Source organism: Notothenia rossii, assembly GCF_949606895.1.
Source record: "Notothenia rossii genome assembly, chromosome: 2".
Lineage (NCBI taxonomy): Eukaryota > Metazoa > Chordata > Actinopteri > Perciformes > Nototheniidae > Notothenia > Notothenia rossii.
Genome location: NC_136904.1, coordinates 88,956,149 through 89,028,237, shown reverse-complemented (window position 1 = coordinate 89,028,237; position 72,089 = coordinate 88,956,149). Strand labels below are relative to the sequence as shown.

The window sequence follows — 72,089 nt, the reverse complement described above, 5'->3', positions numbered from 1 at the left end:
GTGTGTGTGTGTGTGTGTGTGTGTGTGTGTGTGTGTGTGTGTGTGTGTGTGTGTGTGTGTGTGTGTGTGTGTGTGTGTGTGTGTGTGTGTGTGTGTGTGTGTGTGTGTGTGTGTGTGTGTGAGTGAGTGAGTGAGTGTGTGTGTGTGCGTGTGTGTGAGCGAGAGAGAGAGAGAAAAAGTAGAGAAGGTTTTACTGACACATAACAGATTTGGTTCTCCAACACACTGACGATAAAATATAACAAGAACAAAAATAAATCTTGTTGAGTGCTCACACATGTTTATTTTACCATTGCCCGTGATCATTTACATGTACTTTCTCTTGAAATAATGAGGGATTAAAATGTAGGAAACCATTCATAATATTTAGGCTGACAATAAGAACTAGAGAATGCAATTCCTGAAGAAATTGCGAGCGGGAATGCTTTATGCTGAAATGTAATGTGTAAGAAGAAAGTGAAAAATTTAGATTGAAATGATACATGAACACGGGGGCTTGATTGTGTGATGAGAGAAGAAAAGAAAGTAAAAAGCCTTGGAAAAGCAGCAGAATATTTGAACTGCAAACTTTTGAACTAACTTGATGGTGAATGATCTGTCGCCATGCCAGCGGCATTTGATGACATCCCATTATACGCTTAGACGCGTTGATGGCTGCATCGTTACCAAACCTGTGAAGTTTTGGGCCGTTTGGAGCATTTTCACTGAAGTTATGAGAAATCCGTGTTTCATGTCGGGCATTGTGTTGCCATGGAAACGGCATATGGTGAGATCTCAGATTTGGCGTAGAGCTGTTGAGGCATGGACTGGTGATATACAAGTGAAGATTGGGGGACGATTGGACCGTGTCCATTGGACTTACAGCGACATCGTGTTTCATGGCGAGTGGTCTGTCGCCATGGCAACGGCATTTGATGACACCCCATAATACGCTTAGTTGCGTTGATGGCTGCATCGTTACCAAACTTGTGAAGTTTTGTGCCGTTTGGAGCATTTTCACCGAAGTTATGAGAAAACCGCGTTTTTAATGGAGAGCATTGTGTTGCCATGGAAATGGCATTTCGAAGAAATCTCAAAACTGTCCCGTAGATGTCTTCACGGCTGGACTGTTAGCACACATGTGAAGTTTGAGCACTTTTTGAACATTTGCATAGGAGTTAATGTATAGCGACATCGTCTTTTATGGCGAGGGATGCGTTTCCATGGAAACGGCATTTTCCCATAGATGTCTTCACGACTGGACTGTTAGCACACATGTGAAGTTTGATTACTTTTTGAACCTTTTCATAGGAGTTATAGCGACATCGTGTTTTATGGCGAGGGATGCGTTTCCATGGAAACGGCATATGGTGAGATCTCAGATTTGGCGTAGAGCTGTTGAGGCATGGACTGGTGATATACAAGTGAAGATTGGGGGACGATTGGACCGTGTCCATTGGACTTACAGCGACATCGTGTTTCATGGCGAGTGGTCTGTCGCCATGGCAACGGCATTTGATGACACCCCATAATACGCTTAGTTGCGTTGATGGCTGCATCGTTACCAAACCTGTGAAGTTTTGGGCCGTTTGGAGCATTTTCACCGAAGTTATGAGAAAACCGCGTTTTTAATGGAGAGCATTGTGTTGCCATGGAAATGGCATTTCGAAGAAATCTCAAAACTGTCCCGTAGATGTCTTCACGGCTGGACTGTTAGCACACATGTGAAGTTTGAGCACTTTTTGAACATTTGCATAGGAGTTAATGTATAGCGACATCGTCTTTTATGGCGAGGGATGCGTTTCCATGGAAACGGCATTTTCCCATAGATGTCTTCACGACTGGACTGTTAGCACACATGTGAAGTTTGATTACTTTTTGAACCTTTTCATAGGAATTATAGCGACATCGTGTTTTATGGCGAGGGATGCGTTTCCATGGAAACGGCATATGGTGAGATCTCAGATTTGGCGTAGAGCTGTTGAGGCATGGACTGGTGATATACAAGTGAAGATTGGGGGACGATTGGACCGTGTCCATTGGACTTACAGCGACATCGTGTTTCACGGCGAGTGGTCTGTCGCCATGGCAACGGCATTTGATGACACCCCATAATATGCTTAGTTGCGTTGATGGCTGCATCGTTACCAAACCTGTGAAGTTTTGGGCCGTTTGGAGCATTTTCACCGAAGTTATGAGAAAACCGCGTTTTTAATGGAGAGCATTGTGTTGCCATGGAAATGGCATTTCGAAGAAATCTCAAAACTGTCCCGTAGATGTCTTCACGGCTGGACTGTTAGCACACATGTGAAGTTTGAGCACTTTTTGAACATTTGCATAGGAGTTAATGTATAGCGACATTGTCTTTTATGGCGAGGGATGCCATGGAAACGGCATATGATGACACACCCCATAATTGACGTAGAGATGTTGAGGGCAGGACCATTAACCTTTATCTGAAGTCTGCTGCTCTGAGCATGTCAGTTGGAGTTATGACATCATCGTGTTCCATGACACAGCTGTTTATATTTGAGCTAACGAGGTGTCCAGTTTTTTTTTGTTTTTATGGTTGATTTGTGTTTTTTTATACTTCCATTTGAATTGAGAGGATATAGTGTTTATTTCTTTAAACCAATATTGGGGGGTTTGAAGGGGAATTGAGGATATTACTGTATAGGTCAATCTTGGTAGGACATTCATTTTTAACACATCCACCCATCCCCACAGCGATAGGGGTAAAGAAGTCCATCTTCTCAAGTCATCTTTAATAGTTCTAAGTAAGCCTGGACCATTCATTTCGAAATTATTGTTAATTGGTGATCTGATGTTTATGCCCAAGTATCTCAATCCATCAGCTTTCCAAACAAATGAAGCAGAGCCTGTGATTAGAGTGAGTCGGACAGTTTAGTGGCATGGCTTAACTTTTACTCCAATTTATTTTATATCCTGAAAATAAGCTAAATTCTTGAATAACCTCCAGCACCTTAGGTATAGAGTTTAGTGGGTCAAATAATATTAAAAGGATATCATCAGCGTATACGTTTATTTTGAACTGATGTCCGGGTGGCACAAGGCAAGGGCTTAAGAGCTAATATTAATATTAGAGGGGATATTGGACATCCCTGCCGTGTTCCCCGATGTAGGGGGAAAGGATCAGAAAGCATGTTGTTGCTTCTGACTGAGGAGACTGGCTTATTGTAAAGTGATTTAAACCATCTCATACAGACAAAGCCAAATCCAAATTTGTATCGAACATTAAATAAATATGGCCATTCTATTCTTTATAAGGCTTTCTCTGCATCCAGTGATATTGCCATTGCTGGGAGATGGAGGGAGATAGCGCTAAATATCACCTGGAGCAGCCTTCTCATGTTATTAGCTGACTGGCGTCCAGCTACAAATCCTACCTGGTCTAGATTCACTAGGGATGGAATAATTTCCTCCAAACGAAGGGCTAGGATTTTTGCAAGGTGTAACAATGATTACACCTTGTAATCATTGTTAAGAATCTTAGGGGTCGGTAGCTGCTCATGTATTGATGAACTTTCTCAGGTTTTGGAAGTAGACATAATGTGGCGGCGGTACGCATTGTTAGGGGCATTGATTGATTTTCTATCATGTCGTTATACAACATAACCAACAATGGCGACAAGACTTCCAGAAAGCATTTATAAAATTCAATACTTACTCGGAACCAGTGGCGGCTGGTGCATTTTAACATGATTAAATGCAACAAATGTAACATGATTTAGCAACGCATATACTCCTTTTAATTAATGTTTCAAATAATAGATGTTCTGTTTTCAATTATAACACATTCAAACCTTACGTTGTGTGACAAAATAGTTAAAGCAGACACTCAACAACAAATGCATGTCAATTCAATTGCTTTTTTTGTGTTTTAGTGCTGTTGATTGTTACCAGCTATCATTGATAATTGTATTTATGGTGATATTCTTCCTTTCCAGGCAGCTCCACACCCCCACTAACCTCCTCATCCTCTCCCTGGCTGTCTCAGACTTCCTTGTGGGCATACTTTTGATGTCTGTTGAAATCAAACTGAATGCAAGGTTTAAGCATGGATTTAATCAACTGATATATCCTAAAGATGTCATGTTTTATTTCGGACTAAAGTAAAGTCACATTTTGATTTCAATGAGAGGACTACTGTCGCTGGCGGAGGAACTCTGTGGAACTGCAGCGGGGATCCAATTGAGGCGGAGTGATACGTGAACCTAGTCTGAAACACCGGCTAGGACCGTGACGGAGGTTAACCGTGTGGAATGTGGTTACCAATTCACAATGAACCCTCTTTTTCGTATTCTGTAGATTTTCTAAAAACTTTTCGGAAACTATTGAACCATTATGTAAACACTCAAATGTTTTGTTTTGTATTTGAAACAATGTACAACTGTTTACAATGTATGTAAACTTGCAATTAAAGTTAATATGACTAATAGATCTAAGTTTAAATAAATGTATTATTACAATCTTCTTAACTTGAAATGATGAGTTATATAAATGTAGAACTTGAAAGTATGAGTTATAATAATACTGAAATGTGAGTTTATTTGACTAGGTTAATAACGTGTTCTTGCACTGATCAACTCTGAGTATAAAGTGAAATCAACTTAGACAAGTTAAAAAACAATGTTAACACAACTACAACCTTTAAGTCATATCAACGATATGTACTTGAGTTCATGAGTTGAAACAAAGTTTGTCTTCAAGTTGACTTGATTTGCTTTTTCAACGCAGCAGGTGGACTTTCATTTTCAATTTAAACTGACAAGAAATGTTTTACTGTATAGTCTCACCAGACCAAGGCCACTGACACCCTTTCATTAATCCTTTCAGAAGTAAATGGTTTTACTTTGTACAGGAAGTATAAGGAGGCTTCTAACAAAGGGGGACAGCAAAGCACGACAGCAAGATGTTCAACACAATTGTTCAGATCTTCCTTTGAATACCTTGGCATAAGCTTTTCCTGGGTGGTTGAGCAACTTGATATCTTGATATAAAAGAGGAGTTAGCCCTTGACCATCACTCAAGATTAAAGAGACATGTCTGCCAGAAACCTGAACAATGTCTAGACCCTTTAATATTCCTGGGCAAATCTCATCCATACCTGGCGCTGTGATATTGGGATATGGGTAAAGCTTCCTTATAATCTTCCAACTTTTCATTATCCATCGACAACATTTTGGATGTGTTTGGGAGCCCTTCAAAGTGCCTGACAGTATCAGGATATCAGCAGCTCTCCTCCTGAGCTGAACACTCTGAAACCCTGTGTCCCTTTCCTGAGTCATCTGGGAGCTGCCAGAACTTTCTTGAGACAAACCAACAGTCAATCTCATTGGCCTTCCCTATGTCTTGGCTTTATGTCGTTTTTGTTTCAAAATAACCCTGGAACAACCAGGCCCAAAAGGCTAAATGACCTAATCCATTGAAGCAAGTTGGCTTCATTGATCCTTTGACCATAACTCTGAGGAGCCACTCCCACAATGTAACTTATCAGCATGGCCCACTTGGTTTCAATACTTCATGAAAAATGTTAATCTTTTAAGATTCTTTACACTGTAAAACCACTCTTGATGAGAAGGAAAAAGTGGCATCGATAATCAAATAAGATGATGTCAATGCCGGGAATTATGAAAAAAATAAGTTGCATGAAGGTGATGAAGACTGAGAGGAAGATGACTGCAGAAAACAAAGTAGAGCTTTGGGATTTCAGTCTTAGCTAGAGAGAAAGTAATAGTAGGGGCAGGACAGATGAGAAGAGATGTATCAGCTTTGAGCTTTGCCAGAACACAGCAGCTTCTCAACACGTCTCTCTAAATATGGAGACTTCCCAAATGGATGAACTCTGCTTTCCACAACTCTTCAACAAATCCTGCAGGAAGTCTACGCCAGCTCAGTCAGATGTCCTGCTCGCTTACATCCTGCTGTCCTTCATCGCTCTGATCACTGCAGCTCTCAACCTGCTGGTCATCATCTCTATCTCCCACTTCAGGCACTGACAAACTTTCAGCTTAATCTTGTATATGTTCATGATTGGAAATTAACATGATTTAGCAACGCATATATTCCTTTCAATGAATGCTTCAGATAATAGTTCTGCTGTTTTAAATGATAACATATTCAAACCTGACGTTGTGTGACAAAATATTTAAAGCAGACACTCCTCAAAAAATGCATATCCATTCAAATGTCTTTTTTTGTGTTTTAGTGCTGTTTGTTGTTACAAGCTATTGTTGATCATTTTATTTATGATGATATTCTTCCTTTCCAGGCAGCTCCACACCCCCACTAACCTCCTCATCCTCTCCCTGGCTGTCTCAGACTTCCTTGTGGGCCTAATTTCGATGCCTGTTACAATCATTTCAACAGAGGCTTGCTGGTACTCGGGTGACCTGATGTGTGCTTTGTATTTAATCGCTAATTTTATCATTACCTCTTCTACGGTTGGAAACATGGTGCTCATATCCATTGAACGTTATTTTGCTATTTGTGACCCTCTACATTACACCATCAGAGTAACTCTGAACAGAACAAAAATCTGCATCTGTCTTTGTTGGATTTGCTCTGTTATTTATAATTGTCTAATTTTAAAGGACTTTCTAAGACAACCTGATTCACAGAATTCTTGCCATGGAGAGTGTGTAGCTGTCATTGACAATATCACAGGAGCTGTTGACTTAGTTGTTACCTTTATTGCCCCCATTACTGTTATCATAGTTCTGTATATGAGAGTGTTTGTGGTGGCTGTGTCTCAGGCTCGAGCCATGCGATCTCATGTTATCGCTGTCACTAAGCAACGTGCAGTTGGTGCAACTGCTAAGAAATCTGAGATGAAAGCAGCCAGGACTCTTGGTGTTGTTGTCCTTGTGTTTCTAATATGTTTTTTTCCATATTACACTCCATCCCTTATGGGTGAGGATATTGAAACTGGTAGTTCAACCTCACTCATTGTAGTCTGGTTTCTGGATTTTAACTCCTGTCTGAACCCATTGATTTATGCCTCGTTATACCCCTGGTTTAGAAAATCTATCAAGCTCATTGTTACCCTTAAAATACTTCAGTCTTACTCGTGTGATTCTAAAATACTGTAAAGGCGGACTAGGGTTGAGTTATATTCTAAAAAACCTCTGTTCAGATGGACATATTTCTGCTATTGTTGCTGAGTCAGAATGCAATATGTAATGGCTGAAGAAAAATAAGACATTATTTATTGAAGTAAAACATATGTAAAATATATGAAATAATAGTTTTATACAAAATAAAACTTGAAAATATTACATTGTGCGGAAGAAGTAGTAGTTTTTGACCTGTGTTGATTTCAGTTTGACCAGTATTCTGGTAATGATATGTTCAATTGTTAATTTTCTAGACAATATGCAGTACAGACTGATTGAGTAAGTCGTTGGCAGAAGGTCAGTCTGCAACTTCAAACAAAAAGACAGAGCTGTCGCGTGTGTGTGTGTGTGTGTGTGTGTGTGTGTGTGTGTGTGTGTGTGTGTGTGTGTGTGTGTGTGAGAGTGTGTGTGTGTGTGTGTGTGTGTGTGTGTGTGTGTGTGTGTGTGTGTGTGTGTGTGTGTGTGTGTGTGTGTGTGTGTGTGTGTGTGTGTGTGTGTGTGTGTGTGTGTGTGTGTGTGTGTGTGTGTGTGTGTGTGTGTGTGTGTGTGTGTGTGTGTGTGTGTGTGTGAGCGAGAAAGAGAGGGAAAAAGGAGAGAAGGTTTTACTGACACATAACAGATTTGGTTCTCCAACACACTGACGATAAAATATAACAAGAACAAAAATAAATCTTGTTGAGTGCTCACACATGTTTATTTTACCATTGCCCGTGATCATTTACATGTACTGTCTCTTGAAATAATGAGGGATTAAAATATAGGAAAACATTCATAATATTTAGGCTGACAATAAGAACAAGAGAATGCAATTCCTGAAGAAATTGCTAGTGAGAATGCTTTATGCTGAAATGTAATGTGTAAGAAGAAAGTGAATAATTTAGATTGAAATGATACATGAACACGGGGGCTTGATTGTGTGATGAGAGAAGAAAAGAAAGTAAAAAGGCTTGGAAAAGCAGCAGAATATTTTAACTGCAAACTTTTGAACTAACTTGATGGTGAATGATCTGTCGCCATGCCAACGGCATTTGATGACATCCCATAATACGCTTAGACGCGTTGATGGCTGCATCGTTATCAAACTTGTGAAGTTTTGGTCCGTTTGGAGCATTTTCACTGAAGTTATGAGAAATCCGTGTTTCATGGCGGGCATTGTGTTGCCATGGCAACGGCATGTCCCATAGATGTCTTCACGACTGGACTGTTAGCACACATGTGAAGTTTGATTACTTTTTGAACCTTTTCATAGGAGTTATAGCGACATCGTGTTTTATGGCGAGGGATGCATTTCCATGGAAACGGCATATGGTGAGATCTCAGATTTGGCGTAGAGCTGTTGAGGCATTGACTGGTGATATACAAGTGAAGATTGGGGGACTATTGGACCGTGTCCATTGGACTTACAGCGACATCGTGTTTCATGGCGAGTGGTCTGTCGCCATGGCAACGGCATTTGATGACACCCCATAATACGCTTAGTTGCGTTGATGGCTGCATCGTTACCAAAACTGTGAAGTTTTGGGCCGTTTGGAGCATTTTCACCGAAGTTATGAGAAAACCGCGTTTTTAATGGAGAGCATTGCGTTGCCATGGAAATGGCATTTTGAAGAAATCTCAAAACTGTCCCGTAGATGTCTTCACGGCTGGACTGTTAGCACACATGTGAAGTTTGAGCACTTTTTGAACATTTGCATAGGAGTTAATGTATAGCGACATTGTCTTTTATGGCGAGGGATGCCATGGAAACGGCATATGATGACACACCCCATAATTGACGTAGAGATGTTGAGGGCAGGACCATTAACCTTTATCTGAAGTCTGCTGCTCTGAGCATGTCAGTTGGAGTTATGACATCATCGTGTTCCATGACACAGCTGTTTATATTTGAGCTAACGAGGTGTCCAGTTTTTTTTTGTTTTTATGGTTGATTTGTGTTTTTTTATACTTCCATTTGAATTGAGAGGATATAGTGTTTATTTCTTTAAACCAATATTGGGGGGTTTGAAGGGGAATTGAGGATATTACTGTATAGGTCAATCTTGGTAGGACATTCATTTTTAACACATCCACCCATCCCCACAGCGATAGGGGTAAAGAAGTCCATCTTCTCAAGTCATCTTTAATAGTTCTAAGTAAGCCTGGACCATTCATTTCGAAATTATTGTTAATTGGTGATCTGATGTTTATGCCCAAGTATCTCAATCCATCAGCTTTCCAAACAAATGAAGCAGAGCCTGTGATTAGAGTGAGTCGGACAGTTTAGTGGCATGGCTTAACTTTTACTCCAATTTATTTTATATCCTGAAAATAAGCTAAATTCTTGAATAACCTCCAGCACCTTAGGTATAGAGTTTAGTGGGTCAAATAATATTAAAAGGATATCATCAGCGTATACGTTTATTTTGAACTGATGTCCGGGTGGCACAAGGCAAGGGCTTAAGAGCTAATATTAATATTAGAGGGGATATTGGACATCCCTGCCGTGTTCCCCGATGTAGGGGGAAAGGATCAGAAAGCATGTTGTTGCTTCTGACTGAGGAGACTGGCTTATTGTAAAGTGATTTAAACCATCTCATACAGACAAAGCCAAATCCAAATTTGTATCGAACATTAAATAAATATGGCCATTCTATTCTTTATAAGGCTTTCTCTGCATCCAGTGATATTGCCATTGCTGGGAGATGGAGGGAGATAGCGCTAAATATCACCTGGAGCAGCCTTCTCATGTTATTAGCTGACTGGCGTCCAGCTACAAATCCTACCTGGTCTAGATTCACTAGGGATGGAATAATTTCCTCCAAACGAAGGGCTAGGATTTTTGCAAGGTGTAACAATGATTACACCTTGTAATCATTGTTAAGAATCTTAGGGGTCGGTAGCTGCTCATGTATTGATGAACTTTCTCAGGTTTTGGAAGTAGACATAATGTGGCGGCGGTACGCATTGTTAGGGGCATTGATTGATTTTCTATCATGTCGTTATACAACATAACCAACAATGGCGACAAGACTTCCAGAAAGCATTTATAAAATTCAATACTTACTCGGAACCAGTGGCGGCTGGTGCATTTTAACATGATTAAATGCAACAAATGTAACATGATTTAGCAACGCATATACTCCTTTTAATTAATGTTTCAAATAATAGATGTTCTGTTTTCAATTATAACACATTCAAACCTTACGTTGTGTGACAAAATAGTTAAAGCAGACACTCAACAACAAATGCATGTCAATTCAATTGCTTTTTTTGTGTTTTAGTGCTGTTGATTGTTACCAGCTATCATTGATAATTGTATTTATGGTGATATTCTTCCTTTCCAGGCAGCTCCACACCCCCACTAACCTCCTCATCCTCTCCCTGGCTGTCTCAGACTTCCTTGTGGGCATACTTTTGATGTCTGTTGAAATCAAACTGAATGCAAGGTTTAAGCATGGATTTAATCAACTGATATATCCTAAAGATGTCATGTTTTATTTCGGACTAAAGTAAAGTCACATTTTGATTTCAATGAGAGGACTACTGTCGCTGGCGGAGGAACTCTGTGGAACTGCAGCGGGGATCCAATTGAGGCGGAGTGATACGTGAACCTAGTCTGAAACACCGGCTAGGACCGTGACGGAGGTTAACCGTGTGGAATGTGGTTACCAATTCACAATGAACCCTCTTTTTCGTATTCTGTAGATTTTCTAAAAACTTTTCGGAAACTATTGAACCATTATGTAAACACTCAAATGTTTTGTTTTGTATTTGAAACAATGTACAACTGTTTACAATGTATGTAAACTTGCAATTAAAGTTAATATGACTAATAGATCTAAGTTTAAATAAATGTATTATTACAATCTTCTTAACTTGAAATGATGAGTTATATAAATGTAGAACTTGAAAGTATGAGTTATAATAATACTGAAATGTGAGTTTATTTGACTAGGTTAATAACGTGTTCTTGCACTGATCAACTCTGAGTATAAAGTGAAATCAACTTAGACAAGTTAAAAAACAATGTTAACACAACTACAACCTTTAAGTCATATCAACGATATGTACTTGAGTTCATGAGTTGAAACAAAGTTTGTCTTCAAGTTGACTTGATTTGCTTTTTCAACGCAGCAGGTGGACTTTCATTTTCAATTTAAACTGACAAGAAATGTTTTACTGTATAGTCTCACCAGACCAAGGCCACTGACACCCTTTCATTAATCCTTTCAGAAGTAAATGGTTTTACTTTGTACAGGAAGTATAAGGAGGCTTCTAACAAAGGGGGACAGCTAAGCACGACAGCAAGATGTTCAACACAATTGTTCAGATCTTCCTTTGAATACCTTGGCATAAGCTTTTCCTGGGTGGTTGAGCAACTTGATATCTTGATATAAAAGAGGAGTTAGCCCTTGACCATCACTCAAGATTAAAGAGACATGTCTGCCAGAAACCTGAACAATGTCTAGACCCTTTAATATTCCTGGGCAAATCTCATCCATACCTGGCGCTGTGATATTGGGATATGGGTAAAGCTTCCTTATAATCTTCCAACTTTTCATTATCCATCGACAACATTTTGGATGTGTTTGGGAGCCCTTCAAAGTGCCTGACAGTATCAGGATATCAGCAGCTCTCCTCCTGAGCTGAACACTCTGAAACCCTGTGTCCCTTTCCTGAGTCATCTGGAGGCTGCCAGACCTTTCTTGAGACCAACCAACAGTCAATCTCATTGGCCTTCCCTATGTCTTGGCTTTATGTCGTTTTTGTTTCAAAATAACCCTGGAACAACCAGGCCCAAAAGGCTAAATGACCTAATCCATTGAAGCAAGTTGGCTTCATTGATCCTTTGACCATAACTCTGAGGAGCCACTCCCACAATGTAACTTATCAGCATGGCCCACTTGGTTTCAATACTTCATGAAAAATGTTAATCTTTTAAGATTCTTTACACTGTAAAACCACTCTTGATGAGAAGGAAAAAGTGGCATCGATAATCAAATAAGATGATGTCAATGCCGGGAATTATGAAAAAAATAAGTTGCATGAAGGTGATGAAGACTGAGAGGAAGATGACTGCAGAAAACAAAGTAGAGCTTTGGGATTTCAGTCTTAGCTAGAGAGAAAGTAATAGTAGGGGCAGGACAGATGAGAAGAGATGTATCAGCTTTGAGCTTTGCCAGAACACAGCAGCTTCTCAACACGTCTCTCTAAATATGGAGACTTCCCAAATGGATGAACTCTGCTTTCCACAACTCTTCAACAAATCCTGCAGGAAGTCTACGCCAGCTCAGTCAGATGTCCTGCTCGCTTACATCCTGCTGTCCTTCATCGCTCTGATCACTGCAGCTCTCAACCTGCTGGTCATCATCTCTATCTCCCACTTCAGGCACTGACAAACTTTCAGCTTAATCTTGTATATGTTCATGATTGGAAATTAACATGATTTAGCAACGCATATATTCCTTTCAATGAATGCTTCAGATAATAGTTCTGCTGTTTTAAATGATAACATATTCAAACCTGACGTTGTGTGACAAAATATTTAAAGCAGACACTCCTCAAAAAATGCATATCCATTCAAATGTCTTTTTTTGTGTTTTAGTGCTGTTTGTTGTTACAAGCTATTGTTGATCATTTTATTTATGATGATATTCTTCCTTTCCAGGCAGCTCCACACCCCCACTAACCTCCTCATCCTCTCCCTGGCTGTCTCAGACTTCCTTGTGGGCCTAATTTCGATGCCTGTTACAATCATTTCAACAGAGGCTTGCTGGTACTCGGGTGACCTGATGTGTGCTTTGTATTTAATCGCTAATTTTATCATTACCTCTTCTACGGTTGGAAACATGGTGCTCATATCCATTGATCGTTATTTTGCTATTTGTGACCCTCTACATTACACCATCAGAGTAACTCTGAACAGAACAAAAATCTGCATCTGTCTTTGTTGGATTTGCTCTGTTATTTATAATTGTCTAATTTTAAAGGACTTTCTAAGACAACCTGATTCACAGAATTCTTGCCATGGAGAGTGTGTAGCTGTCATTGACAATATCACAGGAGCTGTTGACTTAGTTGTTACCTTTATTGCCCCCATTACTGTTATCATAGTTCTGTATATGAGAGTGTTTGTGGTGGCTGTGTCTCAGGCTCGAGCCATGCGATCTCATGTTATCGCTGTCACTAAGCAACGTGCAGTTGGTGCAACTGCTAAGAAATCTGAGATGAAAGCAGCCAGGACTCTTGGTGTTGTTGTCCTTGTGTTTCTAATATGTTTTTTTCCATATTACACTCCATCCCTTATGGGTGAGGATATTGAAACTGGTAGTTCAACCTCACTCATTGTAGTCTGGTTTCTGGATTTTAACTCCTGTCTGAACCCATTGATTTATGCCTCGTTATACCCCTGGTTTAGAAAATCTATCAAGCTCATTGTTACCCTTAAAATACTTCAGTCTTACTCGTGTGATTCTAAAATACTGTAAAGGCGGACTAGGGTTGAGTTATATTCTAAAAAACCTCTGTTCAGATGGACATATTTCTGCTATTGTTGCTGAGTCAGAATGCAATATGTAATGGCTGAAGAAAAATAAGACATTATTTATTGAAGTAAAACATATGTAAAATATATGAAATAATAGTTTTATACAAAATAAAACTTGAAAATATTACATTGTGCGGAAGAAGTAGTAGTTTTTGACCTGTGTTGATTTCAGTTTGACCAGTATTCTGGTAATGATATGTTCAATTGTTAATTTTCTAGACAATATGCAGTACAGAATGATTGAGTAAGTCGTTGGCAGAAGGTCAGTCTGCAACTTCAAACAAAAAGACAGAGCTGTCGCGTGTGTGTGTGTGTGTGTGTGTGTGTGTGTGTGTGTGTGTGTGTGTGTGTGTGTGTGTGAGAGTGTGTGTGTGTGTGTGTGTGTGTGTGTGTGTGTGTGTGTGTGTGTGTGTGTGTGTGTGTGTGTGTGTGTGTGTGTGTGTGTGTGTGTGTGTGTGTGTGTGTGTGTGTGTGTGTGTGTGTGTGTGTGTGTGTGTGTGTGTGTGTGTGTGAGCGAGAAAGAGAGGGAAAAAGGAGAGAAGGTTTTACTGACACATAACAGATTTGGTTCTCCAACACACTGACGATAAAATATAACAAGAACGAAAATAAATCTTGTTGAGTGCTCACACATGTTTATTTTACCATTGCCCGTGATCATTTACATGTACTGTCTCTTGAAATAATGAGGGATTAAAATATAGGAAAACATTCATAATATTTAGGCTGACAATAAGAACAAGAGAATGCAATTCCTGAAGAAATTGCTAGTGAGAATGCTTTATGCTGAAATGTAATGTGTAAGAAGAAAGTGAATAATTTAGATTGAAATGATACATGAACACGGGGGCTTGATTGTGTGATGAGAGAAGAAAAGAAAGTAAAAAGGCTTGGAAAAGCAGCAGAATATTTTAACTGCAAACTTTTGAACTAACTTGATGGTGAATGATCTGTCGCCATGCCAACGGCATTTGATGACATCCCATAATACGCTTAGACGCGTTGATGGCTGCATCGTTATCAAACTTGTGAAGTTTTGGTCCGTTTGGAGCATTTTCACTGAAGTTATGAGAAATCCGTGTTTCATGGCGGGCATTGTGTTGCCATGGCAACGGCATGTCCCATAGATGTCTTCACGACTGGACTGTTAGCACACATGTGAAGTTTGATTACTTTTTGAACCTTTTCATAGGAGTTATAGCGACATCGTGTTTTATGGCGAGGGATGCATTTCCATGGAAACGGCATATGGTGAGATCTCAGATTTGGCGTAGAGCTGTTGAGGCATTGACTGGTGATATACAAGTGAAGATTGGGGGACTATTGGACCGTGTCCATTGGACTTACAGCGACATCGTGTTTCATGGCGAGTGGTCTGTCGCCATGGCAACGGCATTTGATGACACCCCATAATACGCTTAGTTGCGTTGATGGCTGCATCGTTACCAAACCTGTGAAGTTTTGGGCCGTTTGGAGCATTTTCACCGAAGTTATGAGAAAACCGCGTTTTTAATGGAGAGCATTGCGTTGCCATGGAAATGGCATTTTGAAGAAATCTCAAAACTGTCCCGTAGATGTCTTCACGGCTGGACTGTTAGCACACATGTGAAGTTTGAGCACTTTTTGAACATTTGCATAGGAGTTAATGTATAGCGACATCGTCTTTTATGGCGAGGGATGCGTTTCCATGGAAACGGCATATGATGACACCCCATAATTGACGTAGAGATGTTGAGGGCAGGACCATTAACCTTTATCTGAAGTCTGCTGCTCTGAGCATGTCAGTTGGAGTTATGACATCATCGTGTTCCATGACACAGGTGTTTATATTTGAGCTAATGAGGCGTCCAGAGATCACAGGTTTCCATTGTTCTGAATGAGAGATAAACCTCTTACATGTGAACGTTTTGTTGAACAACCGTAACAGATATCGGTGAAATTTCAAAGCGTGAAGCATCTCAAGGACCTTGAGTATCTGAAGTGTGCTTTTTGTGTACTTTCGGGTCAATAATGTGGCCTTTTTGGCAGATTAACTAAAGGTGTGCGGCTGCTGCTGTGAGGAAATATCAGCCTGAAATTACAATGGGCTTTAATGGAGACATGTTGAAAGTTTTTGTCAATTCATGCCCTCAAGAGGCATTTTGATGAATTATTTCTGCTTAATTATTTGTCATTGTTCAAACTACGAGATGTTTTCCTACGTTTGTCATGAACAATTATGTCTCAGGAATGTAGGGTTTGGGAATTATGGCAGTTTAAAAAAAATATATGAAGGCAAATTTCAAGATTTCCTACATCTGTGACATCACGGACTCTAGTTAATGCTCAAATCTGAAGAAGGCCTCTGTACCAAGGTCTGAACAATGTTTAATATCTCTAAAGGTAAGAATCAGATTTAAAAGTTGTGTTACACGAATAATGTCAGAAAGATGTGTAACATTTTAACGTTGGAATGAGATTTCTGAGTGAAAGTATGAATGAACAGTTAGCAGTTGAAGTCGCATGAAGATTTGTTGAAGTCAGAAGATTTTCTCCATTGACTTCAATGGTTCAAAATGTGATGAATTATGGGATATATCTCGGGAATTATGAAAGTTATGAATGAGGAAAGTAATAGCAATCGATTCCCGACCGAGCTGAACATTTTGATGTTTGAACTGAGTTTCTGCGATGTGTAATGTGGGAGAAAAAGACCAGCAAAATAACAGGTGGAATAATAAGAATAAAGAATTTTGTGCGTAGAAGAACAGATAGTCCACTAAATTAAAGCTTCAAGCAGCGATGATCGGGACCTCGCTAGTGCTGCTCGATTAAGGCAAAAATCATAATCATGATTATTTTTGTCAATATTGATATCACGATTATTAAATACAATTATTCATTGACTTTGAAAACATCAATATATTGAACTTTTAAAAAAAGATAATAATAATTTGAACAGTATCTTTTTAACAGTTGATTACCCTGAACTTTAATTCAACTGAGAAACCAATATAAATAAAATAAATGATACATTTATATCTGCATTTAAATAAATAATATCAAATTAATAAATACCAATAAAGAAGATCAACAAATATTTTGGGGCGCACTTCCGCAACCTACTGAACATAATACATATAATAAATACAAATAAATTAGATTATTGGCAAAGTATTCAGCTGAAGCCACATCTTTTCAACTTCCCCACGGCCTTTGTCATAAAGGGCAAGCCAGGGTTCAAGTTATGTGGGAGCCTACGGCAGCTGAGCTCCCATGAACACAGTGAAATCATACATCTGTGGGGATCGCTAATACATAAACAACAACCATTATTTTAATCACAAATAATGCATATGTCAATGTAACGAGTATTATTGACGTTAACGAGGTAAATAGGCTAAAAGAAAAACATGTTTTCCAAAATAACTATTCATCGTATTCTCTCTTGAATGAAAATATGCCTGCACTTCACCTCCATGGTGCGCAATACATACCTGAAATCATTCCTTTCTCGTTTGCAAGTCTTTTTAGGTTCATATGTGTTCATGACAACCTATCTTTATATATTTTGATGTCAAGTATTTAATATTTGATTGTAATTGTATAAAGGAGAAGAAGAGGGATTGATTCAGATTAAAACTGTCCAACAACACTGTGAATGGAATTATGATATTATTTTTGTACTATTTGCTATTACTATTTGGGGGAGTACCATAATGAATTTAAAGATATTGATTTATTGTTTTCTGTAATTATTCGTCCTTCCAGCCAATCCCAGTTAGCTTTTTTTCGGTGTCACTCCATAAGCCCATAGGGAATCTGGCATTTTATGAGAGATAATATAAGTATAAATTGGGTACCCCCAGTCTCCTCGGCATAGACAACTTTTATGGTTTATTTGTGGTTTTTTATACTTCCATTTGAATTGAGAGGATATAGTGTTTATTTCTTTAAACCAATATTGGGGGTTTCAAAGGTGAATTGAGGATATTACTGTATAGGTCAATCTTGGAAGGACATTCATTTTTAACACATCCACCCATCCCCACAGCGATAGGGGTAAAGAAGTCAAGTCATCTTTAATAGTTCTAAGTAAGCCTGGACCATTCATTTCGAAATTATTGTGAATTGGTGATCTGATGTTTATGCCCAAGTATCTCAATCCATCAGCTTTACAAACAAAAAGAAGCAGAGCCTTTGATTAGAGTGAGTCTGACAGTTTAGTGGCATGGCTTAACTTTTACTCCAATTTATATATATGTATATATATATATATATATATATATATATATATATATATATTGTTACTTTTATCATTACCTCTTCTACGGTTGGAAACATGGTGCTCATATCCATTGATCGTTATTTTTCTACATGTGACCCTCTACATTACACCACCAGACCAACTCTGAACAGAACACAAATCTGCATCTGTCTGTGTTGGATTTGCTCTGTTATCTATAATTGTCTAATTTTAAAGGACTTTCTGGGACAACCTGATTCACAGAATTCTTGCCATGGAGAGTGTGTAGCTGTCTTTGACAATATCACAGGAGCTGTTGACTTAATTGTTAACTTTATTGCCCCCATTACTGTTATCATAGTTCTGTATATGAGAGTGTTTGTGGTGGCTGTGTCTCAGGCTCGAGCCGTGAGATCTCATGTTATCGCTGTCACTATGCAACGTTCAGTTGGTGCAACTGCTAAGAAATCTGAGATGAAAGCAGCCAGGACTCTTGGTGTTGTTGTCCTTGTGTTTCTAATACGTTTTTTTCCATATTACACTCCATCCCTTATAGGTGAGGATATTGAAAATATACTTCAACCTCACCCATTGTAGTCTGGTTGATGTATTTTAACTCTTGTCTAATAATAATAATAATAATAATAATATTAATAATAATAATAAATTCAATTTTTAAAGCACCTGTCATTGCTAACAGCAATCCCAAGGTGCTACAGGAGGCATAATAAAAACAAACAAAATAAACATCATTTAATCAAAAGCTTTGTTTTATAAGCCTTTATTGAAGTGGTCTGTGGAGTCCTCAGGTGGTCTGGGAGGGAATTCCACAGGTGAGGAGCAGCCAGAGGCGCGGGAAGGTATTTTGAGTGGGGGTGCTGAGGTGCTGGACTCCAGTGAACACTATTACGGGCACGGAGCACGCACAAAAAAACTCCCCACACGCAAACACACAGTAAACCCGCGACTGTTACAATGAAGGTTCGATAATCAGCTCACGGCATATAGGCAGGGGTAAAGTGCTATTTTTTACGAGTGGGGAGCGGACCTCACCTCCTCTAGGGGGGTCCGGGGGGATGCTCCCCCGGGAAGATTTTGTTTAAATATTGAAGTTAAAAGCATCAATCTGGTGCACTTTGAGAGCAACATTAAGAGATCTATGGATACATCTCTCAACACCCAGATGAAACACAACTGTAAGCAGATGTTCTTTTTCTTTATGGATATTTTACAAATCACTCCCCTTTCAAACTGTATTCTTGTTTTACTGCCATATAGTATTTCATAACTGTTTTTCCTTTATTCTCTCATTTTTTTTATAACTATAATGATCATATGAAGGTGTGCCGCGGAAATAATCTTTTGAATACATTTTGACCAAACTGTTTGAGACCCACTGAGATAACTTAGACTAAAGTTAACTATCTAAACCAGGGGTCGGCAACCCCTGGCACGCGTGCCAGCATTGGCACGCGGCACCGTAACCAGTGGCACACTAGGAATAAGTGGAATAAGTATGCAAAATATTTAAATTGTATTTTCGGATCCTGAACGAGACCGCCGCCAGAGCGTCTCCCGTTACTTGCAGAAGGAAGCCATGCACGCAACGCAGTCCCGCTCTCTTTACTCCAGGTGACTTTCTGCCGCTTTCCTCCGTGGTGCAGTGCTGATCGTTTCAACACGGAGGAAAGCACTTCACAAATTGCAGTACCCATAAGGAGCTGTACAAATGCCGCAGTTTTTGCGTGGCTGTGCATTTAGTTGAAAGCCCAGTGGCGATCTGCTCATCTCTCATCGAAATAATATGCTCCAAAGGGGGTGGACTGGCCATCTGTGTGTTGAACTTTCCTGTCGGCTCCCAGACCGTAGTCGAGGAGGGCAGAAGCAACAAGCTTCAGGTTCAATAACCCACTTTAGCTTAAATGACTGGAGAGAGGTGAGCTCTTCTTGGGAGGCCGTTGCATTTATTTAGCTGTTCTTCTGTTTCACAAAATACATCACAGACCTCTGTTTTTCTGCTTTCCCGTTTCACTTCCAGAAACACGCTCGCTCACTGTCGCTCTACCATCCACAAACACATGCACAAGCCACACCCCTCTCTCTCTATCTCTCTCTCTTAAAGGGACAGCGATCTCATCTCACTCTGCATGACCCGACGCGACCCTAATATCATAACATGTGTGCTCTGGAGAATCACAGAACGGACGATCGTCCTTATTATTATGCCGTTTAAACCAATTACTTAAAGTTGTTTGTTAAATTCGGCATCGTGTATGTTGCGACACTGCTGTTACAGAATGGTTTAGGCTAGGTTGCAGCTCCACCCTGTGGACGTATTGTGCCTGTGTTATATATATATCTGCCTCACGTGACTCTACCCCAGTTGTATGATTACCTGCTTAATGTGAATACACGGCGTTGAGACACAGCCTGATTTGCCTTGTTTATTAATGCACCTACATCTACAAACATGGTGTCAGAAGCTCAAATAGGATCCAGCTGTGGACTGCATGCTACTGTCCGTCGCTGAGACGGCGTGCATTTATTTGTTTTGGTGAGGTTTAGCAGTTTCAGTTAACCTGTTAGCATTAGCGTCACGTTGGAACAATGGCATCCAGCATCCCACCTCTGGAGCCTATGAAGATGGCGGGGGACATCCACGGCAACTGGGTGAGCTTTCGAGCAGAATTTGAGGATTATCTGCTTGCGACCGGGCTCAGCGAGAAAGAAAAGCCGGTACAAGCAGCTGCGCTAAGGAGGCTAATGGGGAACGACTGCCGCCATGTTTACAAACACAACCTGGGACTCACCGCGGACCAACAAAAGGATGCGGGTGATATACTGGTGGCACTGGAAGCAATACTTCACGCCCGCAAAGAACGTAATCTTTGAGAGGTACGTTTTTGGCAACCTTAAACAAGAGGATGGAGAGCTCTTGGATGCGTTTGCTACCAGGCTGAGGGAAAAGGCTGCCTCTTGTGAATATGGAGCTATAAAAGATGAACTCATAAGGGACAGGCTTGTTCTCGGGATAACTGACGAGGGTGCTAGACGTCGTTTACTAAGGGAAAAGGACCTTAAATTGGACGAGGCCATTAAAATTTGCCGTGCAGCCGAGGTCATGGACAGCAAGTGAAAAACCATGTCACTGGGCAGCTCTGGACCTGGGGACAGCATTAATGCCACACAAGGACAGCAATATGGACGGAGGTCTGCCAGCAGGCCATCCGAGTCCACCAACACATCTGCACAACCACAGAGCATGAGAGACGCTGGCGAATGCAAGTACTGTGGCACACGGCACAAGCGTGGGCGTGACCTGTGCCCTGCTTTTGGTAAATCGTGCCGCTCGTGTGGCACTGCTAACCATTTTGCAAAAGTATGCATGAAAAGAGGCCAGCAGGCACGCCAGTTGAATGCTGTGGATGACCCGTTGCCAGGGGAACTGGAGGACAGCGATGAGAGAGACGTGTACACAGCGGAGAGCGTGGGGGCTGTGAACACTCAAGGTAAAAAGTGGTTTGTCAACCTGCCACTGCAAAGTGGGGTTCAGAGGTGCCAGCTCGACTCTGGAGCCACTTGCAATGTGATGAGCATCAAGGACAAGACGAGACTGGCGTCTACAACGCCTCTTCTGAAGAGTCTCACCAGATTAAAACTATACAACAGTGAGTGGATGAGCTCATTAGGTGTGTACAGCACACAATGCGTCATTAGGGGTAAGATGCACAGACTGGACTTTGAGATCGTGCATACTGGCCAGAGGCCCTTGCTTTCGGGTGAGACATGTGAGAGACTTGGTCTGATACGCTTCACCATTCCTGAGGAGCTGAATAAGGTGGAGCACTGCAGGAAGGGAGACCTGACCAAGGAGTGTCTTGTCAGCACCTACCACGACGTGTTCACCAGCCCTGTTGAGTCTCTGCCCGGTGATATTCACTTTGAGCTGGACAGCACTGTGACACCGGTGCAGTGTGCTCCCAGGAACGTTCCAGTGGCCCTCAAGGCAGCTGTTAAGGCTCAGCTTGATCGATATGAAGAGGAGGGACACTTGACCACAGTCACTCAATCCACGGACTGGATTAGCAATCTAGTCATAGTAAAAAAGCCAGACAAATTGAGACTATGCATTGACCCGAAGCATCTCAACCGTGCTCTGAAACGGTCCCACTACCTTATGCCCACTTTAGATGACGTGTTGTATAAGCTGCCAAAGGCACGTATATTCACCCTGGTGGATGCACGTGATGCATTCCTGCAGTGCCGCTTGGATGAAGAAAGCAGCCTGATGACAACATTCTGGACACCGTGGGGTAGGAAACGCTGGCTGAAACTTCCTTTCGGTGTGTCAGTTGCCCCGGAGCTGTATCAAAGGAAGCAGCATGAGCTGCTGGCTGGCTTGACAGGGATTGAGCCCATAGCTGATGACATCCTTGTAGTCGGCTGTGGGGACACAGAGGATGAGGCCAATCGCGACCATGACACAAACCTCATCGCTCTGATGGACAGATGCAGGGAAGTAAAGCTGAGACTGGGCCTGAAAAAGCTGCAGTTCCGAGTGAAGGAGGTCCGCTTCCACGGCCACATGCTGTCCGCGGAGGGCCTCAAGGCTGACCCTGACAAAGTCAGGGCGGTGCTGGACATGCCAAACCCCACAGGCGCAAAAGGGGTCCAGCGGTGTGTCGGATTTGTGAACTATCTGTCCAGATTCATGCCACGCTTGTCAGCGGTATGTGAGCCGCTGAGGAGACTGCTAGACAAGGATGTGATGTGGCACTGGCTGCCCAAACATGATGCCGCCATGAAGGAAATCAAGGCACTGGTCACGGCGGTGCCAGTCCTAAGGTACTATGACGTCCGCAAGCCAGTCACCGTACAGAGCGACTCCAGTCAGGCGGGTCTGGGCTGCTGCTTGCTTCAAGGGGGACAGCCTGTCGCATTCGCCTCCCGGGCATTGACCCAAACAGAGCAAAATTATGCACAGATTGAAAAGGAGTGCCTGAGCATCGTATTCGCCTGCCAACGCTTCCACTACTATCTATATGGGAGGGGTGATGTGACTGCAGAGACCGACCACCGCCCGCTGGTGTCCATCTTCACCAAGCCCCTCCTCAGTGCGCCAAAGCGCCTTCAGAGCATGCTCCTCACACTTCAGAATTACTGCCTTGCGGTGGTATACAAGCCAGGCCCTGAGATGTACATAAGTGACACGCTCAGCAGAGCCACCACCCCGCCACAGAGAACAGACACACTGTACCAACGTGAAATGGTCTGCAGCATGCAGCAGGAGCAGTGTGACACGGCGGCCATTCAGCAGGCAGACTATTTAAATGTCAGCAGCCAACGCCTGGCACAGATTCGGACACACACTGAGGAGGATGTGTGTCTTCAAACACTTAAGTCTGTCGTGCTGGAGGGATGGCCAGGACACAAAGAGAAGACCCCTGTAGCCGTCAGGGACTACTGGGCCGTCAGAGATGAGATAAGTGCACAGGATGGCGTGCTCTTCAGGAGTCAGCGCGTCATCATTCCAAAAGCTATGCGCCCGGAAATGCTGAGACGGATCCACTACAACCACGTGGGGGGCGAGGCGTGCTACAGGCAGGCCCGTGATACACTTTACTGGCCCCTATGCAAGGGGAAGTCAAGGATTATGTGCAAAAGTGCTCTGTGTGCAATGAGTATGCACACGAACAACAGAAAGAGACTATGATGTCACACCCGCTCCCCACACGTCCCTGGCAGCTAGTAAGCATGGATCTGTACAGCTACGCAGCACAGAACTTCTTGCTCGTGGTGGACCATTATTCTGACTTTTGGGAGATCGACCTGCTTCCTGACCTATCAGCGGACACCACGATCCGTAGATGCAAGGCACAGTTTGCACGCTACGGTGTCCCAGACAGGGCCATTTCTGATGGTGGAGGCCAGTTTGCCGGTGGAGAGTTCCGGGCGTTTGCGAGAGAGTGGGGTTTTGAGCATGTCATGTCCTCACCGAGGCACCCAAAGGCTAATGGCAAAGCGGAGTCAGCAGTGAAAATTGTAAAGAGCCTGTGCAGAAGGGCAGACCGTGCCAAAGAGGACCCCTGGAGGGCCATACTGCATTGGAGAAATACGCCCACTGAGGGTATGCATTGCAGCCCAGCACAGCGGCTTATGTCGCGGAGACTGAGAACCCTTCTCCCTGTGGCCGACCAGCTACTGGTGCCTCAGGTCGTCACGGGTGTTCCTGACAAGCTGAAAGTGAAACATCAAGCAGCAAAGCTGACATATGACAGATCTGCCAAGGATCTGCCGGAGCTGAACGTCGGCCAGCCCATACGGATGAAGCCGCTCCCGGGAGACAGGACGGGCCGATGGAGGAGAGGTGTGTGCCTTCAGCAGTTGGGACTCCGGTCCTATCTGGTCGGTGTGGAGGGGACCACGTATCGGCGCAACAGGGTTGATCTTCGACCAGCAGAGGCGGCCCTTCTCCAGCCGTCAGTTCTCCCAGAATCGGCCCCGGAGCAGCCTGCGAGTGGGGGGAGCGCCAGAGAGGTCGTCTGCGTCCCCGAGGAGTCTCCAAGGCCATCACCCCCGAGGTCGTCGCGGTCTTCCCCGCAGACTGGGGGTACACCATGCCGTGAGTTACAGGGCCGGGCCTTCTCCCGGAGCGGACGGCTGATTAGACCTCCTGACAGACTTGACCTCTAGGACACACACACGCACTCACACACACACACTTGGACTGTGCGCACTCAAACTCACATGGACGATAAAGATTTAAAAAAAGAAAAAAAAAAAGGAAGTGGAGAGATTGTAAAACAAATGTGAGTTTATTGCTGATGTGTTCTGATCCGGCTATTATTGAAGTGTCCTTGCTAGGTGCACTATTTGTTGTTGAAATAATTTGATTAATGTTCTGTTTAAAGGTCAACAGTTTAATGGCAGTATTGATCCTGTGTTGTTACTTAACAAAAGGAAGGGAGATGTTACAGAATGGTTTAGGCTAGGTTGCAGCTCCACCCTGTGGACGTATTGTGCCTGTGTTATATATATATCTGCCTCACGTGACTCTACCCCAGTTGTATGATTACCTGCTTAATGTGAATACACGGCGTTGAGACACAGCCTGATTTGCCTTGTTTATTAATGCACCTACATCTACAAACAACTGCTTCCCCGCAGCAAGGCTCCCCCGCCCTCCTGCGGATAGTTGACGAGCGTTAAGCTCCTCAACCCCCCCCCCCCCCCCCCCCGTTGATAATTCTCGATAGTTGGCACGCTGATAACAATTTTTTTTTTAAATGGCACTTCATATCAAAAAGGTTGCCGACCCCTGGTCTAGAGCCTTTAATATTCCTGGGCAAATCTCATCCATACCTGGCGCTGTGATATTGGAATATGGGTAAAGCTTCCCTATAATCTTCCAACATTTCATTATCCATCGACAACATTTTGGATGTGTTTGGGAGCCCTTCAAAGTGCCTTACAGTATCAGGATATCAGCAGCTCTCCTCCTGAGCTGAACACTCTGAAACCCTGTGTCCCTTTCCTGAGTCATCTGGAGGCTGCCAGACCTTTCTTGAGATGAACCAAAAGTCAATCTCATTGGCCTTCCCAATCTCTTGCCTTTATGTCGTTTTTGTTTCAGAAATAACCCTGGAACAACCAGGCCCAAAAGGCTACATGACCTAAACCATTGAATCAAGTTGGCTTCATTGACCCTTTGACCATAACTCTGAGGAGCCAGTCCCACAATGTAACTTATCAGCATGGCCCACTTGGTTTCAATACTTCACGAAAAATGTTGATCTTTTAAGATTATTTACACTGTAAAACCACTCTTGGTGAGAAGGAAAAAGTGGGCACCATAATCAAATAAGATGATGTCAATGCCGGGAATTACGATAAAAATAAGTTTCATGAAAGTGATGAAGACTGAGATGAAGATGACTGCAGAAAACAAAGTAGAGCTTAGGGATTTCAGTCTTAGCTAGAGAGAAAGTAATAGTAGGGGCAGGACAGATGAGAAGAGATATATCAGCTGTAGAACAGAGAGCTTTGCCAGAACACAGCAGCTTCTCAACACGTCTCTCTAAAGATGGAGACTTCCCAAATGGATGAACTCTGCTTTCCACAACTCTTCAACAAATCCTGTAGGAAGCCTACTCCAGCTCAGTCAGATGTCCTGCTCGCTTACACCCTGCAGCCCTTCATCGCTCTGATCACTGCAGCTCTCAACCTGCTGGTCATCATCTCTATCTCCCACTTCAGGCACTGACAAACTTTCAGCTTAAGCTTTTATGTGTTCATGATTGAAAAGTAACATGATTTAGCAACGCATATATTCCTTTCAATGACTGTTTCAGATAATAGTGCTGTTTTAAATGATAACATATTCTAACCTGACGTTGTGTGACAAAATAGTTAAAGCAGACACTCAACAACAAATGCATGTCCATTTGTGTTTTACTGCTGTTTGTTGTTACAAGCTATTGTTGATAATTTTATTTATGATGATGTTCTTCCTTTCCAGGCAGCTCCACACCCCCACTAACCTCCTCATCCTCTCCCTGGCTGTCTCAGACTTCCTTGTGGGCGTCCTTTTGATGCCTGTTGAAATCCTTCTAAAAGAGGCTTGCTGGTACTTGGGTGACCTGATGTGTGCTCTGTATAATATTGTTGCTTTTATCATTACCTCTTCTACGGTTGGAAACATGGTGCTCATATCCATTGATCGCTATTTTGCTATTTGTGACCCTCTACATTACACCATCAGAGTAACTCTCAACAGAACAAAAATCTGCATCTGTCTTTGTTGGATTTGCTCTGTTATCTATAATTGTCTAATTATAATGGACTTTCTGAGACAACCTGATTCACATAATTCTTGCCATGGAGAGTGTGTATTTGTCATTGACAATATCACAGGAGCTGTTGACTTAGTTGTTAACTTTATTGCCCCCATTACTGTTATCATAGTTCTGTATATCAGAGTGTTTGTGGTGGCTGTGTCTCAGGCTCGAGCCGTGCGATCTCATGTTATCGCTGTCACTATGCAACGTGCAGATGGTGCAACTGCTAAGAAATCTGAGATGAAAGCAGCCAGGACTCTTGGTGTTGTTGTCCTTGTGTTTCTAATATGTTTTTTACCATATTACACTCCTTCCCTTATAGGTGAGGATATTGAAAATATTAGTTCAATCTCACCCATTGTAGTCTGGTTGATAGGTTTGAACTCTTGTCTGAACCCATTGATTTATGCCTTCTTATACCCCTGGTTTAGAAAATCTATCAAGCTCATTGCTACCCTTAAGATACTTCAGTCTTACTCGTGTGATTCTAAAATACTTTAATGACGGGCTGGGGTTGAGATATATTCTAAAAAACATCTGTTAAGATGGACATATTTTTGCTATTGTTGATGAGTCAGAATGCAATATGTAATGGCTGAAGAAATATTAGATATTATTTAATGTAGTAAAATGTATGTACCTAAAAGATATTAAATAATTGAATACAAAATAAAAATGGAAAGTATTACATTGTGTGGAAGAAGTAGTCGTTTTTGACCTGCGTGCATGGACTTCAGTTTGACCAGTATGCTGGTAATGATATGTTCAATTGTTAATTCAGTAGACAATATGCAGTAACGACTGATTGAGTATGTTGTTGGCAGAAGGTCAGTTTGCAACTTCAAACAAAAAGACAGAGCTGTCGTGTGTGTGTGTGTGTGTGTGTGTGTGTGTGTGTGTGTGTGTGTGTGTGTGTGTGTGTGTGTGTGTGTGTGTGTGTGTGTGTGTGTGTGTGTGTGTGTGTGTGTGTGTTTGTGTTTGTGTCTGTGTGTGAGAGAGAGAGAGAGAAAGAGAGAGAGAGAAAAATGAGAGAAGGTTTTACTGACACATAACAGATTTGGTTCTCCAACACACTGACGATACAATATAACAAAAACTAAAATAAATCTTGTTGAGTGCTAACACATGTTTATTTTACCATTGCCTGTGATCATTTACATGTACTGTCTCTTGCAATAATGAGGGATGAAAATGTAGAAAAACATTCATCATATAGAGAACCGCAGTGACGCGGCGTAAAACCCGGAAGTAAGTTAGCATTTTTAGCACTTCCGGTTCCTTCCTCAAAAAGCAGTGCATTTTTTCCATAGGGTTTTGGAAAATAGCTCGAAATAAGGTCTGTGGTTGACACAAATTTAAGAGATAAATCACGTTTTGTTCTACGACATTAAATACATCAGCAGTGACCCCACTGGGGATTTTTGAAGAGTTTACCTGTCTGAAAAACGATGGTTGTTACCGGGTGGCTGAATAGGACTACAGAAATTGTCGAGGCCGTTGTACGTCATTACGCCGAACACGTAAACACTCCTGCTAAGTTTGTTTCCCCCTGTGTTCTGCTTGAAAGCAAGTACCTGCCTATCTTTAGTATCTGTATATCTATATCTGACCAAACATATTTTTGAAATTGTCGTTTTTAACACCGTAGTTTTACAAATTATAGAATACTTAATTACCAGTGTTTTCCAATTTTACTCGGCAGTTCGTTTCGTTAGCTAACGTTAGCTAAAGCTAGTGCTACTAGTTAGCTACGCAATGGTTTGTTGCTTTGCTCCGGGTTGCAGCCACAGGTCTTCTCATGAAACGTGCTTGTTCTATCGTTTCCCGGCCAATGTTTTCCAAAGGAGAGTCTGGATTCGTGCCATGAGGTAAGCTGACGTTACATTTTTGTCCATGTCACGGTGAAATGTAAATGATGGGTAGTGACTGTATCGCCGTTTTAGAGATGGCGCTTCTGAAAAGACCGCAACATAAGTAAAGATAATGAATACATCCTATTAAAACCTGTGTGGCTTATATGATAAGTCTAATTGGTACAAGCAGCATAACGTTTCACCATGTAACTAAAGATTGTAGTCAGGGAAATCAGTTTGACATATTGAACTAATAACAAATCACCTCTGGCTGGCAGAGAACTCTCTGCTCCATAGCTTCTCTTGGAAGTAAAATCACATGTACATTTTACATTTATATTCAATTTAATATTCCATCCCTCACATACTTTTGTATATATAATAACTAGGGCCGGGACTCGATTAAAAAAAATAATCTAATTAATTACAGGCTTTGTAATTAATTAATCGCAATTAATCGCATTTTTAATCACATATAAATATTGGACCTGAGAACAGTGAGAAGCAATTTTTTTCACATGGATTTGAGTATACCATTGAATAATGACTGAATACATAAGCTTAAGCAACAAAACATTGTTTATTTTTTTCAAGGTGGTACTTAACCAAGACCAACAGAAAAGTGCAATTTTTGCCATAAAGTGTAGCAATAGCATATTTAGGAATATAGTACATTTCAGAGATTCAGGTAGCCTTTAGGTAGGTAGACCTTCTGTAAACTATAACACTTTGTTTTTTAAGTAAAACACAATACTTTCAAGTACATTCAGAACATTGGAAACCCTGACTATTAGAAAACATCTCTCTGTTGCTTCAGAGGCCATAACAGACTTTGTTGATTTACCAACAGTTGATTTAAAAAATCTAATACATTTCAGTTCAACTCTCTCAATAACCTTGGCCAAAACAATAAACAGTTCAACATAAAGTGCCAGTTGCACCAACAACGTAATAAATAGTTCAACATAAAGTGTACCATTTAAAATAAAATAAAAAAGTGCCAGTGATTGACCTCAATCCCTCCTATTCTTCCAATATCCTGATGAAAAATAAAATCTCTCTGTTGCATAGGCCACTGTTTGATCAACGCGAATTGGGTGTGGGTCCTTGTACTCCGAGTCGGGCTAACGTCCATGCTAGTTTCCACGCTAGCTGCTATAGGTTTTGCATTGAGGTGATACTTGAGGCTTGATGTGCTGCGGTGATATGCAAATTCCTTTTTGCATAATTTGCAAACAACCTTGCTCTTATCGACGCTTCCATCCGTCCGTTTTTTAAAACAAAATGTCCCATCCACGGGGCCAACCAAAGCGGTCTCATCAGCTTCTTCGTTCATGTTTGACTATTGTTCACTGTGGTTTGTTGTTGTCTGAAGTAATGAACGTTAGTTGGTGCTCCAGTATAATCGGTACCCCTGAAACTCATCCAGTGAGAAACGTTCCGCGGTACAAAAATAAGTGCGATTCAAATGCGTCAATTTTTTTAACGCGTTAATTTTTGTGTAATTAATTAATCTTAATTAACGCGTTAAAGTCCCGGCCCTAATAATAACTTATATTTTGTTTTTCTTGTTATGCTGCTGCAACACAAACATTTCCCAAATTGGGTTCAATACAGTAATATCTTATCTTAATTAATTAAGAAATATAACTATTATAATTAGTGTAGCAGCTGACACCTATTTTCAATATGGATTAATCTACCATTTATTTCTTTAGTTCAATTTTCATCTATAAAAATGTCAAAATAGTGAAAATGTTCACGAGACTTATCAAAGTGCAAGGTTATATCTTTAGATGTTTTGTTTTAGCCTATGTACTGTATGTCTTAATGCTCTAACAGTATATGTGACGGTGTGACTTCCATGAAACTAATATTTTATATCTTCCCAACAGACGAGCTGACAGGAAACCTAACACTCGAACAACCACAATATTGCAAAGGCGAGTAAATGTAAATTAAAAACAATTCACAATTTTTTTATTTCTTCTTCCTTGTAGTGAGGTGAAGCTGACCTTGCACTTGGTGCCAGTAAGGATGTTCCTCACGCAGGCTGAATGTTTCTCCTTCCTTACTGACAAAGAAGCCCTTGATTTGCAATGCTTCACTAATTGTCATTTCCCTGGCTCCGTAGGGACACTTTACCTCCAGCACAGCGGAAGACCCTACCAGACCATCTGGAGATGCCCCCAACAATCCTGATAGGGAGAGCCACAAATCTGACTCATGGACCTGCATCTGGGTTGCAGTGGTGAATGCCCTGACGCCCTCACATTCATTCATAGTCCCCCACTGTACAGACAAAACACCATCAAGGGCCTGTTGTTGCCCTAGCACCCTGGCAATAAAGGAAGCAGTCACACGCTTTGACCTCAGGACAGCTCCAAAGTTGCTGGCAGTCAACCTTCCTTTCCTAAACAAATGCCAGTTTGGGCTGGTTCGCTGACCAGTGGTAGCCACCTGAATTTCCCTCTGTTGCTCTTGAGACAATGCCATGCTTGCCACAATTGCCTCAGGTCCCTGATGCCCAACAGATTTGAAAATTTCAGGAACAGTAAGTGTTTCCAAGCTGTAGTGTTCCTCTTCTGGCTCGGGGGAGAGAAGCAAAGAAATTCCTGAAAACCTGCCCCCGAGTCTGTCCCTCAGCCAGTCACGATCTTCGGAGGTGGGCTCTCTTGTCAGCGGGTTAAATTAGTTATTGGTTTCAACAGTCACATTAAAACAGTTACTAAATCAGCTTACTATCACCTAAAGAACATATCTAGGATTAATAGACTAATGTCACAGCAGGATTTGGAAAAACGTGTCCATGCTTTTATCTTCAGTAGACTGGACTACTGCAATGGTGTCTTCACAGGTCTCACTAAAAAATCTATTAGAAAGCTGCAGTTGATTCAGAACACCGCTGCTCGAGTCTTCACTAACACTAAGAAAGTGGATCACATCACTCCTGCTCTGAAGTCTTTACACTGTCTGGCTTCCTGTGTGTCAGAGAATAGATTTCAAAGTACTGCTGCTGTTTATAAAGCACTGAATGGTTTAGGACCAAAATACTTTTCTGATCTCCTGCTAAATGATGAACCATCCAGATCTCTCTGGTCTTCAGGGACTGGTCAGCTTTCTGTCCCCAGAGTCAGAACTAAACATGGTAAAGCAGCGTTCAGTTATTATGCTCCAAATATCTGGAACAAACTCCCAGAAACCTGCAGGTCCGCTGCAACTCTTACTACTTTTAAATCCAGGCTGAAGACTTTTATTTTTGTCGCTGCTTTTAATTGAACTATTCATATCTTAGACTGCACTGTAACTTTTATCCATGTATTTTTCTTTTAATTTTTATTTGATTAAGTTTTGTTTTTAATGACTGATTTTAAATGCCATTTTCTTAATGTCTTTCATTCTTTGTAAAGCACTTTGAATTGCCTTGTGTTGAAAAGTGCTATATAAATAAACTTGCCTTGCCTAATAAAGATTTGATGTGACACATACAATTGATTTGTTGATGGGAATTAATGTGAATAAGTTACCACTAGGTTAACGGTACTCTTGCTATCAGTACTCACCGACACTATAAACCTTGTCCCTCATGCTAGCCCTGACAACACCGGTAAGCACACCTTCATCTAGGCTGCACTGTTACGTGTCTTGACTTGTAGTGGTTCTCTCCTCTATCTACACTCTTCTTGTCATCTTTGGAAAACGATATCAGACTGGTAATTGACACAGCCATGACTTCTAGATAAATTCAGTGGGGCTAAAATGAAAAGCTTTGTTAAAATATGCAAGCGTGCGAAAGTCAAAGTCAGCTTTATTGTCAAAAATTCTACACATCCAGAAATATCGATATATTGTTTCCCACAGTGTGACATGTATACATATAACAAAACAAAAAGGGCCTAGATAAACGTGGTATACATTAAACAAAACAAAAAGGGCCTAGATAAACGTGCTATGAAAACACTATAAAAACACTATAAACTGCTATGCTGAAATGTAATGTGTAAGAAGAAAGTGAAGAATTTAGATTGAAATGATACATGAACACTGGGGGCTTGAATGTGTGATGGGAGAAGAAAATAAAGTAAAAAGGCTTGGAAAAGCAGCAGAATATTTGAACTGCAAACTTCTGAACTAACTTGATGTCGAATGATCTGTCGCCATGCCAACGGCATTTGATGACACCCCATAATACGCTTAGATGCGTTGATGGTTGCATCGTTACCAAACCTGTGAAGTTCTGGGCTGTTTGGAGTATTTTCACTGAAGTTATGAGAAAACCATGTTTCAAGGCGAGCATTGTGTTGCCATGGCAACGGCATTTGAAGCAATCTCAAATGCCGTTCCGAAGATGTGTTCACGGCTGGACTGTTGAAGTCTGCCCATCTGAGCATGTCAGTTGGAGTGATGACACCATCGTGTTCCATTACACAGGTGTTTATATTTGAGCTAACAAGGTGTGCAGAGATCACAGGTTTCCATTGTTCTGAATGAGAGATAAAGCTTTTACATGTGAACGTTTTGTGGAAGAACCGTAACAGATATCTGTACAATTTGAAAACGTGAAGCATGTCAAGGAAGTTGAGTATCTGAAGTGTAATTTTTGTGTACTCTCGGGTTAATAATGTGGCCTTTGTGGCAGTTTAACTAAAGGAGTGCGGCTGCTACCGTGAGGAAATATCAGCCTGAAACTAGAGAATGCAATTCCTGAAGAAATTGCTAGTGGGAATGCTTTATGCTGAAATATAATGTGTAAGAAGAAAGTGAATAATCAGGAATATTTTGATGACTGAATGGTTTCCATATGAATGAATATTAAGTTAAAAAGTAGCATGAAACTCCAAATGTATAAATAATGTTAAAGATTTAAGGCTTTGAATGTAGAATGTTATTCGTAGGAAAAGTTGAAAATGCAAAAATAACTGGTGAAATAGTAACATTTGGCAAATTGTATTTTCCAAAACCAGAACATGGGGGAAAAAAACTATATAAAACGTTTCAAATCAATTACTAACAAATTATATTCAGTAAAAACACGTGTGAAAATCTGTCAAACACTAGGCCTACATGAAAAAAACTATATAAAACTGTTTGAATCAATTACTAACAAGTATATTCTGTAAAACCACAAAGTGAAAAGGTGAACACAAATAAAGTAATTTTTGTGAAAGAACAAGTGATAAAACAACTATATACAGAAACTATTGTTCATTTGACACTTTAAAGTTCAACTGTTTAGGGAGAGATTAAGTTAGCTAGCAGCCTAGCGGCGTTAGCCCGTTAGCGCAATGCTAACAGGCTAACGCAACGCTGCTAGCTGTTAGCCCGTTAGCGCAATGCTAACGGGCTAAGAATGGATACGCTGCTAAGAAGCTGTTTCCTTTAATGTGTAAATTATTATCAGTTGTCATGCCAGTAAACAGTCTATGAACAAACTCAAACGGTGTGTTATACTTTGAACAAGAGTTAATTTTACACTTTAAAGTTCAACTGTTTAGGGAGAGATTAACTTAGCTAGCAGCCTAGCAGCGTTAGCGCAATGCCAACGGTCTAACGCAACGCTGCTAGCTGTTAGCCCGTTAGCGCAATGCTAACGGGCTAAGACTGGTTACGCTGCTAAGAAGCTGTTTCCTTTAATGTGTAAATTAATATCAGTTCTCACGCCAATAAACAGTCTATGAAAAAACTCAAACGGTGTGTTATACTTTTAAAAAGAGTTCATTTGACACTTTAAACTTCAGGTGTTTATGGATACATGAACTTACCTAGCAGTAGTCAGAGCAGAATAAATCTCCCGGGCTTGGTGTGACACATCTGCTAATATTGATGCGTTCAAGGACACTCAGAAATGCTAAAGTTACCGATAAAGAGCGCTGGAAAAGAGACTAAATTAGAGTATTTTTTGTATTTATGTTATATATTTGTTTAATAATATAATTTGTTCACAGTGTACAAATGTGAGTGGTCAGGATCCATTATCAAAAACACCGTCATGCATAAAGACTGACATGCAGAAAGAGCCTTGAACCATGTCAGTTGGAGTGATGACATCATCGTGTTCCATGACACAGGTGTTTGTATTTGAGCTAATGAGGCGTCCAGAGATCAAAGGTTTCCATTGTTCTGGATGAGAGATAAACCTCTTACATGTGAACGTTTTGTTGAACAACCGAAACAGATATCTGTGAAATTTCAAAACGTGAAGCATGTCAAGGAAGTTGAGTATCTGAAGTGTAATTTTTGTGTACTTTCAAGTTAATAATGTGGCCTTTTTGGCAGTTTAACTAAAGGTGTGCGGCTGCTGCTGTGAGGAAATATCTGCCTGAAATTACAATGGGCTTTAATGGAGACATGTTGAACGTTTTTGTCACTTCATGCCCTCAAGAGGCACTTTGTTGAATTATTTTTTGCTTAATTATTTGTCATTTTTCAAGCTACGGGATGTTTTCCTACGTTTGTCATGAACAATTATGTCTCAGGAATGTAGGGTTTGGAAATTAATGCAGTTTAAAAAAAGTATATGAAGGCAAATCTCAAGATTTTCTACATCTGTGACATCACGGACTCTAGTTCATGTTAAAATCTGAAGAAGGCCTCTGTACCAAGTTCTGAACAATGTTTAATATCTCTAAAAGTAAGAATCAGATTTAAAAGTCGTTTAACCCGTATAATGTCAGAAAGATGTGTAACATTTTAAAGTTGGAATGAGGTTTCTGAGTGAAAGTATGAATGAACAGTTAGCAGTTGAAGTCGCATGAAGGTTTGTTGAAGTCTGAAGATTTTCTCCATTGACTTCAATGTTAAAAATTAGATGAATTATGGAATTATGAAAGTTATGAATGAGAAAAGTAATAGCCATCGATTTCTGACCGAGCTGAACGTTTTGATGTTTGAACGGAGTTTCTGCAATCTTCAATGCGGGAGAAGAAGCGCGGCAAAATAAGTCGGCGGAAAAATAAGTCGGCGGAAAAATAATAAACTTTTCGTGCGTAGAATAACATTTAGTTGGAATGCTGTTATCAGCATTCCAACTAAATGAAAGCTTCAATCAGCGAGGATCAGGACCTCGCTAGGGCTGCTTGATTAAGGCAAAAATCATAATCACGATTATTTTGGTCAATATTGATATCACAATTATTAAATACGATTATTCATTGACTTTGAGCTTTAAAAAATAAATAAATAATGTTTTGAATTGTATCTTTTTAACAGTTGATTACCCTGAACTTTAAGTATAATTAAACTGAAAAACCAATACAATTATAAATAAAATTAAAGCTGCGAGCAGCGTTGAGCGGGTCTTCGACGCTACGCAGGCTGTTGTCCGCACGTCAACGTCAGGCAGATGTCTCGAGGACTCGGCCGTTGGCAAACATGGGAAGTTTCAGGCCGATCGGACAACGTACACAGGAGTTACAGCAGTATCACAAACATTGTGTTTGATGGGGAGTGATCTGTCGCCATGGCAACGGAATTTGATGACACCCCATAATACGCCTATATGTATTGAGGGCTGCATCGTTATCAAACCTGTGAAGTTTTGGGCCGTTTGGAGCAAGTTAACTGGAGTTATGAGAGAACCGTGTTTCACGGCGACCATTTAGTTACCATAGCAACGACATTTGACGAAATCTCAAAACTGACACATATATGTCTCGAGGGGTTGACCGTTAGCACACATGTGAAATTTGAACACTTTTTGAACATTTAAACAGGAGTTTTAGCAATATCGTGCTTAACGGCGAGGGATGCGTTGCCATGGCAACAGCTTTTGAGGAAAACTCACTATTGTCACATTGAGGTGTTGAGGGCCGGACCATTAACTGTGATCTGAAGTCTGGTGCCGTTTGGACCATTTTCCATTGAGTTAACACAACATCGTGTTTTTTGGCGAGGGATGCGTTGCCATGGAAACGGCATATGATGACACCCCATAATGGAGTTAGAGCTGTTCAGGGCCTGACCGTCACCCATCATATGAAGTCTGGTGCCGTTTGGACGATTTTCCATTGAGTTAACAGAACATCGGGTATTTTGGTGAGGGATGCGTTGCCATGGCAACAGCTTTTGAGGAAAACTCACTATTGTGACATTGAGGTGTTGAGGGCCGGACCATTAACTGTGATCTGAAGTCTGGTGCCGTTTGGACCATTTTCCATTGAGTTAAGACAACATTGGGTTTTATGGAGGGGGATGCGTTGCCATGGAAACGGCAAATGATGACATCCCATAATTGGCATAGAGCTGTTTAGGGCCTGACCATCACCCATCATATGAAGTCTGGTGGCGTTTGGACGATTTTCCATTGAATTACGACAACATAGAGTTGTATGGCGAGGGATGCGTTGCCATGGAAACGGCATACGATGACATCCCATAATTGGCATAGAGCCGTTTAGGGCCTGACCATCACCCATCATATGAAGTCTGGTGCCGTTTGGACGATTTTCCATTGAGTTAACAGAACATCTTGTTTTTTGGCGAGGGATTCGTTGCCATGGAAACGGCATACGATGAGATCTCAGATTTCATGTAGAGCTGTTGAGGCATTCACCGGTGATATAAAAGTGAAGATTGGGGGACGATGGGACCGTGTCCATTGGAGTTACAGCGACACCGTGTGTTATGGCGAGGGATCCGTTGCCATGGTAACGCCATATTAAGTAACATCGGATTTGACGTAGAGCTGTTCAGGGCCGCAGTGTTAATCATCATGTGAAGTTTGGTGGCGTTCTGAGCATGTCAGTTTGAATTATGACATCATCGTGTTCCATGGCGAGGGATGGCCTAGCATCGAGCGAACGCGAACTTTGGCACCAAATCAAGGCTGCGCCGTGCGAAAGAAAAGAAGTTCCGTGATAACTTTAGATCGCCCATTTGTCGAGAAGCTACCCGACGAATTTGGAGTCGTACGGATAAAGTCCCTAGGAGGAGTTCGTTAAAGTGCGGAGGACGAAAAACGCGATAAATCGCGTTTTTCCAACGCGATAAATCGCGTTTTTCCAACGCCAAATTCAAAATGGCCGACTTGCTGTACGTTATTTTATACCCCTCCAAGAGGCTTTTTTGCTCGTCTCCGCACCCTAGATATGCGTAGCGAGTTTCGTTGGTTTACGTGAAAGTTAAAGTAGGGGGAGTTAACGTTAAAAACGGAAGTGGGCGTGGTCTACGCAATTTTTTACGCAAAGTTCCGGTACCAATTACACATCGCTATTTTCACGACTTCTGATGCGCATGCGAAATTTGGTGAGTTTTCACATATGTTGCGGGGGTCAAAAGTGCGCGCAATGTATTCAAATAATAATCAGAAGAAGAATAATAATAATAATAATCGGACCGATATCAATCATGTTTATGGACGGCCTAGGATGGCCGAGTCACATGGGCGCGAGCGGCCTATCACCCGTCATGATTTCCGAACCTTTTCTGTGCTTTTGCCGGTCGTTTTCCCTGTTTTGTGTGTGTTTTGCAGGTTTATCGGTCGCTGTGCGACCGATTTCAATAGGGTCTTCGTCGACCTAGGTCTCAGACCCTAATAATAATAATAATCGGACTGATATCAATCATGTTTATGGACGGCCTAGGATGTCAAGGTCTTCGCCGACCTAGGTCTCAGACCCTAATAAATTATACATACAGTATATATCTATATTTAAATATATCTATATCAAATTAATAAATACCAATAAAGAAGATCAACAAATAATAAATGTGTCAATGTAACGGGTATTATTTACGTTAACGAGTTAAATAGGCTAAAAGAAAAACATATTTTCCAAAAGAACTACGTATCATATTGTCTCTTGAATGAAAAAATGCCTGCACTTCACCTTCAAGGCCTGTGAGCATGCTGAGCGAGCCGAGATGATGTGTTATGTGGTGTGCGTAGTTGAACCTTTTCATATTTAAGTTTGTAGCAAGTAGAGGACTGCTGCTGCTGCTGTGTGTGTGTGTGTGTGTGTGTGTGTGTGTGTGTGTGTGTGTGTGTGTGTGTGTGTGTGTGTGTGTGTGTGTGTGTGTGTGTGTGTGTGTGTGTGTGTGTGTCCACACGCACGCAGAAAGCCTAAGTAAATTTAACGACGTATATTTCAAGTAGCTTCTACTTACAGTTAAGAAGTGTTTGTTACTAAAGTCACTTAATTAAACTTTACTGTCACACTCAGTTTTTGAAAGTACATTTGACTTACTATTGTATAGTAGATTTTACTTAAGATTACATTTGCATGTTATTACAAATCTCCAGTAAAAAACATTTGGTTTTCAGGTTGTTTTTATACGGAGCCCTGGAGGGTTCATAGAGAGAAAAATAAATAAAACGTGCCCACGTTTTACTTTCTCATTCGCACGAGAAGGTATCTCGTGCGAACGCTTTAGTAACTCGTGCGCACGAGTTAATAAAGAGTGCGCACGAGTTAATAAAGCGTGGCCTCGTTTGTGTGTGTGTGTGTGTGTGTGTGTGTGTGTGTGTGTGTGTGTGTGTGTGTGTGTGTGTGTGTGTGTGTGTGTGTGTGTGTGTGTGTGTGTGTGTGTGTGTGTGTGTGTGTGTGTGTGTGTGTGTGTGTGTGGGCATTTGTTTATGATAGTATCGTTCGTTCGGGACTATAGCACTTCGAGATTAAGATTAAACAAATTTCTTTCACTTGGGAATACACATATAATTATGGAGAACCAGATTTGTGTAAATTACTGTTCGTGGTAATTTGAAAACAAATGCCGGTGGTGTCGGACACACACAAACACACCGAACACGCAGTCGCACACACAGAGCGGAGCTGAGCACAAACTAACACACACACTCACACACATCATGCGCCCCGGTGACAGGACATCTCCTTCATAAAACGAGGGGGAATACTCTGGTAGTTCGATGTGTGTAGGTGTGTGTGGTTAAACGTAGCAGCCTCGATCTCTATTCAGCTGTTCTAATGAAGGGAAACGCAGTGAAGTAAACAGTAAAAGGCACAGCTCTTTGCAGCTGGTGCTGCTCTTCTCAGATTCTGCTGAGTTACACGTTACTGCCTCCAGTGCCCTGTACGACGAAGCCAGTTCAACAGACCCTAGATTAGGGTGACCAGACGTCCCCGTTTTCCGGGGACAGTCCCCGTTTGTATTGGCCTGTCCCCGGTTGAAACTGTCCCCGGAAATATCCCCGTTTTTTTAATATGGTTAAAAACACATAGCAAGGTGAAATAAAACGTTTCATGTCAGGAAACACTGGATAAACAGACTGTGGTCAAGCCAGCCCGCACTTCGGAAAACACAGTCAAGCCAGCCCGCACGTTATAGATAGATCGAGGCCTGTAAAAACTGCCTTCAAAATAAAAGCGTTTACTCAAATATACCTAAAAAACACACCAAACATATTCATATATACTGGAGCTTAAATTAAGAAATATTTATTATATAATGTGATCAATAATAATGTTAAACAAACTACGTATAACTACCACATTATAACTGAGTGAATGTAAAATGTAAGGATACAGTTATGAAGACATATCTGGCATTTCCACTGGGCGACTATTTTCAATTGATGTTGACAACACTCCTAAAATAACATTACTTTCTGAAGCACAATTTAAAATATATGCTGTTTAAAATCTTAAATTATAATCTTTTGTCCCTCTATATTTTGATTATTATTTAATGGAAACCGTCCATAATCAAAGAGTCATTTGAAGTCAATCAAATACTTATTTCACTTCAGGGTGATAGCAGGAGACCCCATCTAGTCAATCACAGAAAATCAGGACAATCTGATGAGGAATTTCAAAATAAAATACTTTTGAAATCTCATATGGGCTATCGTCCTTCTGTTTTTATACAAGAATAAATAAAAAACGGTCAAATTATCAAAGACTTATTTCACTCCAGGGTGATAGCAGGACAATCTGATGTAGAGTTTCAAAATAAAAGACCTGAAGTCTCATATATGAGCTATCGTCCTTCTGTTTGTATCAAACAGTTCAAATATTCGAATTACATTAAACCAGAATTGTCCCCCTTTTTTCTTAAACAGTGAAGAAAATTGGATATGTTAATGATATATTGACCGCAAAACTCAAAATGTCCCCGGTTTTAATTTTGAAAATCTGGTCACCTTACCCTAGATATGTTTGATTTACCCGGCTTAACTAACCCTAACCAACGCGATGTCGATAAGCGGTCCTACGAAGCTGGTTATCAACTCAGTAAATCAACCAGGGTTTCTCTGTCAGGCTGAGAGCGCGTTCACCTGAAAGGGACGGGGTTAGCAACATTTGACCAATCACAAACATGGAGACGCGTGCTGAAAGCACATCGTCATAGGCCTAATTCATGAATGAATAGTGTAAATAGCAAATCCTGCTTCGTAGTACAGGCCACTGGTGCCGCAGAGATTTCATAAAGTGAAGGAGGTTTTCCTTCTATAAAACAGCTGTGGGCAGCAGATAATGTAAGTCACGGACAGGAATCCCTCAATTTAAATAAAACGAGGCCACGTTTTATTAACTTGTGCGCACGCTTTATTAACTCGTGTGAAAGAGAAAGTAAAAACGTGGCCACGTTTTATTTATTTTTCTCTCAATTAACCCTCCAGGGCTCCGTATTTTCTTTATAGCTTATTTCTCTTTATTTATATTTATTAATATTATTATATTTATTATTGGTAGTCGAGATGGTTTGAGTCCAGGAAAGCCCTTATCTTGTCCCAGAGCCTGTTTTCTGGCTTAACCAAATATAACAGGGAGAAAGCAGCTTCTTCTATACTGAAGATGTTTAGGAAGTCCTCCAGCCATCTATTGAAATTGAAGCAGTTGGGCTTTCTGACTTTCCAGTTCATAAAAACGAGGCGTTTAGTTGAAAGACATGCTAGGGCCATTAGTTTACTTGCAAACTTTGATTTTATGCCATTGATTGGCAATAATTGTCAATCTCATTGGCCTTCCCAATCTCTTGCCTTTATGTCGTTTTTGTTTCAAAATAACCCTGGAACAACCAGGCCCAAAAGGCTAACTGACCTAAACCATTGTCTAGAATCAAGTTGGCTTCATTGATCCTTTGACCATAACTCTGAGGAGCCACTGCCACAATGTAACTTATCAGCATGGCCCACTTGGTTTCAATACTTCACGAAAAATGTTAATCTTTTAAGTTTCTTTACACTGTAAAATCCCTCTTGATGAGAAGGAAAAAGTGGGCACCATAATGAAATAAGATGATGTCAATGCCGGGAATTACGAAAAAAAACAAGTTGCATGGAAGTGATGAAGACTGAGATGAAGATGACTGCAGAAAACAAAGTAGAGCTTAGGGATTTCAGTCTTAGCTACAGAGAAAGTAATAGTAGGGGCAGGACAGATGAGAAGAGATATATCAGCTGCAGAACAGAGAGCTTTGCCAGAACACAGCAGCTTCTCAACACGTCTCTCTGCAAATGGAGACTTCCCAAAGGGATGAACTCTGCTTTCCACAACTCTTCAACAAATCCTGCAGGAAGCCTACGCCAGCTCAGTCAGATGTCCTGCTCGCTTACACCCTGCTGTCCTTCATCGCTCTGATCACTGCAGCTCTCAACCTGCTGGTCATCATCTCTATCTCCCACTTCAGGCACTGACAAACTTTCAGCTTAATCTTGTATATGTTCATGATTGAAAAGTAACATGATTTAGCAACGCATATATTCCTTTCAATGAATGCTTCAGATAATAGTTGTGCTGTTTTAAATGATAACATATTCAAACCTGACGTTGTGTGACAAAATAGTTAAAGCAGACACTCCACAACAAATGCATGTCCATTTGTGTTTTACTGCTGTTTGTTGTTCCAAGCTATTGTTGATAATCTTATTTATGATGATGTTCTTCCTTTACAGGCAGCTCCACACCCCCACTAACCTCCTCATCCTCTCCCTGGCTGTCTCAGACTTCCTTGTGGGCCTAATTTTGATGCCTGTTACAATCCTTTTAACAGAGGCTTGCTGGTACTTGGGTGACCTGATGTGTGCTCTGTATAATATTGTTGGTTTTATCATTACCTCTTCTACGGTTGGAAACATGGTGCTCATATCCATTGATCGTTATTTTGCTATTTGTGACCCTCTACATTACACCACCAGAGTTACTGTGAACAGAACAAAAATCTGCATCTGTCTTTGTTGGATTTGCTCTGTTATCTATAATTGTCTAATTTTAAAGGACTTTCTAAGACAACCTGATTCACATAATTCTTGCCATGGAGAATGTCTAGTTGTCATTGACAATATCACAGGAGCTGTTGACATAGTTGTTAACTTTATTGCCCCCATTACTGTTATCATAGTTCTGTATATCAGAGTGTTTGTGGTGGCTGTGTCTCAGGCTCGAGCCGTGCGATCTCATGTTATCGCTGTCACTAAGCAACGTTCAGTTGGTGCAACTGCTAAGAAATCTGAGATGAAAGCAGCCAGGACTCTTGGTGTTGTTGTCCTTGTGTTTTTAATATGTTTTTTTCCATATTACACTCCATCCCTTATGGTTGAGGTTATTGAAAACAGTAGTTTGTCCTCAGACATTGTAGTCTGGTTGCTGTATTTTAACTCCTGTCTGAACCCAGTGATTTATGCCTTCTTATACCCCTGGTTTAGAAAATCTATCAAGCTCATTGTTACCCTTAAGATACTTCAGTCCTACTCGTGTGATTCTAAAATACTTTAATGACGGACTGGAACAGAATGCAATACAGACTGGTTGATTATGTCGTTGTCAGTGTGAAACTTCAAACAAAGAGACAAAGCTGTCGTGTGTGTGTGTTTGTGTGTAAGAGAGAGCCAGAGAGAGAAAAAGGAGAGAGATTTTACTGACACATAACAGGTTTGGTTCTCCAAAACACTGAAGATACAACATAACAATAACAAAAATAAATCTTGTTGAGTACTAACACATGTTTATTTTACCATTGCCCTTGATCAAAATGTTACATGTATTGTCTCTTGCAATAATGGGGAATTAAAATGTAGATAAACAATCATCATATTGAGGCTGACAATATAAATTACTTAAAGTTCAAGATAATTAGCCTTTTATTGTCATTGTACAAAAAATACAACGAGATTCAGAGCGCAACCCTGTCCCAGTGCGCAATAATTATACATACATAACATTAAAAACACGGCTGTAGGACAGACAACATAAACAATCACATCGGGGGAATAAATAGTAGAAAATATTGGTATACATTTTTCTTTGAATTTTTAAAGTCCATTAAAAATGTGTATAAGGTGTATACATGTGGGAAGATGGTTACGGTTATTGCATTACGTTTGGTGGTTAAGCAGCCTGACGGCCCAGGGGTAGAAACTGTTTTTTAGTCTGTTTGTCCGTGATTTGAAGCTCCTGTATCTCCTCCCACAAGGCAGGAGAGAGAACAGTCTGTGACCTGGGTGAGAGCTGCCCTTTATTATTTTTGTTTGCTCTGCTGAGACAGCGGGAGGTTGCGATGTGTTCCAGAGAGGGCAGGGGGCAGCCGACGGTTTTCTCTGCCATCCTAATCACTCCCTGCAGGACTTTCTTGTCCGCAGCTGAACAGCCAGCATACCACACAGAGATGGAGTATGACAGCACGATCTCGATGGTTGCCCCATAGAAGGACACCAGCAGCTTCTTGTTCAGTCAGTGCCGAAGCACCCTCAGGAAGTGTAGTCGCTGCTGGGCCTTTATTCATTTTTTTTAAAATACATTTTTTATGTTAAGACATTACAAAGGAAACTTAACATACAACAGAAGAAGAAGAAGAAGAAGAAGAAGAAGAAGAAGAAGAATTGGGAGGGATGAAACCCTCTTTAATGGTCACACATGCAGAGCACACACACAGTGAAATGTGTCCTCTGCTTTTCACCCATCCTAGTACCAGGAGTCTAGTGCTAGAAGCAGTGGCCAGCTATTGTACAGCGCCCGGGGAGCAATGGGAGTGGGGGGGAAGGAGGATGTTCGGTGACTTGCTCAAGGGCACCACGGCAGGGCAGGAGGTGAACTGGGACCTCTCCAAGTAGCAGTCCACACTCCATATTTAGGTCTGGGACTTGAACCGGCAACCCTACGGCTCACAGTCCAAGCCCCTACTGACTGAGGCAGTGCCAGACTGACTGAGCCACTGCCGGAAACATACAGGTCTGTACTGGGGTAATACATCATCAATATGCTCTCAGCAATTATTCTTGTGATATGGGAAGATCTCCCTCATTTCATTTCAAACCTTTATTTAATCAGAGTGGTCCAATTGAGATCATAGATCTCTTTTTCAAGGGAGAACTGCAGCATATAGGTTCCACATGAAACATAAAACAATAAATGACATCATACATTATATTTACAGGATACATTTACATAGTTATAGACATTTACAAGCGCCCATAGTATCAGCCAGCATTTCATTTAGCCTAGCTTTGAAGACATGCAGAGGAATGAGATTGCTCAGTTTCATTTCTTGCTGAAGATTGTTCCAAGCAAGTGGAGCTGCCCACATAAAAGCTGTCTTACCTAAGACAGTCCTTGCTCTTGGCACATCTAACAATACTACATCATGCGATATCAGACAATAGCTGCTTGTAACTCTCTGTGTTATCAGAGAGCAGATATAATACGGGAGTTTACCCAACAAAGCTTTATAAATAAACGTGTACCAATGACTGAGCCTCCTTACAGTAAGTGATGGCAAACCTGTCTTGGCATCCAGGATACAGTGATGTGTAAGTGCTTTATAATTTGTGACAAATCTCAGTGCGCTGTGATAGGCGGCATCTAACTTGTTCAGGCAATGGGCAGGTGCATTCATATACAACAAATCACCATAGTCCAGCACTGGCCTCAGGCGAGAAACAGGACTTGTTTCTAAAAAAGAAACCTAGTCTAACCCTCAGCTTCTTAAGCAGGTTATTGACATGACGTTTAAAAGTAAGACAATCATCAAGCCAGATACCTATGTATAACAGGTAACCACTTCAAGTACTTGTCCTTGCATAGTAACAATATCTAAAACAGGCTCTGGTGTCTTTTTAGCTTTTGAAAATAGCAATACCTTGGTTTTATCAACATTTAAAAGAAGCTTAAGCTCAGCGAGCTGAGTCTGAATAATGTTAAAAACAGCCTGTAATTTAACACAAGCCTCCTTAATGGAGGGAACTGCACAATACATCACGGTATCGTCCGCATACAAATGTAAAGTAGCTTCATCCACATTTTCACCTAAACTGTTGATATATATGGAGAATAAAAGTGGACCTAAAACAGAACCTTGAGGAACACCATTAGCAATGTTTAACCACTCAGGAGACAGCCCATCAAAGTGAATACATTGGGACCTTTCAGAGAGGTAGTTCACAAACCATCCCACTGCATGGCTGGATATGGCAATACTGAGTAGCCTCTGCTTTAAGATGCGATGATCGACGGTATCAAACGCTTTGGACAGGTCAATAAATAGAGCTGCACAACTCTGCTTATTATCTAAAATACTCGTAATGTCATTCACCACTTTCATTGTCGCAGTGATGGTGTTATGTTGCTTTCTGAAGCCTGACTGATGTTTAGACAGGATATTATTTTTACATTAAAACTCCTTTACTTGTTCACTCACTAGGCGTTCGAGCACCTTCGCCAGAACTGATAATTTAGAGATTGGCCTATAGTTATTTACCACAGATGGTGTGACATCCACACGGGGCCATGAACATAATGGATGGTTTTCGCATGTGATTAGTTTTGGAAATGTTTCTCATTGGAATTACTGCCCCAGGGTTCGGGAGATCTGTTATTTTCCTGGGGCCTTCACTGTGGGAAACCCTACAGATGCCCTTTGCCAGTATTCTTCTTCTAACTCTTCTAGTCTCCCGACTATAACAAAATTTAAGCAGAAGTGCTTAATCATGTTGCTTCTACTTCTGTCTGGTATTCAGCTTAATCCTGGTCCTTTAATGGCATGTAATACCCCGACGATCTTTAAGAACTTGTCGGGTTACACATCATCCATGTAAATGCTCGCAGCCTGCTTCCCAAAATGGATATGTTGCGAATTTGGTCAGAGTCAACTGGAGCTGATCTAATTATTGTTTCTGAGACTTGGCTTTCAAAGAAAATATTGGAGAAAGATGTCGGAATTGACGGCTTCAATATTTATCGTTCGGACCGTCCCAGGAAAGGTGGTGGTGTGGCGATTTACGTAAAACATAATCTTGCTGCACAGTTCGTCTTCTCAAAATCTGCTGTTAAACAGTTTGAAATCTTAGCACTAAAGATTGATTTATCTGGTGGTCAGTTTTTAACTGTTGTTGGTTGCTATAGGCCCCCTTCTGCTACAAACGACACATTATCCTCGCTAATGCAGCTTTTATCTCAACTACAGTTTAAGGAAATCATCCAGGTAGGTGATTTTAACTGGGACTGGCTTTCACCAGTGTCTGATGATTTTAAAGCTCATTGTGTATCTAAATTGTACAAAATTAATTGAAAGTCCTACTCGTCTTAACACCAAGTGTCTAAATAAATCATCTCGTATCGATCTTTTAATTACTAATCAACCCCATAAAGATACTGCAACCGGGGTCTTTGCTAATGACCTAAGTGATCATTGTCTAGTTGGTGCTATTAGGGATACCAAAATCCCCCGTACCAAACCCTGTGTTGTTCTGAAAAGAAATGTTAAGCACTTTATAGAGCAAGCCTTTCTTCATGACTTAGTTCATTTTAAATGGGATCATATTTTATTGATTGGGGATGTTGACCATGCTTGGAAGTATTTTTATGACAGTTTTAGCTATTTTTTAGATAAACATGCTCCGTTTCGCCGGTTCAGGGTGAGGGCCGTGATAACACCTGATTCACTTCTTATCTGGCAGCCCACTTACGCAAGAGGAATCTCCTTTGGGCTGCTGCGAGGAAGACAGGCTCTGAGGCTGACTGGCTTCTTTTTCGTCAACTGCGTAATCGCTGAACTGCTTCCATTAAAAAAGCCAAAAGCGATGTTTACTTATCCCAGACCACAGACAGTTTCAACGGTCCTAGGAGATTTTGGCATACCATAAAATCCCTCTCTGCCAGCTCTCGCTCCTTAGAGCTGCCTCCTAACATTGTTGTTGACTCCACACCTGTGTCAAATAAGACAGAGATGCTTAATTGTTTTAATAAACATTTTATTGCCTCCAGTTCCTTGTTTGACACATTATCTTTTGGTAAATCATCTTCCTCCTTCACCACCAGTCATGCCTCCAGTATCCATACTTTCTCCTTCAACCCCTTCAATGTTGGGGAGGTTTGTAAGGCTCTAAAGGGCCTAGACCCCAAAAATCAGCAGGCCCGGACGATCTCCCCCCTTATTTCTTACGGCTAGCTGCAGATATTATAGCCAAACCACTTTGTCATGTTTTAATCTTTCTATAACAAGCAATGTCATTCCAGATGTTTAGAAAACTGCAAATGTTCTGTAAAAATTGTTATGTAACAATAACATATCCAATAATTTGTATTTGCCTTGAAAATAAACTAGAAAATATTACATTGCATGGAAGAAGTTGTAGTTTTTGACCTGCGTTGACTTCAGTGTGAACAGTATTCTGTTTTAGTTGACGGTATGCAGTACAGAGTGATTGAGTATGTCGTTGGCAGTAGGTTAGTGTGCAACTTCAAACAAAGAGAAAGAGCTATCATGCTTGTGTGTGTGTGTGTGTGTGTGTGTGTGTGTGTGTGTGTGTGTGTGTGTGTGTGTGTGTGTGTGTGTGTGTGTGTGTGTGTGTGTGTGTGTGTGTGTGTGTGTGTGTGTGTGTGAGAGAGAGAGAGAGAGAGTGAGATAGCGAGAGAGAGAAAAAGGAGAGAAGGTTTTACTCATGGGTTTGGTTCTCCCAAACACTGATGAAGCAATATAATTTAAAAAAAAATACATCTCATTGAGTGCTAATGATAAAAAGAATGATGAAAAGAAAAGGCCCCAGGACAGAGCCCTGGGGAACACCAATAGTGACTGGGAGTGACTGTGATTTGAACGTTTTGAGTTGGATGAACTGAGATGATGACAATCTTGGTCAAAGTTGCAGGGGGGGTGCCAAATCCATCAGCCATAACATTAGCTATGCCAGCTTTAAAGGCATTCTTTATTTATTTTTCCTAACGGGATCAGAGTAAATTGCTTTTGCTGAGTTAAACAAGAAGGTAATAAGTAACACCAGTGTGATTTCGATGAGATTATGACCATAATGGTCAGAGTTAAAGGAGGTTGCAAAATCAGGCAGCAATAACACCAGCTCTGACAGCCGTTTAATACACTATGAATCCAGAGTTTATTGCTTTTGTATAGTTAAACATGAAGGTAATAACTAACACCAGGGGGATTTTTGTGAGAGAATGACCGTCCTGGCCAATGTTAGTGGGGGAGTGCCACATCTGGCACCCATTACATCTGATGCATGGAAGCAAGTGATGAAGAGTGAGATGAAGATGACTGCCGAAAATAAAGTAGAGCTGAGGGATTTCAGTCTTTGCTTGAGAGAAAGTAATAGTAGGGGCAACACAGATGAGAAGAGTTATATCAGCTGCATAACGGAGAGCTTTGCCAGAACACAGCAGCTTCTAATCACCTCTCTCTGCAAATGGAGACTTCCCAAAGAGATGAACTCTGCTTTCCACAACTCTTCAACAAATCCTGCAGGAAGCCTACGCCAGCTCAGTCAGATGTCCTGCTCGCTTACATCCTGCTGTCCTTCATCGCTCTGATCACTGCAGCTCTCAACCTGCTGGTCATCATCTCTATCTCCCACTTCAGGCACAGAAAAACTTTCAGCTTAAGCTTACATTTGTTAATGGAAATAATAACATGATTTAGCCATGCATATATTCCTTTTCATGAATGTTTCAGATAAAAGTTATTCTGTTGCAAATGATAACATATTCAAACCTGACGTTGTGTGACAAAATAGTTAAAGCAGACACTCCACAACAAATGCATTTCCATAAAAATGCTTTTTTTGTGTTTTACTGCTTTATATTACAAGCTATTGATGATAATCTTCCTTTCCAGGCAGCTCCACACCCCCACTAACCTCCTCATCCTCTCCCTGGCTGTCTCAGACTTCATCGTGGGTCTACTTTTGATGCCTGTTAAAATAATTTTAACAGAGGCTTGCTGGTACTTGGGTGACCTATTGTGTGCTCTGTATTATATTGTTGATTTTATCATTACCTCTTCTACGGTTGGAAACATGGTGCTCATATCCATTGATCGTTATTTTGCTATATGTGACCCTCTACATTACACCACCAGAGTAACTCTGAACAGAACAAAAATCTGCATCTGTCTTTGTTGGATTTGCTCTGTTATCTATAATTGTCTCATTTTAAAGGACTTTCTGAGACAACCTGATTCACAGAATTCTTGCCATGGAGAGTGTTTATTTGTTACTGACAATATCACAGGAGCTGTTGACTTTGTCGTTACCTTTATTGCCCCCATTACTGTTATCATAGTTCTGTATATCAGAGTGTTTGTGGTGGCTGTGTCTCAGGCTCGAGCCATGCGATCTAATATTGCAGCTATGCGCCAACGTGCAGTTGGTGCAACTGCTAAGAAATCTGAGATGAAAGCAGCCAGGACTCTTGGTGTTGTTGTCCTTGTGTTTCTAATATGTTTTTTTCCATATTACACTCCATCCCTTATAGGTGAGGATATTGAAAATAGTATTACAACCTCACCCATTGTACTCTGGTTGCTGTATTTTAACTCTTGTCTGAACCCAGTGATCTATGCCTTGTTATACCCCTGGTTTAGAAAATCTATCAAGCTCATTGTTACCCTTAAGATACTTCAATCTCACTCGTGTGATTCTAAAATAATGTAATGACGGGCTGGGGTTGAGATATATTCAAAATAAACCTCTGTTCAGATGGACATATTTTTGGTATAGTTGCTGAGTCACTCAATTAAAGTCAGAATGCAATGTGCAATGATTACACATTACGTACTGTAGTAAAAAATTATGCAATAATAAAATATTCAATCATTTTTGTTGGTTTGCTTTAGTTTTTGACTTGTGCACAGTATTCTGGTTAATTTAGCAGACAGTATGCATTAAAGACTGATTGATTATGTCGTTGGCAGTAGGTCAGTGTGCAATTTCAAACAATGAGTTTGTGTGTGTTAGAGAGTGAGAGAGCGAGAGAAAGGAGAGAAGGTTACTAAAACATAACAGGTTTGGTTCTCCTCCAAAAACAATGACGATACAATACAACAATGACAAAAATAAATCTTGTTGAGTGCTAACACATGTTTATTTTACCATTGCCCGTGATCATTTACATGTATTGCAGTAACGGGAGGTTAAAATGTAGAAAAAATAATCATCATATTGAAGCTGACAATAAGAATTAAAGCTGCAAGTATAGCGATATGGCAAAAATGATAATCACGATTATTTTGGTCAATATTGATATCACGATTATTAAGTAGGATCATTCATTGACTTTGAAAACATCAATTTATTGAACTTTAAAAATAATAATAATAATAATTTGAACAGTATCTTTTTAACAGTTGATTACCCCGAACTTTAAGTATAATTCAACTGAAAAAACAATACATATATAACATATACATAATACATAATTTATATCTAAATTTAAATAAATAATATAAAATTAAGAAATACCAATATAGAAGATCAACAAATATGTTGGGGCGCACTTCCACATTCTACTGAACATAATATATATAATAAATACAAATGTATCAGATTTTTGGCAAAGTATTTGAACCTTTTCATATTTAAGTCTTTAGCAAGTAGAGGGCTGTGTCAGGGATGAGCGAAGCAGGCAGGCCCCTAACGCAGATTTCACAGAAAAACCTTTATTTCAAGGCAAAAATTAGGAACAAACAGAACTCTTCCCCGTGACACAGTCAAGAAACACAAGGAACCAACAAAGACAGACAGCAAAAACAGAACTTAAATACACACAAGACTAATCAACGAAACAAGAGACAGGTGAGGAGGGAGGAGAAAATACAGGGGCACCAGGTGAACACAATCAAGAAAACAGGTAGGAGGGAACAGGTAGGAGGGAACACACACAGACAGGAAACCAAGGACAGATCTAAACAAGAAAAAACACAACACAGACAGATCGTGACCAGTAGCGTGGCGTGGGGAAAAAATTAGGGGAAGCCAATAATACGTCCTTTCTTTTGGGATGGGGGGGGGGGGGGGGGGGTGTGGTGGTCAATGTAATAACGTAACCAGATGAGTGATTACAGCGCCCGGTATCATTTTACACACATTTGTATCATACAGATGCAGGACTTACACACGCCTGTTATCTGACCGACAGGTCCGCACGCACTCTCCAGCCGAAACTCTAATAAGCATTCATTCACAAACTAAATCAGGAGACCTTTAACGTTTTACGTCCGGTTCGCTCCTTTGTTCCTCGCTGTACACAGCTCCAGTTTGGGCATTGGCCTGTCATCAGATTGTATTAGTTGTTGCTGCTGCAGCGGAACTTTAATCCAATTATTTTTGATTAAATACTCCAAATCTCCACCCTCCATAATTGCACTTGCTTCAGTTGCTTGCTACTTTCTAACGGCGGTGAAAGTGGTGCAGTGACGCTATCTATCTTCTATCGATTAGATTTATGATTCGAACATTATAAAAGTAGGGTAGACATGTGGATATTATTCGACTGAACAAAACGTGCATTTTCCAAAATCCTATGGAGAAATCCCATTGTTATTTTTGTCGAGGGAAACCGAGCGCAGCTTACTTCCGCTTTTTGGGACGCGTCACTGCACCACTAAATTGATGCGATTTGATTGGATTGTGAGGCAAGGGAAGCCAGCCGCCTCTGGCTTCCCTTGGCATGGCCCTGACCAATCACAGGTTGGCAGGGGCATGACGTGAGCCTCATCTGATTGGTCAATCCCTCAATTTTTTTTCACCAAGGGAAGCAAATTTCGGCTGGCCTCCTCTTGCAACAGAGAGTGCAATCTACTGTTCCACCATAACATCTAGAGGGGCGCTGTTTCACTCTTTGTAAAATACTCAATGAGAATCAGGAGACCTGAGACGGGCCGGCAGCAACATACAACAATGAATTTCCGAAACTAAACGAAGTGTTTTTATTTATTTATTAAAATGATAACTACAATCCGAAAAAACAGGGGAAGCCTGGCTTCCCTTGGCCTCCAGGAGAAAACGCCACTGATCGTGACAGGCTGCTGCTGTGTGTGTGTGTGTGTGTGTGTGTGTGTGTGTGTGTGTGTGTGTGTGTGTGTGCAAACGTGTTAGTTTTAAAGACCCCCATAAACCTCAGATTATAACTCGAACCCTGGGGCAGCAAGCGGTGCAGATCTGGTGAAATGATGCCGAGATGGCATCGTGTAACGCTTGTCCATAGTGTTAACCAGTTGCTTAAACCCCTGGTTGCTAACCATGGTAACTGGGCACATGTCTTTAGCTATGTAGAATGTGATGGCATCTGTTATATCTTTGTGTCTTTGTGAGCTGGTTGAATAGAGAGCTTATTATGCTTACTGATCCCATCCTGTAGCCCACATTGGACAGCTGTGTTTACTTTCCTAAACATGGCTAGTCCCATAGCATCATCCATGTGGACCCTAAGAAAGGGTCCGAGACTGGAGGCTGGTACTCGGGGCTGCCCGAAAACAGTCTTAGCCATTCAGGCAACGAGCTCCTCAACCATGGCTTGTTGGCCACTTCCATTTGTGCCTTTTTGAGGGCAGCGTCTTTGGCCCCTCTAGCCGAGGCTCTCCTCCACTCACAATGAATACACTGAAGAGTGTACTTTAGCTCGTACAGCTCTAGGTCAGTAACTTTAGACATCGTAAAACAATTTTTTTTTCGATATTTTATCGTAGATTATACATTTAACTGACACCAACTGTATCAAATGTACCTTGTTCATAAAGAATAAATGTATAACATTTATAAAATTAAAATATTTTTTTATGACAATCTCCAATGTGGGAAGAGGTGGGGCAGTGCCCCCAGCGCCCCTATGGGCCGGGTTAGGGGGAAATGGTGTGTTTTGAATAATACTAAGAATGCATTTTATTTGTATAGTTGCCTTTCAAGGCTTTCAAGGTCGCTGTACAAGATGAAAAAACACAAAAACAAAACAACAGCAGAAAAACAAGACAATGCAGTATATAATCAATCACAACAGAGGATGTGTGATCAGGGTGGATATACCAGTGAGAGACATCTTTTGTGACGTGATTTGAAAATAGAGAGAGAGTCAATGCATTTGAGGAAGTTGTAGGAGGAACAGGTGTCGGCAGAACCCGTAAACGGAACAGCACACAGTGTTGGCAGGAACCCTGGCGGAACAGGTGTAGACGGGACCCCCGACAGGACAGGACACAGAGTTGGCAGGACCCCAGGTGGAAGAGGTGTCGATGGGACCCCCAACTGAACAGGACATGGTGTTGACAGGACCCCCGGCGGAAGAGGTGTCGACGGAACCCCCAACGGAACAGGACACAGAGTTGGCAGGACCCCCGTGGAACAGGTGTCGGCGGGACGCCGAACGGGACAGGAAATGAAGTCGGAAGGACCCCCGACAGTGAAGGGACTTGAGTCGGCGGGACCCCCGACGGAGAAGGGACTTGAGTCGGCGGGACCCTCGATGGAGAAGGGACTTGAGTAAGCGGGACCCCCGACGGTGAAGGGACTTGAGTTGGCTGGGCCTCCGACAGAGAAGGGATTTGAGTTGGTGGGACCCCCGACGGAGAAGGGACTTGAGTAAGCGGGACCCCCGACGGTGAAGGGACTTGAGTCGGCGGGACCCGCAACGGAGAAGGGATTTGAGGACAAGGGGGGCTGGAGTGGGATGAGGAGACGAAACTGGAGCCAGAACCATGGCTGCTGGGGCTTGGACCGGTAGCCTGGTAGCCTGGCTTTGTGTCTCTTAACAGACCGTTGGAGGCTCCATGGACCTCCAAACGCCAGGCGGGACCCCAAGAGGGGTCCGAGGTTGGAGGCTGGCACTCGGGGCACACCAAAAACAGTCGTAGCCATTCAGGCAACAAGCTCTTTAACCATGGGTTGGGAGGCTGTAGCTCAATGGATAGTGTGCTGGACTTTGAATCAGGGGGTCACAGGTTCAAACCCCACTGCAGTCAGTATGTCGTTGTGTCCCTGGGCAAGACACTTCACCCCAAACTGCTCCTGTGGCGATTGTCCACAGTACTGTATGTAAGTTGCTTTGGATAAAAGCGTCTAACAAATGACATCTAATGTAATGGCTTGTTGGCCATCCATTTGTGCCTTTTTGAGGGCAGCCTCTTTGGCCCCTCTAGCCAAGGCTCTTCTCCACTCAAAATGAATACACTGAAGAGTGTACTTTAGCTCGTACAGCTCTAGGTCAAACGAAAAAAGTGCTGGGTCCATATTTAGTTTGGTCATTCTGTCAGGAATGGGGAAAATCAGGACCCAAATGCAGAAGGAGGAAAAGGGGGTCAAACAAACAGCGAGCTTTATTCAACAAAAAAGCTGTTGACTATGAACAAAAAAGAAAAAACCATAAATCCATAAATCCGTAGCATGAGATAGCATCCAGACAAAACCGACAGGGACAAAGATGGAGGTGTAAGGAAGACGACGACCGAACATGGAGCAAAAGGGGAAAACAAGACTAAATACACAGAAGGGTAATCACAGGAGAAGACACAACTGGGCAGGGGAGGCAGAAACACAAGGGCAACAGGTGAACACAATCAGACAACCAGGCACAGGAGGGAAACTAAGGACAGGAAGTAAAACTAGACAATAAAGGAAGTAACACATAACGTGGGGGTGAACACTTTCCAAAATAAAAGTGGAAAATATCAAACAAAAATATCGATACAGTATTTGACAGGCAGCCAGTGAAGTTGCTGAAGAGCAGGAGTGATGTGGTTAATGGATTGGGTTTTGGTCACAATGCGGCCGGCAAACTTTTGGACCAGTTGAAGTTTGTGGATGGACTTGAGAGGGAGACCAAAGAGAATAGAGTTGCAGTCGTTGATGTGTCAAGTGACCAGGGTGTGAACAAGCTAAAGTTTGGTGTGAGGGACGGACGGAGGCGGTCGATGTTACGTTTATATGGAAATAACCAGACCAAAATTAACTACTGATGTAAGTTTTGAAGGAAAGTGTGCTGTAGAGGATAACACCCAGTCTCTTAAACTGAGGGGAGGGTGAGCCTGAAGCATTGTCGATGGAAATGGAGAAACTATCAGGATTGGTTAGGGTGGATTTGGTACCAATGAGGAGAACCTCGGTTTTATCACGGTTAAGTTTGAGAAAGTTAGGAGAACCAGGATTTGATTTCCTGTAAGCAATCAGATAGAGAGGTGGGAGGAAGGATGGAGGCCGGTTTGGAGGACCAATAGTGCTGGTTCCCATCCACGTAGCAATGAAAATGAACGTTGAATTTACGGAAGATAAGGCCAAGAGGAAGTAGATAAATGATGAAAAGAAGAGGCCCCAGGACAGAGCCCTGGGGAACACCCGTAGTGACTGGGAGTGGCTGTGATTTGAAAGTTTTGAGTTGGATGAACTGAGATGATGACCATCTTGGTCAAAGTTGCAGGGGGGGTGCCAAATCCATCAGCCATAACACCAACTCTGCCAGGTTTAAAGGCATTAATTTAATTGTATCCTAAAAGGATCAGAGTAAATTGCTTTTGTTCAGTTAAACAAGAAGGTAATACGTAACACCAGTGTGATTTCAATGTGATTATGACCATCCTGGTCAGAGTTAATGGAGGGTGCCAAATCCTGCAGCAATATCACCAGCTCTACCAGATTTATGTTACGTTCACACCGGACAAATATTCTAATTGCTCGAGTTTTACCGCGGCTGTCAGCTATGTTTATTTGCGTCATTCAAATAGGATGCGCTGGCAAGGGGGCGGGGCTTATCTCCATGTAAATACTATAGTAGATACCAACTACAACTAAATGAAGATATTTTACCGTAATGTAATTGTAATACACGTTTCAAAATGATGCCGGAATGACTACACTGATACTGGTTAGTAAAAACCATGAATGAATGCTTTGACAATTTTGCATACAAGACAGCAGGCGAAAAATCTTTTAAAATGAATGTTTTCTGAACGGAAATCGGAACGATCAGGCTAAACTTGTCACGATCTGTCTGTGTTGTGTTTTGTCTTGTCTTTTTTTTGAAGAGTGTTCACCCCCTGTCTTTCCTGTTGCTGTCTGTCTGTTTTCCCTCCTACCTGATTACCCGATTGCGTTCACCTGGTGCCCCTGTGTTTTCTCCTCACTCCTCACCTGTGTCTTGGTGATTAGTCTTGTGTGTATTTAAGTTCTGGTTTTTCTGTCTGTCATTGTTGGCTCATTTTTTGTCGTTGACTGTGTTCATGAGGTAGGGTTCTGTTTGTTCCTTAGAAACCTTGAAATAAAGGTATTTTTTCTGTTTATTCTCCATTTGGGTCCTGCCTGCTTCACTCACCTTAACAAAACTAATCTGTTTATGCTCCGTCCAAACTCACAACAACGTCCTAAAGACAGAAATGAAGCAGCGACTATATTCACCATGACACAGACAGTCTGTGGTTTGTACTTGTTTAAGTTTCGTCTAGTTTTTGAAAATATATGAGGAGCTGTGAGCTCTGTGTGCTAACAGCAAATGGCTGATGTTTTTGGTTTTGTGTTTCAACGTCAGTGATGGCAGGCTGAGATCAAGCGAATTTAACGCTTGTGTTTAAAAAATTGAACTCGCCGCGGCATTCGCGCCAACCTCGTCATATGCGCCGTAGGAGCGGATTTACTTTACATGTAATCACGCCACCCCCCAAAAATCGCTTCACGTCCGATGTGAACGCAGCATTAGAAGTCCCCCTGCCATTTATTACAACATGAATCCAGAGTAAATTGCTTTTCTATAGTTAAACATGAATGTAATAACTAACACCAGGGTGATTTTTGTGAGATGCATGGAAGCAAGTGATGAAGATGACTGCAGCAAAAAAAAAGTAGAGCTTAGGGAATGTAGTCTTTGCTAGAAAGTAAGCAGTAGGCCTACTAGGGGCAAGACAGATGAGAAGAGTTCATCAGCTGCATAACAGAGGGCTTTGCCAGAACACAGCAACTTCTCATCACGTACACATCTCTCTGCAGATGGAGACTTCCCAAAGGGATGAATTCTGCTTTCCACAACTCTTCAACAAATCCTGCAGGAAGCCTACGCCAGCTCAGTCAGATGTGCTGCTCGCTTACTTCCTGCAGTCCTTCATCGCTCTGATTACTGCATCTCTCAACCTGCTGGTCATCATCTCTATCTCCCACTTCAGGCACTGACAAACTTTCTGCTTAAGCTTATATTTGTTAATAATGTAAAAAATAACATGATTTAGCCATGCATATATTTATTTTAATTAATGTTTCAGATAATAGTTGTTCTGTCTTAAATGACGTTGTGTGACAAAATATTTAAAGCAGGCACTCCTCAACAAATGTCCATAAAAATGCTTTTTTTGTGTTTTAGTGATGTTGATTGTTACAAGCTATCATTGATCATCTTATTTATGATGATATTCTTCCTTTCCAGGCAGCTCCACACCCCCACTAACCTCCTCATCCTCTCCCTGGCTGTCTCAGACTTCCTTGTGGGCCTACTTTTAATGCCTGTTAAAATCCTTTTAAAAGAGGCTTGCTGGTACTTGGGTGACCTGATGTGTGCTCTGTATTATATAGTTGATTTTATCATTACCTCTTCTACGGTTGGAAACATGGTGCTCATATCCATTGATCGTTATTTTGCTATTTGTGACCCTCTACATTACACCACCAGAGTAACTCTGAACAGAACAAAAATCTGCATCTGTCTTTGTTGGATTTGCTCTGTTATCTATAATTGTCTCATTTTAAAGGACTTTCTAAGACAACCTGATTCACAGAATTCTTGCCATGGAGAGTGTGTAATTGTTACTGACAATATCACAGGAGCTGTTGACTTAGTTGTTAACTTTATTTCCCCTATTACTGTTATCATAGTTCTGTATATGAGAGTGTTTGTGGTGGCTGTGTCTCAGGCTCGAGCCGTGCGATCTCATGTTATCTCTGTCACTATGCAACGTGCAGATGGTGCAACTGCTAAGAAATCTGAGATTAAAGCAGCCAGGACTCTTGGTGTTGTTGTCCTTGTGTTTCTAATATGTTTTTTTCCATATTACACTCCATCCCTTATAGGTGAGGATATTGAAAATAGTAGTTCAACCTCACCCATTCTCCTGTGGTTGCTGTATTTTAACTCCTGTCTGAACCCAGTGATTTATGCCTTGTTATACCCCTGGTTTAGAAAATCTATCAAGCTCATTGTTACCCTTAAAATACTTAAATCCTACTCCTGTGATTCTAAAATACTGTAATGATGGGCTGGGGTTGAGTTACATTCTAAAAAGCCTCTGTTCAGATGGACATATTTTTGCCATTGTTGCTGAGTCAGAATGCAATGTGTAATGGCTGAAGAAAGATTAGACATTATGTAATGTAGTAAAACACATGTAACTTAAAGGTATTCAATAATTAAATTTGCCTTCAAGATTAAACAGGAAAATATTACATTGTGTGGAAGAAGTAGTAGTTTTGACCATTATGACTTCAATGTGAAGAGTATTCTGGTAATGACATGTTCAATTGTTAATTTAGTTGTGTGTGTGTGTGTGTGTGTGTGTGTGTGTGTGTGTGTGTGTGTGTGTGTGTGTGTGTGTGTGTGTGTGTGTGTGAAAATCAATCTTGTTGAGTGCTAACACATGTTTATTTTACCATTGCCCTTGATCATTTACATGTACTGGCTCTTGCAATAATGGGGAGTTAAACTGTAGAAAAACAATCATATTGAGGCTGGCAATAAGAATTAAAGCTTCAAGCAGCGATGATCGGAACCTCGCACATCCATTCAAGTTGGGGTAGCGCCATGACTGTTGGAGACCGGCTCCAAGGATAAACATTACGTTTTGCATGGAGTATGATGCGCTGAAAATGATGTGTTGCAAATAAGAATAATAATGAATTTTATTTTTATAGTTACCTTTCAAGGCTCTCAAGGTCGCCTTACAAGATGCAAAAAAAGACAATGCTGTATATAATCAATAACAGAGGATGTGTGATGAGTAGCGATCAGGGTGGATATGCCAGTGTGAAGAGACATGTTTTGAGACGTGATCTGAAAATGGAGAGAGGGTCAATGCGTTTCAGGAAGTTGTAGAACCAGGAATTGATTCCCTGTAAGCATTCAGAGAGAGGGGTGGGAGGGAAGATGGAGGTCGGTTTTGAGGACATATAGAGCTGGGTGTCATCCGCGTAGCATTGAAAGTGAATGTTGAATCTACGGAAGATATGGCTAAGAGGAAGTAAATATATGATGAAAAGAAGAGGCCCCAGGATAGAGCCCTGGGGAACCCTAGTCACTGGGAGTGACTGTGAAGTGTTGAGTTGGATGAACTAAGATGATGACCATCTTGGTCAAAGTTACAGGGGGGGGGTGCCACATCAGTCAACCATAACTCTAGATCTGCCAGGTTTAAAGGCCCTTCTTATGAATTGTTTCTTATGGGATCAGAGTAAATTGCTTTTGTTTAGTTACAAAAAAAAGATAATAAGTAATACCAGTGTGATTTCGATGAGATTATGATCATCCTGGCCAGAGTGAATGGAGGGTGCCGAATTAGGCAGCAATACCACCAGCTCTGCCAGATTGAGAAGCCCCCCTGCAATTTAATAAACCATGAATCCAGAGTAAATTGATTTTGTATGGTTAAACATGAAGGTAATAACTAACACCAGGATGATTTTTTTGAGATACATGGAAGCAAGTGATGAAGACTGAGGTGGAGATGACTGCAGAAAACAAAGTAGAGTTTAGGGATTTCAGTCTTAGCTAGAGATAAAGTAATAGTAGGGGCAGGACCACAGATGAGAAGAGATATATCAACTGTAGAACAGATGATAATGATCAGTTTATCAACTGAAAAACCAATCGAAATATAAATAAATTAAATTATACATTTATATCTAAATTTAAATAAATAATATCAAATTAATAAATCCCAATAAAGAAGATCAACAAATATTTTGGACCGCACTACCCAACCTACTAAACATAAATATAATAAATGAAAACATGTTTAATTATTGGCAAGGTATTCAGCTGAAGTCACATTTTTCAACTTCCCCACTGCATTTTTCATATAGGGCCGGCCAACACACTCTCACTCCCTAAACATCCAGGAGCAACGCTTGGTCAGGGTCCCGTGGCGTGCAGTTGGGACGCGCCGAGGCTCCTTCAGCTTCATAAACGGACGCAAAGAGCTTTGAACTGATTGCAATGTATTCCCATCGGCTGCGGTATTTGACGCTCATGGAAGCACTGCATCCGTTTATGTCGGCGGCTGTTAAAAGGCAATGTGAGCGTCCATCCCCATTGCATAACGGAGAATTGTACACCCGGAAGTAAGTATTCTCCTTACTGTCGATTGATTTGACAGTGATATCTCCACTACTCATCAACTCAAAAACACCATATTATCTTTGCAAATTAAACAACATTGATTGGTTTAAACCGTGTACAATGCTTTTGTGTTTTTCCCCTTCAATTCTGAGAAACAACTTGTTTTCTCTGAAATGTGGAGCGCCAAAGAGACTACACTACCCACAATCCCCAGCTATTGTTGTGATGACGCCTGTCCGCTTTGCAACAAACCTCGTGATAAGTGAATAAGCTCTGTGATTGGATGAAACATAAATTCATTAAAAAAAAATCCAACCCGGTCTCCTAAAAATTACGTTCCCACAGAAATAAACTGCATTCTCAATTACGTTTAGCTAGAAACTTATTTTCTCCCACGTTACGTTTGTATCTCAAATACGTTTATTTTCTACATATCTTCTAGAAACATATTTTCTCCCACGTTACGTTTGTTATGAACGTATCTTAAATACACTGAACGAAAATATAAACGCAACACTTTTGTTTTTGCTCCCATTTTTCATGAGATGAACTCAAAGATCTAAAACATTTTCTATATACACAAAATAACCATTTCTCTCAAATATTGTTCACAAATCTGAAAAAATCTGTGACAGTGAGCACTTCTCCTTTGCCGAGATAATCCATCCCACCTCACAGGTGTGGCATATCAAGATGCTGATTAGACAGCATGATTATTGCACAGGTGTGCCTTAGGCTGGCCACAATAAAAGGCCACTCTGAAAAGTGCAGTTTTGCTTTATTGGGGGGGTCCGAAAACCAGTCAGTATCTGGTGTGAGGGGTAGGGTTAGGGTTAGGGTTAGGGTAATGGTAATGGTAATGTTGTGAATCGAGTGGCCCATGGTGGTGGTGGGGTTATGGTATGGGCAGGCGTATGTTATGGACGACGAACACAGGCCACTCGAAAAGGCTAAGGTCTACAAACAAAAGCGAGCTTTATTTCAAAGCCGATCAGCAAAATATCATGGCATGGATAGCACAGAGGTAACACGAGGAAAATACAATACCCAAAACACGGTCGTAACCAACATGGAGGGAGACAGGAAAAAACAAACAATGAACCGACAGGGGAACAAAGGAAGAGACAAGACTAAATACAGGGAGGGGTAATCACGAGACGAGAAACAGCCGGGCAGGGGAGGCAGAAACACAAGGGCAACAGGTGAACACAATTAGACACACCAGGGAAACTAACGACAAAAAAAGAGCACGGGGTCATTTGAAAAAAGGCGCATTTGCGTACCAACATTGAGAGAGGGAGAGAGAGAGAGAGAAGAGAGAAGGGAGAAGAGAAAAGAGAGAGGAGAGAGAGGAGAGAGAGAAATATATTTGCGAGTTGCATATGAACTCAGGGCCGGTCCGTAGCACTGGCGTTGATGTTCGCCAAGGGCGCTAGATCTGGGAAGGCGCCGTGCTGGTAGTTCTTGGAGGGAAAAAAACATTTTTGACCGTTGGTGCTCATCCTAAGTTTTTGCCTTGATGTAACAATATTTATAATTAATTCAATGTAACACCCTTTTCACCCCGGTTACACGTTTCATTTGCCCTGTACGATGGGCGCTGTAAGTGATTAAAATGGGGGATGTTGGCTTATCTGGCGTCCGCAGCTCACAGCCAAAGACAGTGCGAGTGAGCGAGGGAGAGAGGGAGGGTGCACCGGTACCGATGCTGTTGTTATTAGAATCTGGTGCTAGCTGCGCTAACGGATATAAGAAGAAGATGTGTCTACAATAATGTGGAGGGAGAGTCCTCTCCAATCAGACTGAGAGGCTGATAACTACAGCTCAGTGAGGTAAGGACTGAGTGTTTAGATAGTTAACTTTAGTCTAAGTTCAAACGGTTTGGTCACAATTTATGTAAACACATATTTCCAAGGCACTCCTTTATAATTATTGGTATAAACAGGTTTGAAATCATTTCAATGTATACTATAGGACAGTAACCAAACATATCCTTTAAAACTGGAGAGATAAAAAAAAAAGCATAAATAAATAAATGTTAAGCTAAAATAAGATATGAATGAACAACACAAATAAAATAAGTTACACTCATTTGTTATTGGCTATGGTAGGTTATTGTTTATGTTCACATACACTTATTTAATCAAATCCACTTGTCTAAGATGACAACAGAGACTTTCGACCCAAAACCAGCTGTTGACTTGTGGATCCAAGCAGCTAATCGCAGACTCAACCAGAGAGAAAGTAGTAGGCCTACATCATCAGCTACCATGTCTGACAGAGAGGAAGACAGTGAGGAGAACAGTCAGGAGGGTAGTGATGACAGCTTGTAGGATTACTGGTCGTGCTAATGTTGTCTTGTGTTCACCTCTGCATGTGTGTTCTGTGTTCACCTCTGCATGTGTGTTTTGTGTTCACCTCTTCATGTGTATTCAGTGCCGTCACTGCCGTGTGTCTGGCAAATAAAGTCAAGACCCCCTCAAAATGTACGGTTTATTTCATTTTAAGGATGAGCACCAAGCAACCTCTCCAGGTGCTCCTTTGAGAACCAGGGCAAAAAAGTTATGTGCACCCCTGTTTATGATCCACGTCAAGTATTCATATTCGCATAAACACAGGCTTCCCAACATGCATTGCGGCTAAAACATCCAATCGTCGAGCTGAGGATCTTGCCTACGTCTGTTTCCGGTTTCGTTTATGATGGATGTATTTTGTGATACACACACATTCCTTCACATTTACATTTTAATTTACATTAAAGTATTTTGTGAGGCCTTCTAGCATGTTTTTAAATATAACTACGATTGTAGTTGAAGAGTTTGTAAATTGACATGAACTGAAGCTGTTGCCTGGCAACGCAATCGCACAACGTCACGTTTGTTAATTCCACATCCACACGGATGGATTAACATCGATTTAATACATTAATGTAGCCTTTGTTTCTGCTAAAAGAGGTGTCGACCAGCTGGGGCAACAAGAAAATCGGCGCAATCGAGGGTGACTATTACAAAATAAATCATTTTTATATTAATATTGACAATAAAAACCGACTGTTGGGCTAGCATTTGCTTGGCATTTCCGGGTATTGCTCCACTGGTTAACATGGGTTAACAATACCGTGTAACTCTCACGTTTGAAGGGACGAAATTGTGACATCTTCACGTCTCCAAGCATGGTAAATCGTCACATGTTCACGTCTTGCCGTGATACCGGATTGCTTTTATCAATGTTAGTCAAGCAAGTCTCAAGTCCAAAAATATGTGACTCGAGTCTGAATCGAGTCAAGTCATGTGACTCGAGTCCCCACCTCTGGTAATATGTATGGATGGGTATCGTTAAGGTTTTTTAACGGTACTACTAATCTTATCCATACTGCTTATCGATCCGGTACTTTAAAGGTATTCTTATGGGTACTTTTTGTTATTTCTTAAAGGGAAAAACTAACCAAATCCCTTCTGTAAAAACTTTAAATGCTAATATGACTACAAAATGAAACAAGAATTCCGAACTTGACTTTATCCAATGTTCAGAAATGTGTTCCTGAAAGTATTAAAATATGCGCATATTTAATGCAATTATGGCTCATTTGCATGGGGGGGAGGTGCGGTGCCCCTACAAATAGAATCAAATTATGTGGGAAACACTGATGATGATAATAATAATAATAAAAACATTTTAATTTTTTATTTTAAATGTTCTTATTTTAAAATGTAATTTTGAATCATCTCGGGACCTCACCTCGGGGTCTCGTGACCCCCCGGGGGTTGCGACCCCCACTTTGGGAACCCCTGCTTTAAAGCATAGTTCAGTAACAGGCGGACCGCGGTCCGGATCTGGACCCAGACGCCGACCTATACGGACCCGGACCTATAATCAATACATTAATAGGGGATTTCAATTTTGACGAGGCGATTCTATTTGAACCGCCGCCGACAGGGGGCGAAAGAGACGAGTGAGCGATGCAGGGAGAGGAACACAGAAGAAGAGACGAGAGAGCGGCAGAGAATAGCGGAGAGGAAAGTGAGTAAAGAGTAGGGGTGCACCGAATGGGAAATTCTTGGCCGAAACCGATACCGAAAATAGGAAACAGTTGGCCGAATGCCGAAAGGCCGAAAATGATTAATATAAATATATATATATATATATATATATATATATTTATATTTATATATATATATAATGTATACATTTTGTATCAATGTTGTTCAGCTGCCTGATTATGGAAAAATAAATGATTATGGCAAAACTTAACTTAAATAATAATCACTATTATGGATCCCTAAAACATTTATTCAGCACTTTTGAATGCATACAGTACATTAATTCCAAGTCAAGTGCATTTTCTTTTCTCTGTAGGATAACTACAACAAAGTGCATTCAGAACAAAGCCAAGGTGCTTTAAAACTGCATAAACATCTAGGCCAGTAGGCCTACAACAAAATAGTGTAAATAAAGACTGTAACAGCCAGGCCTTCAACAACAACAAATGTGCACACTGGATACATCCACATGAATGTAACTGTTTACAAATGAAATTACAATTGCATTTCAAGAATCTGTAAATAAGGCTGTCTGTACTCATAAGCAAAGTGGTAAACATTGTATAAAGATACATAAAGTGAAAACTGGATACAAAATCCACAATCAATTAAAAATTAAATTACAATTTCAAGAATCTGCAAATAAGGTGGTCTGTCCTCATGAGCAATGTAAACAACATTGTATCATTTCGATACCGAAAGTACAATATATTGAACACTGCTGCTGTCATTTCCCCCTAATGATAACCTGAGATGGTGAATTATAACTCAAATGAAAATTGTTCAGGAAAGTGGGTAGAGAGTAGACATGTAGAACTAGATAAGCTTATGATAAGCCAGCCTTGTCTACTTATTAAGGAAAAGTGGGAGGTTCTTTTTAATGAACAGTAGCTTCTCTGCTTTATCAGCCATAAGTCTGTTCCTCTTCTCATCAAGCACATGAGAGGCAGCGCTGAACAGTCTCTCGCTGTCAGTGCTTGTGATTTGATCTTACTCCGTATATTTGTCCGGGTGTTTTGATTTCAAGTGGTGGAGTAATCCCAAAGTGGTGAAAGTCTTTGCAGTTACACCCCCTCGAGAAATGTCAGCTGAACACGTTTTACAAATCGCAATCCGCGCCTCTTTCTCTGATATTTTTAAATATCTCCAAGCGGCAGACATGTTGGCTGTGAGCCAGCCGCGAGCATGGTCGCTCAACGTGCTTGTCGCCGCGTTTTGATTACGTCATCACAACAACACGTTAGCTTACCAACGTAACCCTGTTCTCTGACATTCGGTGATATTTTTTCGGTGCTAGAACTCTTTCGGCCGAAAGCCGAAAGGGCCTGTTTAACCATTTTCGGCCGATAATTTTTGGCGGCCGAATATTCGGTGCATCCCTAGTAAAGAGAATAATTAGCGACAGGGAGAGAAGCGGAGAGGAGAGTGAACATGCGTGTTAGCGGCAGACAGGGAGAGACAAATAATTACACATGGCGCTCTCCAAGAAGAGGAAAGTGGACAGTGAGAACAGAGCTTTCAACCCTGAGCGGACGGACTGATTCATGTTCATCCTGCCCACTGGGAGCACAAAACCAGTGTGTCTCCTTGTTCAGAGACCGTGGCGCTCATTAAAAGTGCCAAAACGCCACTATGAGACAAAACACAGTGTTTGACCAAACATTCCCTCTCAAGTCAGAACTGAGGTCACAAAAAATAAGCACTCTCAGAGCCAAATATGATCAGTCCACCAAGATCAAAATTAAACTAAATATCGTTCCAGGGCAGGCTAACCGAGGCTAACCAATGAGCACCTGCATGTGTGTATGAGAATGGCCCTGACACCATTTCAGCCCAGATTTAAACTCATGGCAGGAGAAGCTTAAGCTCAATTCTCCCACTGAACAAAAAAAAGTGAGTGAGGGACTGCAATATAAGAGGGAAAGAAACTTTAAAACTATTCAATTGTTATGATGTGTAAAGACTGATATTGTTCTATAATCGGCTGAAACTGTTATGTCATGATGTGCAACGGTTAACAAAGAAAAAGGGAAACTGAAGCTGCTGCTACACTTTATTTTATTTATCTAAAATTAAGCACTTTTAAGATGCACACATTTTCAAAAGTTATTTTATTTATTTTCTCAATTTTATTTTGAAATGTAGACCGAGAGGAACATTACATATCCACAGTATTTTACTGTATATCTGTATAGTTCAATGTTAATTGACAATAAATATTGTTGTTTTTGTACTTTCTTTATTTGATTGGCAGTCAGTTGTTGATTACATGCAGACGTTGATAAAGCTACAGGCTAACTCAATATACTGTATATCACACTAATTCATAAAGCAAGTTAGACATTTTGATGTTCCAGACCTTTACATTTTCTCTAACTGGACCTCGTTGAATTTTAGTTGAATACCCCTGCTCAAAAGGATAACACCCAGACTCCTAACCTGAGGGGAGGGTGAGCCTGAAGAGTTGTCGATGGAAATGGAGAAACAGTCAGGATTGGTTAGGCTGGATTTGGTTTCCTGTAAGCAATCAGAGAGAGAGGTGGGAGGGAGGATGGAGGTCGGTTTGGAGGACCAATAGAGCTGGTTCCTATCCGCGTAGCAATGAAAATGAATGTTGAATTTACGGAAGATATGTGACCTGCTCTATCGAAATCAGTCGCATTGACCCGAAGACACATTTTGAGTTGTATACACTGTTGGAAAGAGGAGACTCCTAGCTTTCTAATGATATCAGGATTATGTTTGTACTCCAAATATTAAGCAAAATAGGTCACATTATATAATGACTGTCGCCGAGTCATCATTTTGAGAAAAAGGCCTCTTCTCTGGAATCCATCGATCTGATTGATTATTACCGGAGCAAATGAACAAAATACTACGGAGGGAAGATATTTTCGTTTGGATTGTTGGTCTGGAGGAAGCTCGCGAGTGTGTGTGTGTGTATACAGTATATGTGTGTGTGTGTGTGTGTGTTTGTGTAATTTTGCGTTTGTGTGTATTGTGTTTGTTTCCCGAGGAAAACACTCACTAGAAACACTGGCTGTTGTTATGCCTGCTGTGACGTTAAGTTACTCCGTTCTCCGCTTGTAATTATGCCGTTACAAGCTTCAAAGTTGTATTTATCATCTGAATTTGCCGAAACAAGTTTAATATTCTGAAAGCCAAGACTTTGTTTATTTGAAATCTGATGAAAACAAACTGTAAAGGACCCTGCCGTGTTATCTATGATTACTATATGCCTTAAATTCATAATTTCAGCCGGAGGGAGGGGGGTCGGCGCTGCGGAAGAGCAGATTGCGAGTGAGAGGTGCCTGTCATCTTCCCTTTACAAGCTTAAAAAATCTATTTATCTTGTGATTTTGGAAATAAAAGTTTCATATTCTGAAAGCCAAGACTTTGTTTATTTAAAAAACACCCCATCCAAGAAAAAATTGTTTTTTACACAAATGTTACGATTACGTTTATTTTGAAATGAGCTGTTGCGACTTCCGACTGATTTCGATAGAGCGGGACACATATGGCCAAGAGGAAGTAGATAAATGATGAAAAGAAGAGGCCCCAGGACAGAGCCCTGGGGAACACCGGTAGTGACTGGGAGTGGCTGTGATTTGAAAGTTTTGAGTTGGATGAACTGAGATGATGACCATCTTGATCAAAGTTACAGGGGGGGATGCCAAATCCATCAGTCATAACTCTAGCTCTGCCAGGTTTAAAAACACTTATTTAATTTGATTCCTAATAGGATGAGAGTATATTGCTTTTGTTTAGTTAAACAAGAAGGTAATATGTAACACCACTGTGATTTCGATGCGATTATGATCATCCTGGCCAGAGTTAACCTGTTAAGCCGGGCAGCCCCCGGTCTTGATACAGGGTACTTATTATATGTTATAGTTTGGATTCCTAAAGCTTTTAGTCTCCGATCCCATAATTCAAGGGTGGTTTTCAATATAAGTAATGTGTATTTTTTGGACGGACACTATAATTTACATCTTTGGACTATGTTCAATCTGAATTTACTTTAAAATAAAAAAGATCTATATTGATTCTGACTTTTATACATCCAACTCACAGGGTATCATTGCTTTGAGAAAAAAGATTATTAATTTACCCCTTTTAGAAGTGAAGATATAGTCATTTGTTTTGGGAATGTCATTTTTGAGCCTGAGACCTGAAAACAGGCTCGGGGCTCAACAGGTTAATGGAGGGTGCCAAATCAGGAAGCAATAACACCAGCTCTGACAGCCATTTAATACACCATGAATCCAGAGTAAATTGCTTTTGTATGGTTAAAAATGAAGGTAATAAATATCAGGGGGATTTTTGTGAGAGGATGACCGTCCTGGCCCATGTTAGTGGGGGAGTGCCAAATCCGGCAGCCATTACATCTGATGCATGGAAGCATCAGATGTAATGGCTGCTGGATTGATGTGATGAAGACTGAGATGAAGATGACTGCAGAAAACAAAGTAGAGTTTAGGGATTTCAGTCTTAGCTACAGAGAAAGTAATAGTAGGGGCAAGACAGATTGAGAAGAGATATATCAGCTGCATAACAGAGAGCTTTGCCAGAACATAGCAGCTTCTCAACACGTCTCTCCACAAATGGAGACTTCCCAAAGAGAAGAACTCTGCTTTCCACAACTCTTCAACAAATCCTGCAGGAAACCTACGCCAGCTCAGTCAGATGTCCTGCTTGCTTACATCCTGCTGTCCTTCATCGCTCTGATCACTGCAGCTCTCAACCTGCTGGTCATCATCTCTATCTCCCACTTCAGGCAGAGACAAACTTTCAACTTAAGCTTATATTTGTTAATAATGGAAAAAATAATGTAGCATGGTTACATGATTTAGCCATGCATGTATGTATGTATTTGAATGAATGTTTCAGATAATAGTTGTTCTGTTTTAAATGATAACACATTCAAACATGACGTTGTGTGACAAAATATTTAAAGCAGGCACAAATGCATGTCCATCAAAATGCTTTTTTTGTGTTTTAGTGCTGTTGTTTGTTACAAGCTATCATTGATAATCTTATTTATGATGATATTCTTCCTTTCCAGGCAGCTCCACACCCCCACTAACCTCCTCATCCTCTCCCTGGCTGTCTCAGACTTCCTTGTGGGCCTACTTTTGATGCCTGTTAAAATCCTTCTAACAGAGACTTGCTGGTACTTGGGTGACCTGATGTGTGCTCTGTATAATATTGTTGATTTTATCATTACCTCTTCTACGGTTGGAAACATGGTGCTCATATCCATTGATCGTTATTTTGCTATTTGTGACCCTCTACATTACACCACCAGAGTAACTCTGAACAGAACAAAAATCTGCATCTGTCTTTGTTGGATTTGCTCTGTTATCTATAATTGTCTAATTTTAAAGGACTTTCTAAGACAACCTGATTCACATAATTCTTGCCATGGAGAGTGTGTAGTTTTGAATGACAATATCACAGGAGTTGTTGACTTAGTTGTTAACTTCATTGCCCCCATTACTGTTATCATAGTTCTGTATATCAGAGTGTTTGTGGTGGCTGTGTCTCAGGCTCGAGCCGTGCGATCTCATGTTATCGCTGTCACTAAGCAACGTTCAGTTGGTGCAACTGCTAAGAAATCTGAGATGAAAGCAGCCAGGACTCTTGGTGTTGTTGTCCTTGTGTTTCTAATATGTTTTTTTCCATATTACACTCCATCCCTTATAGGTGAGGATATTGAAAATAGTAGTTCAACCTCACCCATTGTAGTCTGGTTGCTGTATTTTAACTCCTGTCTGAACCCAGTGATTTATGCCTTCTTATACCCCTGGTTTAGAAAATCTATCAAGCTCATTGTTACCCTTAAGATACTTAAGTCTTACTCGTGTGATTCTAAAATACTGTAAAGACGGACTGGGGTTGAGATATATTCTAAAAAACCTCAGTACGTAATGTGTAATGATTACACATTACGTACTGTATTAAAACATTACGCAACAATAAAATATTCAAAGATTTGTATTTTCCTTGAAAAATAAAACCAAAAAATATTACATTGTATGGAAGAAGTAGTAGTTTTTGACCTGCGTTGACTTCAGTGTGAACAGTATTCTGTTTAATTTAGTAGACATTAAGCAGTACAGACTGATGTATTATGTCGTTGGCAGTGGGTCAGTGTGCAACTTCCAACAAAGAGAGTGTGTGTGTGTGTGTGTGTGTGTGTGTGTGTGTGTGTGTGTGTGTGTGTGTGTGTGTGTGTGTGTGTGTGTGTGTGTGTGTGTGTGTGTGTGTGTGTGTGTGTGTGTGTGTGTGTGTGTGTGTGTGTGTGTGTGTGTGTGTGTGTGTGTGTGTGTGTGTGTGTGTGTGTGTGTGTGTGTGTGTGTGTGTGTGTGTGTGTGTGTGTGTGTGTGTGTGTGTGTGTGTGTGTGTGTGTGTGTGTGTGTGTGTGTGTGTGTGTGTGTGTGTGTGTGTGTGTGTGTGTGTGTGTGTGTGTGTGTGTGTGTGTGTGTGTGTGTGTGTGTGTGTGTGTGTGTGTGTGTGTGTGTGTGTGTGTGTGTGTGTGTGTGTGTGTGCGCGCGTGCGTGCGTGCGTGCGTGTTAGAGAGAGAGAGAGAGAGAGAGCCAGAGAGAAAAAAGAGAGAAGGTTACTGACACATAACAGGTTTAGTTCTCCAAAACAATGACGATACAATATAACAATAACAAAAATAAATCTTGTTGAGTGCTAACACGTGTTCATTTTACCATTGCCCATGATCATTTACATGTATTGTCTCTTGCAATAACGGGAGGTTAAAATGTAGAAAAACAATCATCATATTGAAGCTGACAATAAGAATTAAAGCTGCAAGCGCAGCGATATGGCAACAATCATAATCACGATTATTTTGGTCAATATTGATATCAAGATTATTAAATACGATTATTCGTTGACTTTGAAAACATCCATTTATTGAACTTTAAAAAAAGGAATAATAGTAATTTGAACAGTATTTTTTTTTAAGTTGATTACCCTGAACTTTAAGTGTAATTCAACTGAAA

General features: G+C 41.0%; 5 protein-coding genes across 5 annotated transcripts; all 5 read left to right on the top strand.

The window, feature by feature from the left end:
- Positions 1 to 5,834: 5,834 nt before the first annotated feature.
- On the top strand, positions 5,835 to 7,091 carry LOC307029726 (trace amine-associated receptor 13c-like; the record flags this gene model as incomplete). The annotated part of the gene is made up of 2 exons (XM_079665807.1): positions 5,835 to 5,992; positions 6,272 to 7,091. The coding sequence occupies 2 exons, from the start codon at positions 5,835 to 5,837 to the stop codon at positions 7,089 to 7,091; spliced, it is 978 nt and encodes a 325-aa protein (XP_079521933.1).
- Positions 7,092 to 12,325: 5,234 nt separating this feature from the next.
- LOC307029725 (trace amine-associated receptor 8a-like) lies at positions 12,326 to 27,204 on the top strand (the record flags this gene model as incomplete). The annotated part of the gene is made up of 2 exons (XM_079665806.1): positions 12,326 to 12,483; positions 26,385 to 27,204. 2 exons carry the CDS (start codon positions 12,326 to 12,328, stop codon positions 27,202 to 27,204), a joined length of 978 nt encoding a protein of 325 aa, XP_079521932.1.
- A 14,766-nt stretch (positions 27,205 to 41,970) lies between these two features.
- On the top strand, positions 41,971 to 43,228 carry LOC307029724 (trace amine-associated receptor 8a-like; the record flags this gene model as incomplete). Its single annotated transcript, XM_079665805.1, has 2 exons — positions 41,971 to 42,143; positions 42,409 to 43,228. 2 exons carry the CDS (start codon positions 41,971 to 41,973, stop codon positions 43,226 to 43,228), a joined length of 993 nt encoding a protein of 330 aa, XP_079521931.1.
- Positions 43,229 to 49,146: 5,918 nt separating this feature from the next.
- LOC307029723 (trace amine-associated receptor 8a-like) lies at positions 49,147 to 50,391 on the top strand (the record flags this gene model as incomplete). Its single annotated transcript, XM_079665804.1, has 2 exons — positions 49,147 to 49,319; positions 49,575 to 50,391. The coding sequence occupies 2 exons, from the start codon at positions 49,147 to 49,149 to the stop codon at positions 50,389 to 50,391; spliced, it is 990 nt and encodes a 329-aa protein (XP_079521930.1).
- A 6,554-nt stretch (positions 50,392 to 56,945) lies between these two features.
- Positions 56,946 to 70,955, top strand: LOC307029722 (trace amine-associated receptor 4-like; the record flags this gene model as incomplete). The annotated part of the gene is made up of 3 exons (XM_079665803.1): positions 56,946 to 56,983; positions 57,700 to 57,872; positions 70,136 to 70,955. Exons 2-3 carry the CDS (start codon positions 57,700 to 57,702, stop codon positions 70,953 to 70,955), a joined length of 993 nt encoding a protein of 330 aa, XP_079521929.1. The 5' UTR covers positions 56,946 to 56,983.
- Between the last annotated feature and the right edge of the window lie 1,134 nt (positions 70,956 to 72,089).